The 51,402-nt window shown below is 56.2% G+C and overlaps 2 protein-coding genes across 2 annotated transcripts in view; both read right to left on the bottom strand.

Annotated features, from left to right (window-relative positions):
* Positions 1-5,938: 5,938 nt before the first annotated feature.
* Positions 5,939-30,305, bottom strand: LOC133357116 (basic proline-rich protein-like). The gene is made up of 6 exons (XM_061574907.1): positions 30,184-30,305; positions 18,472-18,624; positions 13,968-14,061; positions 11,386-11,753; positions 7,781-7,958; positions 5,939-7,646 (listed from the first exon to the last, which is right to left on the bottom strand). Exons 2-5 carry the CDS (start codon positions 18,620-18,622, stop codon positions 7,810-7,812), a joined length of 762 nt encoding a protein of 253 aa, XP_061430891.1. The 5' UTR covers positions 18,623-18,624; positions 30,184-30,305; the 3' UTR covers positions 5,939-7,646; positions 7,781-7,809.
* A 16,036-nt stretch (positions 30,306-46,341) lies between these two features.
* The window catches only part of LOC133357009 (inositol polyphosphate 5-phosphatase OCRL-like), a 5,584-nt gene continuing 523 nt past the window's right edge, over positions 46,342-51,402 (bottom strand). The window contains exons 2-4 of the mRNA XM_061574751.1: positions 50,161-50,287; positions 49,107-49,218; positions 46,342-47,718 (exon numbers count right to left, since the gene is read on the bottom strand). Coding sequence (XP_061430735.1) covers positions 47,600-47,718; positions 49,107-49,218; positions 50,161-50,287 — 358 coding nt within the window. The 3' untranslated portion in view covers positions 46,342-47,599. The remainder of the gene's footprint in view (positions 47,719-49,106; positions 49,219-50,160; positions 50,288-51,402) is intronic.

The following is a 51,402-nucleotide window of genomic DNA, read 5'->3' as shown; positions in this document are numbered from 1 at the left end:
CAGGCGGCTTAGGAGGGGGGGTGGGAGTCCTTTATCGGGCAGTGGATAGTTCATGGCTGGTGATGATGAACCTGGTTTGAACTTAAATGTTCTCGGCTTGTGACTCAGCACTGTGGACCAGGCGGCGAGGGTTGGTGGATCACACGCAGATGCCGTGAAACTTCCTTCCATGGGCGTCGAGGAGGAGCCTCACCCTCCTGGCTCGCCAGGAGAAGGTGGTAATAGCAAAACATGTTGACTCCATCTGTTCCATCTGTACGGGATGGAGCCAACGTAGCCAACCGATTAACAGGGTCGGGTGTGTACGGTGAGAAAGAAGTTGGAAGTTCAAGGGGTAAAGTGCTTAGCCAATCTTCTTGGTTCTTTCGGTAAAGTCACGTAGAAGGGAAGTAATAAAATAATAAAAATAAAACATAATAAAACAATTCTCACGACGTTTCGGCCACAACGCAAGCAGCCGTCCTCAGGTGAAAACCAGGTCCGTCGAGGCGACAGAGTCTGAATGAAACAGCACACGGGCTTGGAGCATATATATAAGCTGGGCGCATTGACAAAGGAATTTGCATATCAACAGGAATTTAGCATATTTATGGGAAATGCAGGAATGTGATTAGTACTGCATATGCATGTGCATTATGCAGGATTAACAGCATCAAAGGGAGCTGCAGTTACTGCTGCTGCAGTAGTTGCTGCTGCTGCTGCAGTTTCTGCTGCTGCTGTACTTGCTTCTGCTGCTGCACTTGCTGCTGCTGCTGCACTTGCTGCTGCTGCTGCAGTTGCTGCCTTATCCATTTTAATATAACACTGTGTATTATTCTACCCACCCTAATGTGTATCATACTGCTATATGTTTACTGTACAATTACGACACCATACATTACTCTGCACACTGCACCATGCCAGTGAGTGGAACGCGGTCTGAAAGTCACCGTTAACGTGAACACAATCAGTTAAGATCCGAAATGGTTTATTACGTCCTTCCAATGATTGCTAAGCCAGAATCCATCTTCTCGGTTGAAATTGTCTCTGTGTTTGTATATGTGGATCGCCTCATGAACGAATCTCTCATGATAGCTTAGCCAATCACACGCGCGGATTTTCCTCACACACACACACGCAATAATCACCCATTAGTGGGCTCAAAACACCTGGATATATAGAGGACCGCAGAGCTTGGCAATTGTTGGTAGCGCTGGCTTATCACCACGTGGCTGCTGCTGCTGCCTCCCTGCTCGTCTGTGGTTCCTCCTGGCACCGCTGAGTCGTTCTCTCTCTCTCTCTCTGTGAGAGCGAGGGGACACCGTTAAGCGGCTGGGCAGCGTTACGAGTCGGCGTTGAATATAAATGTAAAACGATACGCAATCAAATGAAATGCACCATGGGGAACTCAAGAGGTTGAATTTCGGTGATCTCATTCGCTGGGTGTCTCGCCAAGGCTCGTCACGCACGCCCCGCGATTGCCCTGCAATCAACCACTCCACGTATTCGACTGGTGTTGCAGCGAGCCTGCGGAATTCATTCTGCTGTAACCTCTCGCATCGGCCGCCACCACCTGTTCCACTCGAGACCCACACGCACGCGGACACCGTTTCTCGTTCTGCTGCAGGTTCTCAAGCGACACGCTGGCACACACAACACAAAACGTGCGTTTGGCTGCGCACAAACCATCACCGGTTCCTCTGAAGAGGGTCCGTGCATTGTGGTCGCTTTGTCGTCGTCTATCCAGCCCGCACTGCTATTGTTCTCGCACGATGCGGACGTCTCGTCGTTGCTATGTACGCCAAACCCTTGCCCCATCGCGGATTTGTCGATTGCGGGGATATTTTTCAAGAAACCTGACCCCCCCCCCCCCCCCGCGATGGTCAAGGTTTTGGTGTACTTTGAGCAGCCCCAGTGTCGATGATCGTCAAACCTGGTGGTCTATCCTGCCGTGAGGTGCCGTGCAGAGACACCGGCACAAACCAATTCCTGCTGCTGCCACCCGGAACGCAGATGACGCCAATTCCCGGACCGAAACCGGGTCAAACCCGGAACAGGTGGCAACCCGAAGTGAATCGCTTCCCAGGCATGGGGGGCTGGGGTGTTAAGCGGGGGGGGGGGGGGCATACACCTATCCTCGTATCCGTACATTCTACCCCTGTTATCCAGACGAACGTAAACGACAGCGAGAAAAATTTACCGCCGCTCCAGAGTAACTATCATGCACTCCCCGGGCAGCTTGCACCCCACAGCCCCACACTTCCTCCCCCCGTCTAAACCACCTGGATTAACCAAGGCAGCCGATGAGTTCAAACCGCGAACATCTACAACAAGTGGCGAATGCGCCGCATCCTGGAAAGTTGCCCGAGGCAGTTCGCATCCAACGTCGAGGTCTCCAATCGCTGCGGAATCTCGCTGTGAGAATCGCTCTCTGGCTCACCGGGTGAGTGTGGGTGTGAGTGGGTGAGCGAGTGTGAGAATCGCTCTCTCACTCACCGGGTTAGCGTGGGTGTGAGTGGGTGAGCGGGTGTGATAATTGCTCTCTGGCTCACCGGGTGAGTGGGTGTGAGTGGGTGAGCGAGTGTGACAATCGCTCTCTGGCTCACCGGGTGAGTGTGGGTGTGAGTGGGTGAGCGAGTGTGACAATCGCTCTCTGGCTCACCGGGTGAGTGTGGGTGTGAGTGGGTGAGCGGGTGTGAGAATCGCTCTCTCGCTCACCGGGTGAGTGTGGGTGTGAGTGGGTGAGCGGGTGTGAGAATCGCTCTCTCGCTCACCGGGTGAGCGTGGGTGTGAGTGGGTGAGCGAGTGTGACAATCGCTCTCTGGCTCACCGGGTGAGCGTGGGTGTGAGTGGGTGAGCGAGTGTGACAATCGCTCTCTGGCTCACCGGGTGAGTGTGGGTGCGAGTGGGTGAGCAAGTGTGACAATCACTCTCTCGCTCACCGGCTGAGTATTCGCCGCAACGTGTTAAGACGCTCGCACGCCACGCGACTTTAATTCGATCCGCTGAATCGGGTGGGGTGGTGGAGGGGACTCACAACACAAACTCCCCCAGGTCATTAACCCCGTCGTGGCCTGACCCACAAAACCATAGACTCCGGGCAGCCTTCATCTAACAACACAAACACACGACACGTTCTATACAGCCCCCCCCCAGCCCCCAGTATCCGTAGCTAAACGATAAACACCGGTAGGCCTCGGCAAGGTAAGGTAATTTACCCTTTTTACCGGGTAAAAGGGTAAAGGTGTTGACATGCCAAGGGGTAAGGTGAAGGGTACAGGGTAAAGGTAGCTCGGAAGAAACGGTGCCTTAGCGCGGCGAGAGAGTTTGTGTACGTCTGAGAAGCTGATCGCTATACCGTCGAGAGCCTAGTGCTCTCAGAAGGGTCACCCAAGGCGGGAAGACTTCAGTGGAGACGTCAGACAAAACCCGTTTCGAAAGGTCCCCACATGACCTTTTCAAATAAATGGTGATCCAAGAAAGCAACGGGAAACTACTTGGATTATTTCTCCCTTGAAAACTTCAATGATGACAAGCAAAATCAACAAAGGCCCTGAGTATCGGCGTCCTTTAAATAGGACAGGGGTGCTAAGAATCTCCGAGCTTGTGTCAAAGAACCCTTTCAAAGTAGCAACTTGGAACGTTAGAAGTTTACTTCAAGCAGGAAAACTAGCCAATGTCATACAAGAAATGGATCGACTTAAAATCAACATAATCGGTCTAAGCGAAACTAAATGGCCTGGAACAAAAAAGTTTATATCGAGCGAACACCACATCTTCTGCTCCGGAGGAGAAGAAAACACCAAACAAACATACGGTGTCGCCTTTATAGTACACAAGAAATTAGCGAATAAAGTCAACAACTTTACCCCAGTATCAGAACGAATAGCACTACTACAATTAGCAGGCAGCAAAGTCAACGTGAACATTCTACAGGTTTATGCCCCAACAGCAGATAAACAAGATCATGAAATCGAATCGTTCTATGAGCAACTAACCAACACGCTGAAGCCGCTGAAGAAGCAAGACATCACTATAATCCTCGGCGATTTCAATGCCAAGGTTGGCCACGGTCGAATGCAGAACATTGTCGGAGAACACGGACTAGGAACAAGGAATGAACGAGGCGACAGACTGGTTCAATTCTGCCAAGAAGAACGTTTCAGTATTGCTAACACGTGGTTCCAATTACCACCTCGACGACTGTACACGTGGACCTCGCCGCAAGACTCCGACAACAACATCGTCAGGAACCAAATCGATTATATCCTAATTAACATCAGGTTTAAGTCCAGTGTGATTACAGCAAAAACCTACCCTGGAGCCGATATATCGTCAGATCATAACCCAGTAACAGCTACAATAAGACTCAAATTGCGATCAATACAATGTACAAAGACGAGACGAGCAGACCTGGAGAAACTGAAGAACAGCGCCGATAAAAGACAAGTACAGCAACATCTCAACGATAGCATCCGCTCAATAACAACAGAAACAGCAGATGTTCAGGAGTACTGGCGCTCGTTCAAACAATGCATCACAGAAACAACAGAAGTCATGCTGGGACATCAGCCACCGAAAAAGAAACAACGATGGATGACATATTGTATTCTCGATCTAATGAGCCAACGAAGAATATACAAAAACAACAACTTGGAGAAGTACAAACAAATGCAACAGAAGATCAGAGAAGCAATCCGACAGGCAAAAGAAAAGTGGATGGAAGAACAATGCGCCGAGATGGAAGAACTAATTAAAAAACATGACAATTTTACTCTGCACAATAAGCTCAAAGAAGCTGGTAACATCTACAGACCAGCCCCAACAGCTACCTTGTATGCGGACAACAACCAACCAATCCTAAATAAACAAGAAAAAATGGACACCTGGACAAACTATATACACAAGCTCTATGGCGCCACGAGAACACCTGCAGAAAAAGACCAACATATGTCGAAAGACGCTCTACACATTTTAACATCAGAAGTAGAACATGCAATCAAAACAGCTAAGTCAGGCAAAGCGTGCGGGCCCGACACAATCCATGTAGAATTGCTCAAACTATTAGACAGTAACAACATACGACAACTGACTAATTGGTACAATCAAATATACATTGGCAATAAAATTCCATCCGACTGGCTACAATCCATCTTTGTGGCCATACCAAAGAAAGCAACAAGCCGGAAATGCGAGGACTACAGACTGATAAGCTTGATGAGCCACGTGCTGAAAGTCTTCCTGAAGGTGATCCAACAGCGCATACGCTCCACATGCGAAAATGCATTGAAGAACACACAGTTTGGCTTCTGCAAAGGACTAGGCACAAGAGAAGCAATCTTCTGTCTACAGATACTACTACAGCGATGCTACGAACATCAGAAAGAAGTGTACATCTGCTTCATAGATTACGAGAAAGCCTTTGACTCAGTCGACCACGACCGACTAGCAGCTCTATTAAAACAACTGGGACTAGATAAAAACGACATCAACTTCATCATTGCTCTTTATTGGAAGCAAACAGCCCAACTCCGATATGACAACGAATTGACAGACCCAACACCAATACAAAAAGGTGTACGACAAGGCTGCCCACTTTCACCCAGTCTTTTCAACATCTACTCGGAGCAGATTTTTGATCGAACACTAGCAGATAAAAACATTGGTATTAAAGTCAATGGACAATACATCAACAACATCAGGTATGCCGACGACACTGCACTGCTGGCCGATTCGGAACAAGACCTACAACAAATCTTGGACGAGGTTGCCACAGAGAGTCAAATATGGGGCTTACGAATTAATAAAAAGAAAACAAAGGTTATGAAGGTCAGCCGAACTACAAGCAAAATAACAATCAAGCTTGGCAGCGAAAAATTGGAACAAGTACACCGATTTAAATACCTTGGTGTAATCATTGACGATCAGTTGAACCATGAAGTCGAAATCAAGAGCAGAATTGAACAAGCAAGGCAAGCATTTATTAAATGGAAAACACTCCTTGCAGACCGCAACTTGAGTACATCACTGAAACTGCGCACACTGAAATGCTACATCTGGTCAATTTTGCTGTACGGAGTAGAGACGTGGACATTGACAACAACAGCAACAAAAAGGCTCGAAGCTTTCGAGATGTGGCTGTATCGAAGAATGCTGAAAATCCCATGGACAGCCAAAACCACCAATACACAAGTTCTGCAAGATATGGGCACTGACAGGCAACTGCTGAAGACCATCATTAGCAGGAAGTGTTACTACCTAGGCCACATTGCCCGAAACGACCACAAATACCAGCTATTAAAGCAAATCCTGGAAGGAAAAATCGAAGGGAAAAAACGACCAGGACGGCCAAAAACGACATGGCTCAGTAACATCAAAACATGGCTACAATTAACAACAGCACAAACTCTACACGCCGTGCTAGACCGGGACCAATATCATCGTGAAGTCGCACACGCCGTTAGGCAGCACTAAAGAAGAAGAAGGAAGAATTACCCGGTAGGGTAAAGGTAGCGCAAAGTATTACCCGGTAAATACGGTGCCTTGTTTACCGCTAGAAGCTCCGTGGCGCAGTCCGTGGCCTCCATTTAATAAGTAAAAACTGTTTTTTAAACACGCTTTTATGAAATGTACTAGTAATGGCAGAACTCCAAAACTCCAGGAAGTGGCCCCGAAGTTTGCCATCATGTAAGGGACCGTGGCCAAATACAGCCAACGTCAGTTGAGCGTGGACAATTAGACCCAAGCCGAAACATAACATATAAAAAAGAATGTTTAAAAATATATCTTTTTTTTATAGAATATAGTATTGTCATCAGTATGACGTAAGTATACCAAGTTTGCAGTCGATACCACATTAGGAAGTGGGTTAAAATTGAGTTATAAGATTTGAGGATACGACAACGACGACGACAACAACGACAACAATGACAACAACGACAAGAACAAGCGTGTAAAATTAGAATCGAGAGTATTCTATATGAAGAATGCGATCAACCTCACAGCATTTACCGTTATAAACCTTGTTCATGTGTAGTAGTACCCCAGTAATTACCCTGTAATCGGGTAATTTGCATGGGGTAAGGGTAAAAGGTAGGGTAAAGGTAGGCTCGTTACTTTTTACCTTTTACCTTACCTGCTAAAGGGTAAAAGGTAGGGTAGAGTGATTGTATTGTGGTAAGGTAAAAGGTAGGGTAAAGGTAGGCTCGTTTTTACCTCTTAACTTTGACCTTACCTTGCCGAGGCCTACACACCGGGTAACGCGATCCCGCTGTAGGCCGCTCGCCGCGGCGGTCTCGCGGTTGGTGCTCGGCAGGCCGCCCCTGGTAAACGCTGCCGTCTCGCGTGCACGCAGTGACCACGACACGGGTACCACGGCCATTTGGTGCGCCGGCGTCATGGTCAAACATTTATTAAAATTATTCGAAGGGCTAAGAACCACGCAGCGGCGGCGGCGGTGGTGGCGGTTGTGGTGGCGGCGGTGGTGGCGGCGGTGGCGGCGGTTGTGGTTGCGGTGGTGGCAGCGGTGGTGGCGGTTGTGGTGGCGGCGGTGGTGGCAGTGGTGGTGGTGGTGGTGGCAGCGGTGGTGGCAGCGGTGGTGGTGGTGGCGCCTCCCAGCGTGGCACGACGAGCGCCCTGCAGCGCCATGACAACCGTAGCAGTCAACTCTGAGAGAGAGAGAGAGGGGGAGTGAGTGAGGGAGAAGTGGGTGGGTGGGTTGGTGAGCGGGTGGGTAAGTGGGTTGGTGAGCGGGTGGGTGAGTGGTTTGCTGAGACCCTAGCACGGCACGGTCTCCACGCACGGCGTTGGGGTCGAGGTGGAGTCGTCACGCTAGGGGTCGGGGTCGAGCTGGAGTCGTCCCGGGAGGGGGACCGGCGGAGGGGACAGCGCCAGGGGGGAGACCGGTGGATGGGGTCGCCCCTCGCCGTGGGGGGCTCCGTCGGGAGAGGCGACGGGGAGCGACGGCGCGGGGAGCGGCGCTGCGAACGGCAGAAGCACAGAGAGTGGGGGGTCAGCATCTGCTTGGCGAGATTCACGCTTCACGTTGAGATTTTGTGTAGCGAGGCGAGGGCCCGAGAGAGCGCCAGAGGAGATTCTCATTGGCGAGAGGGAGGCCGGGGCCTGCCACAATGACCACAGCAATCGCTGACAACAACCAGACAGCAAAGACGCAGAGAGAAGTCAGAGCAGAGACAGACAGATAGAGACCAGAGCAGAGACAGACAAACAGAGATCAGAGCAGAGACAGTCAGAGATCACAGCAGAGACATTCAGAGATCAGAACAGAGACAGACAGACAGAGATCAGAGCAGAGACAGACAGAGACCAGAGTAGAGACAGACAGACAGAGATCAGAGTAGAGACAGACAGATAGAGATCAGAACAGAGAAAGACAGAGATCAGGGTAGAGACAGTCAGAGATCAGAGCAGAGATAGACAGACAGAGATCAGAGCAGAGACAGACAGATAGAGATCAGAGCAGAGACAGACAGAGATCAGAGCAGAGACAGACAGACAGAGATCAGAGCAGAGACAGACAGACAGAGATCAGAGCAGAGACAGACAGATAGAGATCAGAGCAGAGACAGACAGACAGAGATCAGAGTAGAGACAGACAGACAGAGATCAGAGTAGAGACAACCAGATAGAGATCAGAACAGAGACAGACAGAGATCAGAGCAGAGACAGACAGACAGAGATCATAGTAGAGACAGACAGACAGAGATCAGAGCAGAGACAGACAGACAGAGATCAGAGTAGAGACAACCAGATAGAGATCAGATCAGAGACAGACAGACAGAGACCAGAGCAGAGACAGACAGACAGAGATCAGAGCAGAGACAGACAGAGATTAGAGCAGAAATAGACAGACAGAGATCAAAGTAGAGACAGACAGAGATCAGAGCAGAGACAGAGAGACAGAGATCAGAGCAGAGACAGACAGATAGAGATCAGAGCAGAGACAGACAGAGACCAGATCAGCGACAGACAGACAGAGATCAGAGCAGAGACAGACAGACAGAGATCAGAGCAGAGACAGACAGACAGAGATCAGAGTAGAGACAGACAGACAGAGATCAGAGCAGAGCCAGACAGACAGAGATCAGAGCAGAGACAGACAGACAGAGATCAGAGCAGAGACAGACAGACAGAGATCAGAGCAGAGACAGACAGACAGAGATCAGAGCAGAGACAGACAGACAGAGACCAGAGCAGAGACAGACAGACAGAGATCAGAGTAGAGACAGACAGACAGAGATCAGAGCAGAGCCAGACAGACAGAGATCAGAGCAAAGACAGACAGAGATCAGAGCAGAGACAGACAGACAGAGATCAGAGCAGAGACAGACAGATAGAGACCAGAGCAGAGACAGACAAACAGAGATCAGAGCAGAGACAGTCAGAGATCAGAGTAGAGACAGACAGACAGAGATCAGAGTAGAGACAGACAGATAGAGATCAGAACAGAGACAGACAGAGATCAGAGCAGAGACAGACAAATAGAGATCAGAGCAGAGACAGTCAGAGATCAGAGCAGAGACAGACAGATAGAGATCAGAGCAGAGACAGACAGACAGAGATCAGAGCAGAGACAGACAGACAGAGATCAGAGCAAAGACAGACAGACAGAGATCAGAGCAGAGACAGACAGATAGAGATCAGAGCAGAGACAGACAGAGATCAGAGCAGAGACAGACAGATAGAGATCAGAGCAGAGACAGACAGACAGAGATCAGAGCAGAGACAGACAGACAGAGATCAGAGCAAAGACAGACAGACAGAGATCAGAGCAGAGACAGACAGATAGAGATCAGAGCAGAGACAGACAGACAGAGATCAGAGTAGAGACAGACAGACAGAGATCAGAGTAGAGACAGACAGAGATCAGAGCAGAGACAGAGAGACAGAGATCAGAGACAGACAGACAGAGATCAGAGCAGAGACAGACAGAGATCAGAGCAGAGACAGACAGACAGAGATCAGAGCAGAGACAACAGACAGAGACCAGAGCAGAGACAGACAGACAGAGATCAGAGCAGAGACAGACAGATAGAGATCAGAGCAGAGACAGACAGAGATCAGAGCAGAGACAGACAGACAGAGATCAGAGCAGAGACAGACAGACAGAGATCAGAGCAGAGACAGACAGATAGAGATCAGAGCAGAGACAGACAGACAGAGATCAGAGCAGAGACAGACAGATAGAGATCAGAACAGAGACAGACAGACAGAGATCAGAGTAGAGACAGACAGACAGAGATCAGAGCAGAGACAGACAGACAGAGATCAGAGCAGAGACAGACAGATAGAGATCAGAGCAGAGACAGACAGACAGAGATCAGAGCAGAGACAGACAGACAGAGATCAGAGTAGAGACAGACAGACAGAGATCAGAGTAGAGACAACCAGAGAGAGATCAGAACAGAGACAACCAGATAGAGATCAGAACAGAGACAGACAGAGATCAGAGCAGAGACAGACAGACAGAGATCAGAGTAGAGACAACCAGATAGAGATCAGAACAGAGACAGACAGATAGAGATCAGAACAGAGACAGACAGAGATCAGAGCAGAGACAACCAGATAGAGATCAGATCAGAGACAGACAGACAGAGATCAGAGTAGAGACAGACAGAGATCAGAGCAGAGACAGAGAGACAGAGATCAGAGCAGAGACAGACAGATAGAGATCAGAGCAGAGACAGACAGACAGAGATCAGAGTAGAGACAGACAGAGATCAGAGCAGAGACAGAGAGACAGAGACCAGAGCAGAGACAGACAGACAGAGATCAGAGCAGAGACAGACAGACAGACAGAGACCAGAGCAGAGACAGACAGACAGAGATCAGAGCAGAGACAGACAGACAGACAGAGATCAGAGCAGAGACAGGCAGACAGAGACCAGAGCAGAGACAGACAGAGATCAGAGCAGAGACAGACAGACAGAGATCAGAGCAGAGACAGACAGACAGAGATCAGAGCAGAGACAGACAGACAGAAACCAGAGCAGAGACAGACAGACAGAGATCAGAGTAGAGACAGACAGAGATCAGAGCAGAGACAGACAGATAGAGATCAGAGCAGAGACAGACAGAGATCAGAGCAGAGACAGACAGACAGAGATCAGAGCAGAGACAGACAGACAGAGATCAGAGCAGAGACAGACAGACAAATATCAGAGCAGAGACAGACAGACAGAGATCAGAGCAGAGACAGACAGACAGAGATCAGAGCAGAGACAGACAGAGATCAGAGCAGAGACAGCCACGATACTGAAGAAATCTAAATTACTTCACTCACGGACAAAATGTCACTTTAAATACATTTCCGGAAAAAAATGATCTCTGTTACGGCCAAAGTGACCCCCTCTCACCCCCTGTGCCCCCCGCCGCACCCCCCGTTACCTGGCAGGCCCCCCACGAGGGGGATCCTGCACTCTGAGTACACCTCGGGGTCCCGGCTCGAGGCCCAGGCCATCCCGGCCCACCCGGGGTCCGCGATGGGGGGGGGGCCGGAACCCCCGGGACGACGCGGGGGAGCGCGAGGGGGGGCGGCGGGGGGCGACCGCGGCTCAGGAAGGTCCCCTTGGCCGGGGTCCCCTTGGCCGGGGTCCCCTTCGCCGGGGCCCTGGAGCCCGGCCTCGCAGTCCGGGCCGCCCTGGTCCAGCACCAGTCGGGCGGCACCCCCGGGGGAGGCGCCGCCGCCGCTGCTGCTGCCGCGGTGCCAGCGCCGCCGCTCGTGGCTCAGCTCGCACCCCGCACCTCGCAGCGCGCTGGGGGGGGGGGGGGGGGGTGAGACAGGGGCAGGGGGAGAGACAGGGGCAGGGGGAGAGACAGGGGCAGGGTGAGAGACAGGGGCAGGATGAGAGACAGGGGCAGGGTGAGAGACAGGGGCAGGGTGAGAGACAGGGGCAGGGTGAGAGACAGGGGCAGGGGGAGAGACGGGGGCAGAGGGAGAGACAGGGGCAGGGTGAGAGACAGGGGCAGGGGGAGAGACAGGGGCAGGGGAAGGAGAGACAGGGGCAGGGGGAGAGACAGGGGCAGGGTGAGAGACAGGGGCAGGGGGAGAGACAGGGGCAGGGGAAGGAGAGACAGGGGCAGGGGGAGAGACAGGGGCAGGGGGAGAGACATGGGCAGGGGGAGAGACAGGGGCAGGGGGAGAGACAGGGGCAGGGGGAGAGACAGGGGCAGGGGAAGGAGAGACAGGGGCAGGAGGAGAGACAGGGGCAGGGGGAGAGACAGGGGCAGGGTGAGAGACAGTGGCAGGGTTAGAGACAGGGGCAGAGGGAGAGACAGGGGCAGGGGGGAGAGACAGGGGCAGGGGGAGAGACAGGGGCAGGGGGAGAGACAGTGGCAGGGTTAGAGACAGGGGCAGGGGGAGAGACAGGGGCAGGGTTAGAGACAGGGGCAGGGGGAGAGACAGGGGCAGGGTGAGAGACAGGGGCAGGGTTAGAGACAGGGGCAGGGGGAGAGACAGGGGCAGGGTTAGAGACAGGGGCAGGGGGAGAGACAGGGGCAGGGGGAGAGACAGTGGCAGGGGGAGAGACAGGGGCAGGGGGAGAGACAGGGGCAGGGGGAGAGACAGGGGCAGGGTGAGAGACAGGGGCAGTGTGAGAGACGGGGGCAGGGTTAGAGACAGGGGCAGGGGGAGAGACAGGGGCAGGGGGAGAGACAGTGGCAGGGGGAGAGACAGGGGCAGGGAGAGAGACAGGGGCAGGGGGAGAGACAGGGGCAGGTGGGAGAGACAGGGGCAGGGTGAGAGACAGGGGCAGGGTGAGAGACAGGGGCAGGGTGAGAGACAGGGGCAGGGGGAGAGACAGGGGCAGGGGGAGAGACAGGGGCAGGGTGAGAGACAGGGGCAGGGTGAGAGACAGGGGCAGGGTGAGAGACAGGGGCAGGGTGAGAGACAGGGGCAGGGGGAGAGACAGGGGCACGGTGAGAGACAGGGGCAGGGTGAGAGACGGGGGCAGGGGGAAAGACAGGGGCAGGGTGAGAGACAGGGGCAGGGTGAGAGACAGGGGCAGGATGAGAGACAGGGGCAGGGGGAAAGACAGGGGCAGGGGGAGAGACAGGAGCAGGGGGAGAGACAGGGGCAGGGTGAGAGTGGAGAGACGCGGCCAGGAATAGAGACGTCAGCCATTATTCGTGTCTAATGCCGTGCCGTTTTTCTTTGCTTGGCTTGTTTCTCAAAACAGTCACCAAGGTTTCATGTTTCCGCAGCAGCCGTCACTTTCACGTTTAACGACTGCGCGCGTGATCCTACAGTCTGTTAAGGATACTATTGCCTTTACACACGGAGCTGGCGCTATATTTTATTGGGTGGGTCTTCTTTTTCTTATAACCAGAACTGCAGCATTTTTTATTTTCCCAGGTAAGGCCTACTGAGCTATACAGCTCACATTCAGAAGCGACCTGGCCATCAAACGTTATAGCTCAACCAAAGTGGATTATCACCATCATAAGGGAATGTATTAGCAGTAGGCGAATAATCTCTAAACGCGTGAAGTTGATTCTAAACGTGGAGGGGAAAAAACGGAGGACTCGGAGAAAAATCCACGCGACCACGGGGAGAGAGACACTCAAACTCCAAATATACAGCAGCAGGCGTCAGGGTCGGGATCGAACCCACGACCTCCTGTAGACCACGCGAGGTAGTTAACATCTCCTAGCCACCGTGATGATGATGAGAGAGATACACGCAGACTCCAAATATACAGCAGCAGCAGGCGTCAGGGTCGGGATCGAACCCACGACCTGTATACCAGGCGAGGAAGTTAACATCTCCTAGCCACTGTGATGATGATGAAAGAGAGACACGCAAACTCCAAATATACAGCAGCAGGCGTCAGGGTTCGAACGGGGTCGAACTGGTACTCTAGGAGGGGAAACAGGAAGTCACGGGAGGTCACGGGGTCATCGGAAATCGTCAGTAATCTTGGGAACTCGTGAGGGGTCACGCGGGGTCACGGGGGGGGGGGGGGAGTCACCTCCTGTTGGTCATGTTGACCATGAGCGCCAGCGCGGTGAAGAGGAAGACGATGAACGCGGCCAGGCCGATCCAGAAGCCAATCACGATGGAGTCTTGGGCAGGGGGGGGGGGGGGGGCACGAGAGGTCATGGGGTCACACTCCCCCACCTGTGTACTCCATTTCAATCGCCTCTTACTCCCTTCTCATCCCTCTCAGACTTTTACGCCGCTCTCCACCCTCTCTCGACTCCCCCCTCTCTCCATCCTCTCTACACGCTCTAGTCTCTCCAAGCGCCCCCACTCTCCACCCTCCCCCCGCTCTACACTCTCCCCCCCTCTCTCTCTCCCCTCTTGTGCCGCCGATTCACACCTCCGCACTCACAGACATTTTAATTTACGGGGGGGGGGGGGGGTGTGTGGAAGGGGCGGGGGGTGACAGGTTGGGGGGGGGGCTGGGACCCTCTGGGGATCGTGCGAGGGTCGTGGGTCGAGCCCCCCCCTCCCCGCACACTGATTGGGGTCCCGTCCCCGTCTCTACTGTGCTAGTGACCTCCGACCCCGAGTTCTGAGCCGTCAATTCACTCGGGCGGTTGTCACTGTTAGTGTGACCGCCTCCTGACCCCGTACACTCACTTACGCCCGCTCGGGTCCCCTACACACAAGTCGCACCGCCGCAGTGGAGGAATGGCGGGCGCGTCACACAGACGATGGTCAGCGGGCAGATCAGCTCCGCCGTCGAGGACATGGGCCGGCATTCGGTGAATCGGTCACTCTGCCGATGTTCTCGCTTGGACCCGGCGTACTGGTCATCATGGGCGGCCGGCGGGTCACACAGAAGTCTGGCAGCCTGGGACCACTACTGTTGGGTTACAATGGGGCCGGCGCGCTCCAATCACTGCGGCTCTCTGTCTCTGTCTCTCTCTCTGTCTCTCTCTCTCTCTGTCTCTCTCTCTCTCTCTCTGTGTCTCTCGTTGGGTGCGGCCGCACACACCTGTTGCTCCCGCTCCAACGTGGGTGTGAATGGAGGCCTGGGCTCAGGTGAAAGCCTGAGCCCGGCCTAAAGAGAGTTTTCCTAGGGAGAAACGCTAGGTTATTTCTGCGTTTCTCCCTGTGAGTCAGCCTGCTGTAGTTAGTTTTTTATTACTACTGTCGTTTGTGGGTTTGTCTGTGTGTTTGTTTTGTTGGTTTGTCTGCTTGGTTGGTCGGTTCGTGTGTTTGCCTGGTGTTTTTTTACCTGGCCGACCATCGCGTGTGTTTGGCCTGGTTGTTCGTTTGGTGAGTGTCTGGTTGTGTGGTTGTGTGTTTGTGTGTCTGCTTGTGCGTGTGTTTGTTCGTTTGTCTGTCGTTTTGTTTGTGTGTTTGTTCTGTTTGTTCGTTTTTTTCGCTGTCTGCTTGTGGGTTTGGTGGTGCGTGTGTTTGTGTGGTGGTTTGTGCACGTGTGTGTGTGTGGGTCTGTCTGTCTGGCGGTTCGGGTTGGTTGTGTGTCGTGTGTTTGTGTGGTGTTTTATTACTTTGTTATTTTGTTATTTTTATTTTGTTATTTTATTTTTTTTGGCGAATATTTTTGTTGCTGCTGGTGCTGCCATGCGGGCGACGTGGTTCAGCCCAGCAGCATGGAGGCCCTCACCGACGATCACGGCTTCCGCTGTTGCCATCGCCGGGGACAACAGCTGAGGAAGTCGCCACAGCAGTGGCAATGCACACCGGGCTGCCTGCTGTCCGGGTGGTGCAGCGGGAAAATCGTGGCTATGTCGTGTACGTAGCCACGGTGGAGGCGGCGGCACGGGTGGTGGAGAAAGGACTCGCAGTCGGAGGTGAGGGGGGGCAGCTGGTGCAGTGCACCCCGCTCACAGCACCGACGGCGCGGATTACCATCACGGGCGCTCCACCATATATGACTGACGCAGAGCTGATCGGAGAGCTGCAACGCTTCGGCACGGTGGCCTCAAACATCAGCCTGCTGCCTATAAGGACGCGGAACCCTACCATGCGACACATTTTGTCCGGGCAACGGCAGGTGCTCCTCATCCTGAAAGGTGGACGCACCGTGTTGGACGTGGCCATCAAGCGCACCACTGGTGGCCGCGTCCACACGGTGTACCTGGCTACGACCGCACCGCGCTGCTACGGATGTGGCGGCGTGGGGCACGTGAGAAAGAACTGCTCCACCAAGGTGGGGTCGGGTGGAGCCATGACAGAGACGACGCCGACGCTGCAGCCGCAACGGCGGCAGCAGCGGGAGCGTCGTGAGCGGCAGCAGCAGCAGCAGCTGCAGAACCAGCAGCAGCAACAGCCGCAGCAGCAGCGGCAGCGGGTGAGGGAGCACCCCCCGCCACCGCCGCCGCCGCCGCAGGATGTGCAGCAGCAGCCGCCGCATCAACACCGGCAGCAGCAACAGCCGCGGCTGGATGGTGCCGTTTCCGTGCCGGAGCGCGGAGAGCCGGCACCGGAGGAGGAACCCGCTGCCGATGACAGTGGAGCGTCCACCGGCGTCGGAGGGGCGCGGAAGAGGAGGAAGATGGGCCGGCGCGGGAGCGCCCAGCCCATGGGAACAGCCAAACAGCTGGCGACGGTACCCAGCCAGCTGACCGCCCTGCGGAGGGGGGGGGGGGGGCGTGGGTGGCGCGCCCCTGGTGGAGACGACCGAGCCGGGGGCGCGACCTCCGGGCCCAACCTCACCCCCCTCCAATGCAGGGAGAGGAACGACTGACGACCGCCACCGGCGCCGTGGCTGCGCCGGGTGGCGTCGAAGCTCCGGGAAGCACCCCTTCGCCTGTCTCGGGGGAGGGGGAGGAGATGGGAATGGACCCGGGGGGGAGTGGGCTGCCTGCGAGCGGGACTGTGCCCAGCGCGGGCCCGGCCCCAGATGCGGCGGCGGGGATGGAAGAGGAGGCCTGCGCCGACGTGGGAGGTGGCGTTACCCTCACCGACATCGGGGGGTGGCCCGACACCGATGATAACGGCGTGCCGGGGGGTTTCGTGCCGGTGAAGGGCGACCCTCCGCCCACCCCAAGGTGGCACGACGAAGGAGCGAAAGAGGGAATGAGGAGGAAAAAAAGGCCAAAATTGGGCTCGAGCCTGGGGAGGCCCCCATCCCGGGAACGTCGGTGGGCACCGGAGGGTGGGCTCGTGCCGTCCGGAAAGCTGTAGCTGTAGCTAATAGTGATGACTCGGAAGACGATCTGGACAAGGAGGAGTACCCCCAGAAGCTTGGAGGTTGGAGGAATGAGGCTAGGCCGGGGGAGTGCACGCCCAGAGCCCTCCTCTTGTGGTTGAAGGAGATGGAAAGGAAGAAAAAGGGGAATGCGGTGAAGGAGCTGATGAAGGCTTTCCCCGATAAGCGCTCCCTTGCGGATGTGGTAATGGACGTGCACTGGGATCCACACATTTACGGTTTCAGTGCTTGGGAGGCCAACCGGGTGTTGGATTTATTGGCCGAAACGGGGCCGATCCTGCCGGAGGACGAGCAGCCAGACCCAGCCTCGCCCAGCCCGTCGTCGCAAGGGAGCAGGGTGGGCGGCGTCAGCGGCGGCACCCAAAGGGACAGGCGGAAAGGCCGATGAGCTGGCCTCCGATGGCCGAGATGGAATGCTCCCCCGAGTATCTCCTCGGCTTCCTAAAATGGTCGTATGGGAAACGAAACATCCGCGTGCAGGACAGTTTCCCCAACAGGAAGAACTTTATGAGCACAGCTCGGCGTGTGGTCCAGGACCCGAGCACGTTCGGATATAGTCGCCAGGAAATCTTCCGGGTAAAGGCCTTGATGAACAAGGTCCGAAAACAGCCGCCATCCCCCCCCATCACCCCCTTCCCCCCCGAGGCGTTGAAGAGGACACCACTACCGCCGCCGGCTGGGGAGGAGGGTGAGGAGGTGGGAGCGGAAGAGCTACTCTGCTAGGCAAAGGGGTGTGAGAGGCCCGGATGACGAGCACACCGGACACTGGCTGTGAGCGGTGGCGACGTGGTGTGTGATGACGATCAGTGTTTATTGCCAGTAAAGGCAGGTACACTGAATGCTTTGAAAAGCAAAAGCACACCAGACACTGGCTGTGGGGCGGTGGCGATGTGGTGCGGGATGATGTTGCAAAATTATTGTTGCCATAAAGGCAGGTATAACTGAATGAACCGGAATATTCCAGCGCAATTTGCGCTGGTGAAATAAAATTATAAAAAGTCAAAAGTCTCTCTCTCTGTCTCTCTCTCTGTCTCTCTCTCTGTCTCTCTCTCTGTCTCTCTCTGTCTCTCTCTCTCTCTGTCTCTCTCTCTCTCGGCCGCAGTGCTCTTGTCGTGGCCAGCAGCAGACCCCGACATCGGCGTCGAGCTCCTGGAACTCATGGCTGCTGCTGCTGCTGCTGCCGGCATCATCACGGCAGCAAGAGTAGAACAACTGTGGCCCAAGAGGTCGCGTCGAGACCAACGGTGAGCGTCGGGACCCCCCCCCCCCAGCTGAGCCACGTTAATTTGGGGGGGGGGGTGGGGGAGTACCACGTGCTCCTCTCCATGGAGGTGGAGGGGGTACTCACATTTGTTAGCGGAGAGTCCCTCGAAGGAGACATTGTACTCGTACTCGTACTCCTCGTACAGCTCGGCGTGGGGGGAGTTCGGGGACCCCTCCTGGGGCCCTGGGGTCTGCGGCCCCCCCACCGCACTGTCATTGCCGCGCCCCTCCGACATCCCTACCACCACCACAGCAACAACAACAACAGCAGCAACAACAGCTACAGCAGCAACAACATAAACATCAGCAGCAACAACGCAGCCTTGCCTGCCGGAGGAGCTCACTGATGGGACTGTGTCCAGATCTTTCAAGGATTTGTGAGGTCCTCACACTGCGATTCAGTCTGCAGGTTAAACCCAGGATGGATCGTAGGCAGGCCAGCATGAATGTTTTTAACCGGCGCAGAAGTTCCGTTAGTGGGGGGGTCAACATTTCGCATCCAAAGAGAATAAAGGGCATGACTGCAGCCAAGAAGACTGGACAATTCGTGTGGACAGACACACCAGGTAACTTCCACACAGCAGCGTTTTTCAGCCGATGAAAAAATGAAATTCTCACTTGCAACCTTCATCAGCTAGCTGAGACCAGGCCACTGTAGGTTTGGATGGGGTCCTAGATGGACACTCACCACAGGAGTGGAAGAATGGCAGGCGCATCTTACAGATGGCAAGCTGATGGTCAGTGGGCACATCAGCTCCACAGTAGGTGCTGGTGTCAAGGATATGGGCTGTTCCATCACTATATCATCCAGCAGATGTTTTTGCTTGTACCCGGCATGCATTCATGATGTTGTGTGGATGCACCGATGCCGGAACAGCGTATTGGTAATTTCAAGCCCATGGGATGCACAGAAGTCTAGCAGTCTCCTACCGTTGTTGTTGAGCTGATCTGGCCCATGCCTTCCAATCACTCCAGTCCCACTCGGGCATTCAAGTCACCCAAAAGGATGACTCTATCCTGAGGGGCCACTTTAGCTAGCACCTCTGACAGGAGGTCATAGGAGGCATCTGACTCATCGGCCTTGCCTCCATCCATCCACCGATGTTCATCTTCAGTAAACAACCACCACCAATTCTTGCCTCCCGTTGGTGGAGAGGTGAACCCACAGTAGCCTGGGGATAACAGCTTCCCACACCTCCCATGCCCCCTTTTGTCTCAGAGGAAGAGCCACTCTCTGCTGTGTGGAGGACTGTCTATCTCTCATGGTGACTGGACCAAGAGCCAGTCCACCGGACCTCCTGAATGCCAGAGATCCAGGCGGTTCTGGTCCAGCTTCCGACAGAGAAGTGACAGCCTCTCCTCGTCAGTGAGCATTTGAACATTTCACGTGGTCACTCGCAGTGGCTTTTTACCATTTCTGGAGGAACCCCGAGGGTGGCGGTTCAGCTTCGCGGATCCGCCAGATGGGGTTTGGCCAGGAGACCGTTGATAGACGCCTATTTAACATGCAGTTTTGTGATCATTTTAAATGAAAATAATGGGGCAATCAGCCCCTCACACTCGCCCAGAGCCCCAGTTAGCCGCAATGGGGGCTAAAATGCCATGAAGGGAAAGAGTCGATTGGGTTCAGCCATGACAACATTTCATAGAGGTGGGGGTTGTTTTTGGTGGACCACACAATGACAAAGATTCCGCGTATAGCCTTGAACAGACTGTTGGGGCAAGTTATGTTATCGAGCAAACACCTATGAAGGCTGGCACGGCACAGAAGGGGGTTTGTGGCGAACACGACGCCCGGCCACCTTTGTCTCCATAGTGGTGATGTTTGCACACCGCACCGGGTACCCATTAGAGGCTCAGTCGACCTAGAGGAGGCCCAGGACCGGGTCAGATAATCGTAACCGGTGTTGGCCACGAGCGGGAATGGAACTCGGGTCGCCGGGTTCGTAGCGCGGCGCGTTAAACGCTACACCCACACAGACAGACACACCAATATACGCACAAACACCCACCCAGACACACAAACACCCACCCAGACACACACCAACATACGCACAAACACCCACACATACAGACACACCAACATACGCACAAACACCCACACATACAGACACACCAACATATGCACAAACACCCACACATAGAGACACGCCAACATACGCACAAACACCCACCCAGACAGACACACCAACATACGCACAAACACCCACACATACAGACACACCAACATACGCACAAACACCCACACATACAGACACACCAACATACGCACAAACACCCACACATACAGACACACCAACATACGCACAAACACCCACACATACAGACACACCAACATACGCACAAACACCCACACAGACAGACACACCAACATACGCACAAACACCCACACAGACAGACACACCAACATATACAAAAACACCCACACATACAGACACACCAACATCCGCACAAACACTCACACATACAGACACACCAACATATGCACAAACACCCACACATACAGACACACCAACATACGCACAAACACCCACACAGACAGACACACCAACATACGCACAAACACCCACACAGACAGACACACCAACATACGCACAAACACCCACACATACAGACACGCCAACATACGCACAAACACTCACACACACAAGTGCACCCCTTAATAACCGCACCAACTCCCTACCCCCGCCTCGCTGCTCCCACGCAGCCCCCTCGCCCCCCTGCCAGACCCCTGCCCCGTGTCCCGCGACGTCCCGGCCTTCATCGGCGTTCACTAACAGCACTTACTCCCAACAGCCTGTACAGGGCTACACGCGGGGGGGGGGGGGCATTTGCCCGTATCATGCACACAAGAGGTTGTGGGGCGAGGGAGAGACGTGGGACAAGGATTGAGAGAGATGCAGGAGGGAGATCTGGCAGGGAGATACAGGAGGGAGCAGGAGGAGGGGGAGGAAGAGGAGGGGGAGTAGGAGTGGGGGAGGAGGCGATGTCTCCGTGGCTGGACGCGCGCGATACGAACCGTGAGCGATCACGGTGCCGGGCGCGTGCACAACAACAACAAGAATCATTTACATTTATTTGTGAAGCGCCTTCCACGAACGTCTCAAGGCGCCTCATACAAATAAGCAAATGCCAAGAGAGAAGCAAGAGCTACATAGACTAAACGGACTGAAGATGTGTTTTTTAAAGAAGATACTTAAATGTGTCCACATTATCGGATAAACGAATTTCCAACGGGAGGGAATTCCACAACCGAGGCGCAGACGCAGCGAGTGGTCGCTCACCCCCCGGGATTGAGAAACGCAGAGAAGGGCGGAGCCTGCAGATCTTCACGGCCTTGAGGGGATGAATGGATGAATTAACTCATATTGTGGTGGTGCCAGCCCATGCAAGGCTTTAAAAAACTAGTCGAAGGCTCTTAAACTCTACTCGTGTCAAGACCGGTAGCCAGTTTAATGAGAAAAGCAAAGAACAATTGCCACGTAATGGGGTTCGGGTTAGCACCCTAGCGGCCGCATTCTAAACAATTTGTCGTCTACCAAGGAGCTTGTTTGAAGCAGCAACCAGCGAGGCATTGCAGTCATCGATTAGCGAGGGAACGAGTGAATGGACCGGCCTCTCAGAATCAGCCAGCGTAATGGTGTTGTGCAGTCAAGCAATGTTTGGGAGGTGGAAAAAACGAGATTTTCACGACCTTATTAACTTGAGCTTCGAAGGAAAGGGAACGCATCAAATATCACCCCAAGATTAATAACCTCACGCTCCCAGTTTTTCCAACTGTTGGGGAGAGGCGACTGAGAGGACTTCGGTCCTATTTCCATTTAGCCGGAGAAAATTGTTCTGTATCCATGATTTTACAGCCGTTGAAGACGATGAAAGCAAAGACATTGCCGACGTAGCATCTGGTGCTAGCTGGAGGTGGATGTCCGTGTCGTCTGCAGTGGTAGCGCAGCCCGAGAAATTGCAGCAATCCTCCAAATTGGGCCATGTTAAATGCTAAACAGAATGGGACCAAGCACCGATACTTGAGGAACCCCAGACGACACAGAGCATGACCGAAGACTTAACGCCGCCCATACAGACACACTGCTTGCGGTTTTGCAGGTAAGACGGAACGACTCCAGAGCAAAACCTGTTACCAGCCCATAATATTTTCAAGTCGTTCAATTAAAATGTCACGGCCGATTGTATCGAAAGCTGCGGTCTAGAAGAACCAGAGCACTCGTCGTCCCGTGCTCTGCAGCGATTAACAGATCATTTACCATCCTGATCAGAGCCACCTCCGTGCCGTGTTGTGCTCTAAACCCCGATTGAAATCGGTCGAGCAATTCATTTAAAGACAGATGCTGCCAGAGACGATTTGCCACAGCACGCGCAAGGGCCTTGGAAATGAAAGGAAGATTGGAAATATGCCGGTAATTAATGAAGCACCGCGGATCTAGGCCAGGCGTAATAAGCAGATGAGTGACAGCGACCACCTTGACGGCGGAAGGAACAATCACCTCGTTAAGAGACCTATTGAATAGATCCCATGCAAATGGTTCCAATGGGGCAAAGCTTTCTTCCACGTACGAAAGGGGTCCAGTGGACAACGGCACGGAGGGGCGGGGGGGGGGGAATTCGCGATCAGGGCAGAAAGCTCAGTGGAAGGAATGACACGGAGCAGAGCGAGAGCTGTACCATGGAAACGAGGCTGGAAATGCGGAGCAAAAGTTAGCTGGAGATGAACGCATCTAGGAGCGAACGGCAGTTACTTTATCAGTGAAATGATTTGCCAAACATTGACACCCGTCAGTGTGTCTTGAGTAGTTAATTGGTGGTGGCATGAAGAGTCCCGGTTTTATTTTTATTTTGGCTGCAAAAAACCGCCAGCGAGACATTCTGATGTCTAAGGGCCCAAAAGCGCCGCGTGGCTGATATTACCGGGACATAAGAGGAGCCATGGCACCGAGAACATCAGAGAGTCGATTATGTTCACACAGCAGCACAGCCTCATCCACAGGGAGTAGACTGATACAACGGAGAGAGATAAAGGATCAGTAAGTGAATTGGGACGATGGGATTTCAAATTAAAAAAAAGGAGATCCGACTACACGAGCGAGCAGCGCGAAATAAGGACGTGTCGAAGACACTGTCCACGACAAGCGGACACTGTCCACGTCAAGCGGACACTGTCCACGTCAAGCGGACAGTGTCCACGTCAAGCGGACAGTGTCCACGTCAAGCGGACAGTGTCCACGTCAAGCGGACAGTGTCCACGTCAAGCGGACAGTGTTCACGTCAAGCGGACACTGTCCACGTCAAGCGGACAGTGTCCACGTCAAGCGGACAGTGTCCACGTCAAGCGGACAGTGTCCACGTCAAGCGGACACTGTCCACGTCAAGCGGACAGTGTCCACGTCAAGCGGACAGTGTCCACGTCAAGCGGACAGTGTCCACGTCAAGCGGACAGTGTCCACGTCAAGCGGACACTGTCCACGTCAAGCGGACACTGTCCACGTCAAGCGGACACTGTCCACGTCAAGCGGACAGTGTCCACGTCAAGCGGACACTGTCCACGTCAAGCGGACAGTGTCCACGTCAAGCGGACAGTGTCCACGTCAAGCGGACACTGTCCACGTCAAGCGGACACTGTCCACGTCAAGCAGACACTGTCCACGTCAAGCGGACAGTGTCCACGTCAAGCGGACACTGTCCACGTCAAGCGGACACTGTCCACGTCAAGCGGACAGTGTCCACGTCAAGCGGACAGTGTCCACGTCAAGCGGACACTGTCCACGTCAAGCGGACACTGTCCACGTCAAGCGGACACTGTCCACGTCAAGCAGACACTGTCCACGTCAAGCGGACAGTGTCCACGTCAAGCGGACACTGTCCACGTCAAGCGGACAGTGTCCACGTCAAGCGGACACTGTCCACGTCAAGCGGACAGTGTCCACGTCAAGCGGACACTGTCCACGTCAAGCGGACAGTGTCCACGTCAAGCGGACAGTGTCCACGTCAAGCGGACACTGTCCACGTCAAGCGGACAGTGTCCACGTCAAGCGGACACTGTCCACGTCAAGCGGACAGTGTCCACGTCAAGCGGACAGTGTCCACGTCAAGCGGACAGTGTCCACGTCAAGCGGACACTGTCCACGTCAAGCGGACACTGTCCACGTCAAGCGGACACTGTCCACGTCAAGCGGACAGTGTCCACGTCAAGCGGACAGTGTCCACGTCAAGCGGACAGTGTCCACGTCAAGCGGACACTGTCCACGTCAAGCGGACACTGTCCACGTCAAGCGGACAGTGTCCACGTCAAGCGGACACTGTCCACGTCAAGCGGACAGTGTCCACGTCAAGCGGACACTGTCCACGTCAAGCGGACAGTGTCCACGTCTAGCGGACAGTGTCCACGTCAAGCGGACAGTGTCCACGTCAAGCGGACAGTGTCCACGTCAAGCAGACACTGTCCACGTCAAGCGGACAGTGTCCACGTCAAGCGGACAGTGTCCACGTCAAGCGGACAGTGTCCACGTCAAGCGGACACTGTCCACGTCAAGCGGACACTGTCCACGTCAAGCGGACAGTGTCCACGTCAAGCGGACAGTGTCCACGTCAAGCGGACAGTGTCCACGTCAAGCGGACAGTGTCCACGTCAAGCGGACAGTGTCCACGTCAAGCGGACAGTGTCCACGTCAAGCGGACAGTGTCCACGGCAAGCGGACACTGTCTACGACAAGCGGACATGAAGACAAAGATCTCCCATGTAGCCCATACCTCAGATTCGCACAGTTGGCTACGTACGATGCGAAAGAAGCTCCATATATATCGACTGTTGCGGGGGGGGGGGGGGGGTGTTAGCGAGCCTCTATGAAGGCCGGCACGGTACACGAGGGTTTGGGTGGCCAGCGCCGATCCCGACCACCTTTGCCTCCCCAATGCTGATGTTTAATACACCCCGCAGCATGTACCCCTTTGAGGCTGAGCCAATCTGGAGGAGGCCTAGGACGGGTTCGGATAACCGCCACTGATGTTGGTCGTGATCGGGAATGAAACTTGGATGGCCGGGTTCACTCACTCACCCAGACACACACAAAACGAAGACAAAGATCCCCCATATAGCATGCACAGACTGTTGGGGCAAGTGCTGAATGCCAGCACGGCACACGAGGGGTGGGTGGCCAGTACCACGCCCGTCCACCTTTGTCTCCCTAGTGGCGACCTTTACACACCGCACCAGGTACTCATTTGAGGCTGAGTCGACCTAGGGGGGACCCAGGACCGGTTCAGATAATCGTCACTGGTGTTGGCCACAAGCGGGAATTGAACTCGGGCCGCCGGATTTGTAGCGCAGCGTAGCGCTAACCGCTCCCCTCAGACTCACACTCACACCCATACACTCACACACACTCACACCCATACACTCACACCCATACACTCACACCCATACACTCAGACACACTCACACACACACTCACACCCATACACTCACACACACACTCACACCCATACACTCACACACACTCACACCCATACACTCACACCCATACACTCACACACACACACTCACACCGATACACTCACACACACACTCACACACACTCACACCCATACACTCACACCCATACACTCACACCCATACACTCACACACACTCACACACACACTCACACCCATACACTCACACACACACTCACACCCATACACTCTCACACACACTCACACCCATACACTCACACCCATACACTCACACACCCATACACTCAGACACACTCACACCCATACACTCACACACACACTCACACCCATACACTCAGTCACACACTCACACCCATACACTCAGTCACACACACACTCACATCCATACACTCAGACACACCCTCACACCCACACTCAGACACACACTCACACACTAAGACACACACTCACACCCATACACTCAGACACACACTCACACACACTCACACCTATACACTCACACACACACACACACTCAGACACACTCACACGCACACACTCAGACACACACACTCAGATACACACTCACACGCACACACTCATACACAGACTCACACCCATACACTCAGACACACACCCACGCACTCAGACACACACTCACCCCCACACACTCAGACACACACTCACTCACACACCCATACACTCAGACACCCACTCACACCCACACACTCAGACACACACTCACACACACACTCACACCCATACACTCAGACACACACTCACACATACACTTACACCCACACTTACACCCACACAGTCAGACACACACTCACACCCACACACTCAGACACACACTCACACCCACACACTCAGACACACACACACACACTCAGACATACACTCACACGCACACACTCAGACACACACACTCAGACACTCACACACTCATACACAGACTCACACCCATACACTCAGACACACACCCACGCACTCAGACACACACTCACCCCCACACACTCAGACACACACTCACACCCACACACTCAGACACACACTCACACCCACACACTCAGACACACACTCACACCCACACACTCAGACACACACTCACACCCACACACTCAGTCATACACCCACCACACTCAGACACACACTCACACCCACCACACTCAGACACACACTCACACCCATACACTCAGACACACACTCACACCCATACACTCAGACACACACTCACACACACACTTACACCCACACAGTCAGACACACACTCACACCCACACACTCTGACACACACTCACACCCACACTCACACACACACACACTCAGACACACACTCAGACACACACACTCAGACACTCACACTCACACCCATTCACTCAGACACACACCCACGCACTCAGACACACACTCACCCCCACACACTCAGACACACACTCACACCCACACACTCAGTCATACACCCATACACTCAGACACACACTCACACCCACCACACTCAGACACACACTCACACCCATACACTCAGACACACACTCACACCCATACACTCAGACACACACTCACACACACACTTACACCCACACAGTCAGACACACACTCAGACACACACTCACACCCACACTCAGACACACACACTCAGACACACACACTCAGACACTCATACACAGACTCACACCCATACACTCAGACACACACCCACGCACTCAGACACACACTAACCCCCACACACTCAGACACACACTAACCCCCACACACTCAGACACACACTCACCCCCACACACTCAGACACACACTCACCCCCACACACTCAGACACACACTCACACACACACACTCAGACACACACTCAGACACACACACTCAGACACTCACACACTCATACACAGACTCACACCCATACACTCAGACTCACACCCATACACTCAGACTCACACCCATACATTCAGACACACCCCCACGCACTCAGACACACACTCACACCCACACACTCAGACACACACTCACCCCCACACACTCAGACACACACTCACACACACACACTCAGACACACACTCAGACACACACACTCAGACACTCACACACTCATACACAGACTCACACCCATACACTCAGACACACACTCACCCCCACACACTCAGACACACACTCACACCCACACACTCAGTCATACACCCATACACTGAGACACACACTCACACCCACCACACTCAGACACACACTCACACCCATACACTCAGACACACACTCACACCCATACACTCAGACACACACTCACACCCATACACTCAGACACACACTCACACACACACTTACACCCACACAGTCAGACACACACTCAGACACACACTCACACCCACACTCAGACACACACTCACACACACACTTACACCCACACTTACACCCACACAGTCAGACACACACTCACACCCACACACTCAGACACACACTCACACACACACACTCAGACACACACACTCAGACACTCATACACAGACTCACACCCATACACTCAGACACACACCCACGCACTCAGACACACACTAACCCCCACACACTCAGACACACACTCACCCCCACACACTCAGACACACACTCACCCCCACACACTCAGACACACACTCACACACACACACTCAGACACACACTCAGACACACACACTCAGACACTCACACACTCATACACAGACTCACACCCATACACTCAGACTCACACCCATACATTCAGACACACCCCCACGCACTCAGACACACACTCACACCCACACACTCAGACACACACTCACCCCCACACACTCAGACACACACTCACACACACACACTCAGACACACACTCAGACACACACACTCAGACACTCACACACTCATACACAGACTCACACCCATACACTCAGACACACACTCACCCCCACACACTCAGACACACACTCACACCCACACACTCAGTCATACACCCATACACTGAGACACACACTCACACCCACCACACTCAGACACACACTCACACCCATACACTCAGACACACACTCACACCCACACACTCAGACACACACTCACACGCAATACCAATACTCGGCATTCGCCACTAAGTGACGGTGACGTCACCACGGTGCCTGTGCCAGGCCAGGTCCACTTTGAGGCCACATGCGTCGAAGGCTCGCTGACAGCAGGTGTCGGGACAGACCCAGCAGGTGCCAGTGGTTGGCTGACTAAGATTACCGGGAGATGCACACCAGCCGTACCCCCTCATGTACCAACTTGCTCCATTGTATCTGCCCGGTGCTCAGCTCGTTGTTGTGAGCGTTGCTCCTCTGCCCTCCATTGTTTCTGGAGGGCGACTGCCTGCAACCGCCCAGTAGTAGCGTCCTTCACGAGCCTCCTCCACTGAGGCCGATCTTGACACCGCTGATACAGGTCTTCGGCAAGTCCATTCAGCTCCATATCCGCTCCTACCGCATCAGTTAATCTCTTCTCCAGCCCGTGTCGTGCCCTTTTAGCCCCCTCTGTGCGACCAACAGAAGCTGCTTGGGAATGCGGTGGCTGGGCATGCGGGCTACATGGCATTGCCAACGTAGCCTTGCCTTGAAGAAGGAGCTCACCGATGGGAATGTGTCCAGATCTTTCAAGGATTTGTGCTCCTCACAATCCAGCCTGGTTAAAGCCAGGATGGATCACAGACATGCCAGTCTGAATGTTTCTAAGCGGCGCAGATGTTCCATTACAGAGGTCCACGTTTCACAAGCATAGAGAAGACCGGACACTTCGTGCGGAGCGACAGACCAGGTAGCTTCCACACAGCGTTGCGCAACCGATGAAAAGATAATGAGACCCTCTGCTGTCAAACCGGAGCTGATCATCAGCACACCCGTACACACACACACCCTCACACCCACGCACACACACTCAGGCCCATACACACACACCCAATCACACCCACACACACTAACACCCATACAAACTCATACACACAATCACACCCACAGACACTCACACCCACACGCACTCACACCACACCGTCAACTCATGTAAGCCGACCACGGCTGAAAGTGATGTAAACTCTCACGATGTACTAGACGCGCGAGAGAGCTGAATGTGGCACACAGGCAGCGTCATTACAATGATCATTATGTATCCGGTATATCAATCAATATTATTTTATCAATTACTGACTTCCTCAAGAAACTCTTTGAGCACGGGCGCTCCAAGCCTCGCGCGAATCCCATCATCACCACCATCACCACCTGCGAACCGAGTACTTCGCCCCCTTCGGCAGACCCCAGAACCCTGGGGATTCGGGATAAGGGGGTACCCCCCCCCTCTCTCCCAGCCTCCCACCCCCCCAGCGGTGCCTCTCACCTCCGAGTGCTCGCCCCGGGGCGCCGCGTTCACTCGCCCCCCCTGCAGCCCCTCCCCCTTCCCCCAGCCGGGACCCCTGCAGCAGGAGATGGACCCCCCCCCGCCACCACCAGGGGCTGGGTCCCCTCGATGGAGCCCCCCCCCCTCCCGCCCACTGCCCTGTAGAGGACCCCGGTGCTGAGAGGCGCCGATGTCGCTGCTGCCACCCCGTGAATCCGGCACCCACGCGCCACGAGGCGATTTTATGAACGGGGCACGAGGGGGGCGGGGCGAGGAGCAGGGGGGGGCGCAGGGGGGCGGGGCGGGGGGGTGCAGGGGGGGGGCGAGGGGAGGAGCAGGGGGGGGCGAGGCCCCCCCCGCCCGCGTGGCTGTTATCTCGGGGCGGCGTCGCTGATTGTCGTGTTGTATTTATCTCTCCCGTGGCATTTCAAGAGCGCCGGGGAAAGACATTTTTAGGGGGGGGGGGGGGGGGTGCGGCATCGTTTGGTGTGGGGGGAGGGCCGGGGGCGTCGTGAGGTGACGGACAGCAGAGTCCACGTGGGACACACACACAGACACAGACACACACACAGACACACACACACACAGGCACATACACACACACACAGACACACACAGGCACACACACAGGCACACACACACACACACAGGCACATACACACACAGGCACACACACTCACACTCGCACGTCGTCCATAATAAAGTGGTGGTGGTGTGTTAACCACGCATTTATATAAACGCGATCCAACCCAACGACCTTCGTTGTGAATATTGGGCGCGATATCCTACCACGTGTTCAACTCGTAATAGCATCGCCCCACAGTCTCCACGGCGTCGTGGATCAGCCAGCAGCGGGCATTCGGTTCAACACGAGCAAAAACTCCGGGCCGGTTTCGACATTCACCGTCTCATCAACAGCAGCAGCAGAGCCAGGCTCGCCTGAGCAAATGGCGGCGACGTGCCACGTGTCGACAGGCAAGGGCCCTCCTCCTCCTCAATCTCGCCGTCTCTCGAAGACGCGGGTCCCAGTTCGACACAAAACCTCCACCACACGGGGCGGAACGATCACTCCCGTGGGCGTGGGGGACACCACAGAAATAGTCGAGCGGTCGAATCGTCCCCCCCCTCCTCCTCCTCCCCCCTCCTCCTCCCTCCTCCTCCTGAACACAGGTGGGCGGGGGGGGTCAGCGTGCTCCTCGTCATGAGGCCGAGTGCCACTCCACTGCTGGATGGAGCCCCATTGTCCACAGGCCACTGGCGTGGCGCTCACGGCGCCAGGCTGTCGGACCGCACTCCGCCACCGCCGGCTGTCTTGTTGTTGTTTGTGTCGTTGTTGTGTTGTTGTTGCTGTGTTGTTGTTGTGGTGGTGGTGGTTTTGGCGGTGGTGTTTACGATCCACGTCTCCCCCTCTGTATCTCTCTAGCGTGGAGGCGACTCGCGATAATGGAATGGAGCTGCTGATAATTCATCTCGGGCGGAAGCAATTAAGGGAGCGGATTCCCCCTCCCCCTCTGGGGATTCCCCCAGGAGATGAGGGGGGCGGGGCGGGTGGGGTGGGGTGAGCTAATTAGGATCCATATCTCAGGAGGTCGCCTCTCACCACTCCCCAGCGCCCCGCACTTTCACGCCTCCCAGTTGCCGCCCCGAGCCAGCCTGCTGCCGCTGCTGCTCGTGGAGAGTGGGGTGGGGGTGGGGGGAGCGTGGGGTGGGGGGTGGGTTGGGGTGGGGGGGTCCTGGCCATTAGGGAGGCGTTAATTGGAGAGCGAAGCGAGCGAGCCGCAGGTCTCGTGACCCCCCCCGCCCGCCGCCTCCACCCCGGGCCGACGGGCCGACGGGAAATGAATTTGCGGGCCACGCGCCACGCGGCCTCGGCCATTTAATAATGGAGCGATTAACGTTCCCTAACGAGACAATCACCCACGCCGACCCCCCCCCTCCCCCCCGTGGCTCGAGCCGTCTTGGCGCCGTGATGGATGGGGAGGCTTTCCGCGCCGCACGTGTCGATCGCTCGGCTTGGGGCTGCGAGGTAGCAAGCACAGCAATGGACCACCGTAGCATCCGTCTGTGCGGATCTCGGAGCGTCACCCCCCTCCCCACTCCTCACCGCTGCCGTGAGGAGCCTTTGAGCCTCGCGCGCGCGACTCTGAATTCGAACCCTGCCCCGAACCCGGGACGAAGTCCCCCGTGGGGGCTGGTGAGAGACCGTGTGACGTGGCGGCTCACTGAATACCATCACGGGCAGCGAGTGACGCGATCTCCATATGAATTATGCACAATGAGAATATTCATATCGGCCGTGCGCGATTACATGAATAAGGCATCATGTTTGTGGTGTGTGTATAATGTTAGAGTGCGGTTACTACATCCCGTACATATGCAGGGCTCCGCGAGACCACGAAATCACGTAACAAACGCCGTTCGCCACTTCGTGGTAGTGTCACCACGGTGCTTGTACCAGGCTATGTACCCCAAGAGGCTATCAATTGAGCACACTGCCCAGGTATGTTCCATTGGGGAAGAGGGGGGAGGGAGTCCCCGTTTCGCAAGCATAGAGAAGGGACGGCGTGGCCGCGGCAGATTCATATGGAGCGACATACCAGGAAGCTTCCACACAGAAGCGTTACGCAGCCGATGAAACGATAATGTCGCTCGACTGATTCGGAGCGAGACCTCTGCTATCAAACCGGAGCTGGTCATAAACACACTGCCCAGGTATGGAAACGTTTCCACTCTCTCCACAGCTACCCCCACCAATGGAAGGAGAGGAGTGGAGGGAGAGCGTCATTTGAGGACATTAAATACCCAGGCAGGTGCATTGTTTTCTGGGGCTGATGGTAAGGCCCCACCTCAGCACGTTCCAGGTTCAGCAGCAGTCTACAAATCCTTCTCAGTGGGCAGCAATTAACAGATCATCTGCATACATATCATGGTTGGCTAAGCGGGAACCATCCCTTGACTGCACCCGGGCATCGTTCAGCCTCTCATTGTAACCGTACCAGATGGAAATTCCACTGGTACATCCGTGGAAAGCTTATTGAGCTTCGTGGTCAAAGATTATGTTCAATAGTGTGCGGGGGGGGGGGGGCAAAGAATATCCCTGTCGCACTCCAGGGTAAACAGAAAATGGATCCGACTCCCGGCCACGCAGCTTTGCCCAGGCCTGCCCACCATCGTGAGGGTCCTTAATGATTATGAGCAGAGGGTCAGGGACTAGAAAAGCACAAAGACGAACCCACAGCCCTGGCCTAGTTATGGTATTGTAGGACTCGATCAGGCCAATAAATCCAAAATGAAGTAGATCCAGTAAATGGTTTGTACGTGAAGGATAAACAAAAATAATCGGGACCACCAGGGCATGCTTACAATCCTGCGGAACCCATCCTGTGGTCCGAATGGTTGTTATGGTCACCTAGGCAGTCTGCACAAAAAATTCCACTCTCCCTCAGCTGTTCGCTTGAGGTCATGTCACGTCGATGGTTGTTTTACCTGATCTCGGGGCCTCTGGATCACCCTTTACACTTCCAAAAATGGTTGGCACATTCGCGAACCGCTCACAGAGTGGCTACTTTCTCCAATATTTGAGGCATGGCGGCACCGGCGAGGTCAACCCCCACAATGCCTCGCGATATTTGAACTGAGGGGGTTTCCCCTCCTCCAAGATCTCACAGAGATGCTCAACAAAACCAGCGAGCCAGTTCTTGGGGGTTGGATGGTGATGGGTGTGGCACTGCAAGTTACCTCCCAGCGCAGGCTGCGGTATAGGCCTCCTCAATCTTGGACGTGAGATGTTGTAGACGGTGGGAGGGGGCCTGCTGCATTCTTTCATCGAGCTGGAACGCCTCCTCCATCAGCGAGGGTCTTTGTTGAAGGCTGCACCATGTAACCAATGCAGCCAACCCCAGCTGCAAGTGATGATGAACCATCTCACTTGTAACCTTCGTCAGCGATACCAGGCTACTGTGTTCAAGCGGGTCTCTAGATGAACGCTTACCACCAGTGAAATAGTGGTAGGCACAACTTACACATGACACACCGATGGTCAGTGGGCAGATCAGCTCCATGGTAGGCCCTGGTGCAAAGTACATGGGCCTACATTTGCTCTGCCATCACGTGGTCCAGCAGATGTTCTTGCTTGGACTTGGCATGCATCCATGATGTTGTGTGTGTAGAGATGTAAATAGCTTCTATGGCATCTAGGTTCACGACTGCTTAGGTCACGTGCTTCTCTCTGGCACCGGCGAAAATATGGCAGGGAAGCGGGCCCTAGAGGGCATGGTCCTGTTGAACGGAGAGAGGGCACGTGAACGACACGGGGTAGCAAGGGGGTCCGAAAAGGGGGCTTGAGGGACATGTGACGCTGGCCCCGGTTCCTTCGGGAGAGATCGAGTAGGGGGCGTGGCTGGAGACGAAGCGAGGCGACGCTCGAGAGGAGAAGAGGGATGGGAGCGGAGCGACCGTGGTTGTTTGGAAGCGTGGACTCACCGTGTTACGTCTCTCCGCTCTTTGGTCGCCGGTTTAGATTGTAGTTCAGGTTACGTGGGTCAGGAAGAGTTACCGTCCTGACCCAGTTACGTAGTGACCCGGTTGGGGTCTAGTTAAACTGCTGTAACGTTAAAGTAGTAGCCCCGCTGGGCTGTATAATAAATGTGGTGCCTCCAGATTACAGTATGCGTCTCCGTGGGACCCACTACATATGGATGCGCCAATGCCAGAACAGCATGTTGGTAATTACAAACCCATGGGCTGCACACAAGTCTAGCAGCCTCCTACTGTTGTTATTGAGCTGATCTGGCCTTTGCCTTCCAATCCCTCTGGCCCAGGTTCCTGCATCATGACTCACTCGGGTTTTAAAAGTCACCGACAAGATAACTATCCCATAGGGCCACTTTAGCAAACATCTGGGACAGGTCATAGAAGACATCCGGACTCATCAGCCTTGTCTGCATCCCTCCACCGATGTTCAGCTCCTGTTGGTGCGTAAGCCACCACCACCATTCCTGGCATCCCGTTGATGAGGAAGCAAGCCTACAACAGCCTGGGCCTTATAGCTTCCCACATCTTGCCTCAATCTTGTTATGTTTGTTCAGAAGACGTGCCACTGTTGTTTAGCAATTTCCTATCCCGAGTGGAGAATTGCCCACCCCTCATCATAGTAATTGGAACCAAACCAGTCCACCGGGCCTCTTGTATGCCACAGAGGGGTGCAAGTGGTACCGGTCCAGCTCCCAACAGAGGAATGGCAGCCTCTCCTCTGCAGCGAGCATTTGGACATCCCACGTGGCCAACCTCAGTAATTTCCTGCTTCAATTCTAGATTAATCCACCTCTACGGAGAGGTTGTCCTTACAATTGTCCAAAACATATTTCCCTGTGTTGCCTTCTCTATGTATCTCTGCTTGTTGTCATTTTGCTTCGTTTTCGTTTACCGTGATTGGTGTCTCAGTTTTCGTTTTGCCAGTTTCCCACGATTTGTTGCCTGTGTAGGGGTGTCAGGGGAAGGATCCCCACCAATAGGTGGGTTAGTGGGAGGGGTGATCGAGGAGATATAAGGAGAGAACGGGCGGGAAGAGGGGGCCTTTGGCGGGAACGATATTGGGACGGCTGGGGACAGGTGTGGATGGAAGAAAAGGAATAAAGGACAAGACCCCTGCAATCTGGTGTCGGCCCCCCCTTTACATCTGGTGGCAGCGGTGGGATTACAATGGCTACAAAAAAGAATCCCCGCGGAAAAGAGCCAAGGGAAGAGGAAGCAGGGGCCGGGGATCCTTCCCATCCCGGGCAACAAGGGGGCCTGCTATCAGAAGCAGCAGCAGGGGGCCCGGATCGCCTGGAGGACCCCATGGAGGACCGCATGGCCCGCGTGGAGAGGGCACTCCAGGAGCTACTGCAGAGGCTCCCTATAGGGGGCTCGCCAGCACCGGGACCCCCACACGTACTACGGGAGGAGAGGCCACGGGACCCGGAGGCCGACCAGCCGGCCGGGCAGGAGCCGCAACCAACCTCGTCACGCCAGCCGCCGCCGCTCCCACCAAAACCCCCAGGGCTAAACACCCAACACGGAGAGCAGGTGGCCGGACGGCCGCATCGGCTGGGGCCCGTCGACAAGTTCGTGGCTGAGGAAGAAGATTGGGAGGAGTTTGTCCGCCGATTCGAGGCTGCCTTCCACGCTCTCGAGTGGACAGACGAAGAGGCACTACGAGCGCTGCCATCCGTTCTGGGCAAGGAAGCACTCTCCTCTTACACCTCCCTTCCCTCGCACAGCAAGTCCATGCTACAGGCGGCCTACGAGGCTTTGGGGGAGCATTTAAACGGTTCCAGGATCGCCAGCGAGGGGCTAAAGAATCCCCTTTAGCCTACAGGGGTGCGCTGCTCGTGTTGGCGAGGAGAGCTTTCCCTTGCCTGGCGGAAGAAGCGCTCGAGGACCTCGTGGTCGAGCACCTCATCGCCTATGCTTGCCGCGCCGGCGTTGTAATGCCCGTGGTGACGCCGGGGGAACACACCTCGCTGTGGGCTGCCCGGACCATCCAAGCCCACGAGCAGGTCATGGACCGGGCGCCACCCGTGGGCCCGGTGGCTGGCGCGGCGGGGGGGAACAGCCGAGCCGTTGTCGCGGCGCTACTGGGTCCAGCGACACCAACCGCCGAACCTGCACCGTCACCACAGGCTGCCTGTGGGGCAGCTGGGAACGGACCCCCGACGTCTGAGATGGAGCCATCGCTGCGGGAGGTGTACGCGGCGATCCGGGGACTGGCGGAGCAGAGGGACCATGGGCGCGACCAGCCGCCGCGTCGCTGGCAGCCGCCTCTACAACATCGCGCTGAGCCCCCCGACGGAACGCCCCGTGGGTCTGCCACCGTTGTGGTCGAGAGGGGGAGCCGGAGGCCGCCAACGTCACCTGGAACCCGCCGGGGCCGAACGCCGACAGGATCCAGGCGAGTGATGCCGTCCCGCCCGGCCTCTCGGTCGGGTCGAGCAATTACAATTCCGACGCCGCGAACTTACCGGGAGTCTCCTCGGAGTGGGCGCCGTCGGTGTCGTTCCCCGGTCCCCATTGTCCGGGTTGGGGGAAGGGGATCGCGCCGGGGATAGCACCGGGGCCTGTGATTGCGTCGCGACCCGGAGTGGCGTCGCGAACGGACGTGACGTTGCATCCGGAAGTGACGTCACGGCCGAAAGTGGTGTCGCGGATCACGCCGGGAATTGCGCCGGGGCCGGGGACCGCGTCGGGGATTGCGCCGAGGCCGGGGACCGTGCCGGGAGTCGCGCCGAGGCCGGGAGTCGCGCCGAGGCCGGGAGGGACGTCGCGGGGGGAGGTGACGTCGCGGGCGGACGTGACGTCGCGGGCGGACGTGACGTCGCGGCCGGGGGTGGCGTCGATACCGGGCGTGGTTTCGCGGGCGGGCGTGACGTCGCGGGCGGGCGTGACGTCACCAGTTTACCGCGACGCCGGCGAGTTGCCAGGGGCAACGGCCCGTGTGCTGAGACGGCACACAAAATTGACATTGCGCCCTGGAGCAGTTCCACGGCCCGCCTCACCACCGCTTTGCGGCGGAGCGAGACGGAACCAGGGGGACCACGCCCCCGTGACAAAGGAAAGGGAGGGTAGAAGGGAGGGGCTCACGGGAAGGCCCACCCCCCAGTCCCCACCGCCCCCTACAATGGGCCCCCCCCCCACACCACAAGGGGGGCCCACCCTACGTCACCAAGGGGGGGCAATTTGCACCACATAGAGAGCCTAGCCCGCAACCCAGGGGGAAGCCCACACTATGTAACAAGGGCGCGCTCACCCTGCTGCGACGCACTCCAAAGGGAGGAACCCCATCTTCGGTCCATTCACATCCATCCCCCATCATCTCACCATGCACCACAGGATAACGAGACGCCGCCTGGTCAGTGGCCGGACTCAGCCACACAATGGAGGAAGCTGGCAAGGCCGGTGGTAGCGGCCACGTCAGGAACCTCGGTCCTGGTTGGTGAAATCGCGGGAGTGTCGGCACGTATCTTGGTGGATACGGGGGCATCAGCCACGATCATCTCGAGCACCATGCATGAGATGCTGCCGGATAAAATCCGACCTTTAGTCCCCATCAAGACAACGTTCATTGCAGCAAATGGAGGCAGCATGGGCTTCCTGGGCCAGGTTGAAGCCCCGATATAGATTGGGCAGCTTTCGGTAGCAGGACCCATCCTTGTCTCCGCAACGTTGCCCGTACCCTGCCTGTTAGGGACGGACTTTCTGAGGCGGATGCCAATGAAAATCGATCTGGCCAATGGGCGGGTCGAAGTCCAGGGAACGCATCTCCATTTCCTAAAGGCTGAGGGGGCCAGCCGGGGTGTACCCTATGTGCAGGCTCTGGTTAGTAAGTCTGTCTCCATTCCCCCGGCAGCCCAGATGCTGATTCCGCTGCAATATCGGTCCCCCCTCGTGACAGCCCGACCAGACTCACCCATCCTGGTGTCTCCGGCGTCAGCTGCCATGGATCGCCATGCGCTGGTGGGAGCCGAAACTATTGTACAGAGGAACCAGCATCTGTTCATTCAGGTGCTGAACACCTCCGATAGAACAGCGATGGTGCAGGAGGGAACAGTTCTGGCCCACGTTAGTCCCTTGTCACTAGGTGCCCCAGGGACAAAGCCCGAGCTCGTAGGCAGCATTAGCCAGTCCGAGGACAGAGGGGCCGAATCGTGGATGGACCAGCTGGCGGGGCCTGAGCCGGGATTGCCGCCCGACCAGAAACAGCAGCCGCACTCGTTATTGCATGAGTTCTCGGACGTGTTTAGCCGGGGACTGTTCGACCTAGGGCGCACAAATGTGTCGCAGCACCACATTAACACGGGAGATGCCGCACCCCTGCGCCAAAACACATATAGAATGAGCCCAATGGAAAAAGAGCACATTCAACAAGCAGTGCAGGAGATGCTGCGGGCCGACATAATTTCTCCATCCTCGAGTCCCTGGGGGGCACCGGTGGTCCTAGTCAAGAAGTCAGACGGGTCACTGAGATTCTGTGTGGACTTCCGACGCCTCAATGACTCATTGGATGCACTGGCGGGAGCAAAATTTTTCAGTACGCTGGATTTATTGTCCGGGTTCTGGCAGGTCCCACTAGACGCAGACTCCCGGCCTAAAACAGCGTTCCGGACACCACAGGGCCTGTTCGAGTTCAACTGCCTGCCTATGGGCCTCCAGACTGCGCCGGCGACGTTCCAACGCATAATGGAGTTGGCCTTAGCAGGCCTCCAATGGGAAACGTGCCTCATCTACCTGGATGACGTCATTGTTTTCAGCCGATCATTCGAGGAACACATTGACCGATTACGTCAGGTATTCCTGCGGTTCCGGAACGTGAACTTGAAGCTCAAGCCGTCGAAGTGCCACCTTATGCAGTCGTCGGTACGCTACTTGGGCCACGTCGTGAGTCTGGAGTGGCTACAGACCCGGAAAAGACGGCCTGCGTGAGGGCTTGGGCTGTTCCCACAACGGTTCCAGAGGTACGCCGGTTTGTGGGTTTCGTTTCTTACTACCGCCGCTTTGTGCCCAACTTCGCAACCATTGCCAAGCCCTTGCACGTGTTGACGGCGAAGAACCAGAGGTTTTATTGGGGCCCTCTGGAGGAAGAGGCATTCCAGCAGCTGCGCTCACGTCTGACAGATGCACGACCATTGGCCTTTCCGGATTTTGGCCTCCCCTTTATCCTGTACACGGACGCCAGCGATGTGGGCATCGGCAGTGTTTTGTCACAAGTCCAGCAGGGTCGGGAGGTGGTTATCGTCTATCGTAGTCGCGTGCTTTCATCAGCGGAGCAGTGCTACTGCGTCACACGTAGGGAACTCCTGGCAGTCGTTCACTTCGTGCCGCAATTCCGACCCTACCTGTATGGTCGCAAATTTATGGTCCGCACTGACCACGCGGCCTTGCAGTATTCGCTCCGCATCGACCAGCCTTCGGGCCAGCTGGCCAGATGGATAGAGCGCCTGCAGGAGTACAGGTACCAAGTAGTGCATCGCAAAGGGACCAGACATGCCAACGCAGACGCATTGTCCCAACTGGCGCCCCAGGGCCCTTGTGCATGCACCACAGGCGGGGCACGCTGCAAGGAGGCGAGGCCGGAGGGGACGGTCATCGCTCCCGTATGCACGGCGGAGGGCGCACAGGGTGAGGTCCAGCTGACCGACCACGACCTGGGGCTGACCTTGGACGATTGGAGATGGCTACAGCTGGAGGAAGCCCCACTGCGAACGCTACGCGCCTCAGCAGAGGCAGGGGGGGAGGAGTACATCGCATGGGAGGACCTCCTCATGCGATGGGACCCGACAGGGCGCCGGCGATGCCTGGTAGTTCCGGAGTCGCTGCGTCAACAATTGGTTATGGACGTACACGGCCGCCAGCTGATGCACCTGGCGGGGCGAAAAACACTGTACACATTACAGGGTCGGTACTTTTGGCCAGGTATGACCGCTGACGTGCATCGATGGGTCGCTACCTGCGTCGAATGTGCGCGGCGAAAGCCGCCACCCCGGGTAAGCCGGGCGCCCCTACAGCCCATCACGGTGACCAGGGTCAACGAATTGGTTGCGTTGGACATCCTGGGACCACTGCCGGTCACGCCACGGGGAAATAAATACCTGTTGGTCGGAGTCGAGTACTGCACGAGGTGGCCGATGGCGTGGGCCCTCCCGGACCAAACGGCACAGACCATCGCCGATGCCTTCGTGGGAGGCTATGTCCTTGATAAGGGGGCACCAGAGCAGTTGCTCACGGATCAGGGCAGGAATTTCTCCTCACAGCTATTGAAGGACGTCTGCTCTATCCTGGGCACTAAAAAGGTCTGAACATCTCCGTATCATCCCCAGACCGATGAGATGGTAGAGCGGCTTAACCGCACCATAGCGGCCATGCTGTCCCAAGTGGTGGACGAAAACCATTCCGACTGGGACCTCCACATTCCATCGGTCTTAGCGGCGTACAGGGTGGCCCCACACGCGGCGACGGGGTTCTCGCCGTTTTTCCTGATGTACGGACGGGATCCCGTTCCGCCTATTGAGGTGCAGCTGACGGACATTCCCGCAAGAGCCGACGCATGGCCGAAGGCACTAAAGACCTCCCTCATTTATTTGAGAGGCCCGCCAAGCAGCCGAGGCCGCATCGGCCACGAGCCAAGAGAGTAATGTACGTATACGGGAGAGGACAGTGACAGCCAAGCCCTTTAAAGTCGGGGACCAGGCATGGCTACACTGTCCTCAGGTGCCGGTTGGCCTCTCACCAAAGCTGCACCGACCCTGGAAAGGGCCGGTCGAGGTCATTAAAGCACTCCGACCGCAGTGCGTCCAGGTCCAACTGGGTAAGCGACAATTGTTTGTACACCCCACCCGCCTTAAGCCATACATCTCTCCACCATCATCTTCACCAACATCACCACCAACATCACTGCCAACATCATCATCATCCCTACTCAGGCCAAGGTCGCCGACCACCACGCGCCGACCGGCAGGGGGTTCGGTGCCCTGTGTTCCCTTGTCACCTACAGCACCCCATGTGAGGCCTGACGGAGCGGCGGCACGAGCGGGGGCCGGAGAGACAGCGGCGCCAGGCAAGGCGACACCGGCACCACCGAACCAGGGACCGCGACGAGAGGGCCTTCGAAGGAGGGGGCCGCCACGGTCATCTGCTGCCTGTGGATGTCCGGGCTGTTACGGGATGCTGGCTGGAGACCTGGGCAGGCCGTGCAATTGATTTCGTTGTGTTATATTGCATTGCATGGTTGTGGGGGGGGGGGGGTAAGGGTTGTTGTCACTGTCAGTGGTGGGAGGCATGGGGAGACTTAAATGGTCCATGGGGGAGGCAGAACCGAGGACGGTTATTTTTTCTCCGGGGGGGGGGGGGGGGGGGGGGTGATGTAGGGGTGTCTGGGGAAGGATTCCCACCAATAGGTGGGTTAGTGGGAGGGGTGATCGAGGAGATATAAGGAGAGAACGGGCGGGAAGAGGGGGCCTTTGGCGGGAACAATATTGGGACGGCTGGGGACAGGTGTGGATGGAAGAAAAGGAATAAAGGACGAGACCCCTGCAATCTGGTGTCGGCTCCCCCTTTACACCTGTGTAGGGGTTATTACGGGAGAAACGGCGGACAACAAACACAGGGCTGTCGGCACTCACATACACGGGGGGTCACACCGACGTCCGCATCAGTTATTGCCCACGCCCCCAGCCCTCGGAGGCGATCCCTATAAAAGGTGGAACCCAAAGAGCTCGAGGCAGTTCGACACGAAGCTGACCAGTGAAGATCCAAGACTCGGAGATTAGGCCCTGGGACTCCCCGGTCTCGCCGTCCTTATAAGGGCCGAGCCGGGTAAGCCAGTGGCGCGGCCCAAGAGCTTCCAGACCGCTGCCCTTATCAGGGCAAGGCTGGTTAGCTGGTGCCGAGATCTGTGCTTGCCAGGGCCAGATCAGTCAGCCTCCCGTAGCCCAGTAGAGGAGGACTGGGGGACAGGACAGAGGGCTTAGTACTAGGGTGGGTTGCCCATAGTACGGGTGAAGGGGCCGATACCCCTTCAACTATTGTATCTGTCCCGGAGTTAATAAACAGTGTGTCTCAACTTCCTCATCGTCTCCTCATCAACTTACTACACCTGCATTGGTCCTTCTCTCCGCCCCTTCCCCCGCCTCTACAGCCGAAATAAGTCCCTGTACGTTATCCTTCCGGACGTCTTTCTATGTGCCTCTCCATGCGTATCCGTCTCTTGTTGTGGTGTTCTGGTTGTTCCTCTGTGCTGCCCAAAACATCTTTCGCCGTGTCTTCTCTGTGTATCTCTGCTACCTTGTACCTCGTGTCTGTTCACGAGTCCTTGTCCATCCGTTTACGTTGGTGTGTTCAGCCCAGAAGATGAACACAAAATTTAGCAGTCTTTTGATATACGTGGTTAACCAAGTTAGTGTCTAACTGTGCTGTTGGCCAACTGGTTTGCATCGCATTGTTTCTAAGGTTTGTTGAGTTCGTGTCTCTCCATCTTATTGCTGTATTTGCCTCCGTGCAGTTTGCCGTTCTGTGTGCTGTGTGTGTGATGTCCCTCTGTGTGCTCCATCGCTGTGTTTTGCCCCATTTTCACCTGATGATGAGCGCTTGTGTTTCTTTCGAAACGTCGTGATTTATTTCATATTTAAATTATATTTTATTTCTACATCCGTGACTTTACCGAAAGAACCAATGAGTAGAGTGGTACAGTCTGGATCTGCAAATTGTGGTAGGCCAGCAAACGGTCATGAACACAACTGTACCCCCGGTGAGCCTCTAGCGCAAGCTGAGTTAGTTGGTTATTTCCACCATGGAACTTGGTTTAGAAAAAGAGGTGTGCGAAGGTTGAGGGGTTACCAGCCCCCCACTAATCTAACTACACACACAAGCAGGCTTGCACACCGCCTACTCACTCACGTCAGCCTCAACAACAACCACCATTCCCCACTAAGTGGCGGTGACGTCACCACGGTGCTTGTGCCAGGCTATGTGCACGTTGAGGCCATGTGAAGTGTCGGACGCCCGCTGGCAGGTCACGGGACAGACCGAGGTGCCATGGGTTGACCGGCTGAGATGACTGAGATGACTGGCTAATGTACCACCTGTGCCCCCTACTGTGCTCACTTGCTGCGTTTAGCCACCCGGCGCTCCGCTCGTTGTTGTGAGCGTCGCTCCTCTGCCCTCCGTTGTTGTTGGAAGGCGACTGCCTCCAACTGCCCAGAAGCGTCCTTCACGAGCCTCCTCCACAAAGGCCGATCTTGACACAGCTGGTACCAGTCATTGGCAAGTTCACTCAGCTCAACAACCTCTTGTACCATTTCACTCAGCCTCAACATACACCCCTACTCACACACACATTAAACCTCACATCCACCCTCGCACCACACCTTACACACTATCCTCACGACGTTACACCATGAAGCACAATAGTTCGCACAACACAATCACACATTAAACGCGGAGACACACACACACATACGTGCGGCATCGGCAGGTTGGATGGATAGACACGTATGAGACCTTTATCATAGAGTGACACACACACACACGTACACACATATAATATAATATAGACTGACTTCATTTCGGGCTAGGCCATAATCATTAAAACAACACCGCTGTCATTGTTATTATTGCAGTGTGCACGGGGAAGGGGGGGGTTACAGCCCAGTCCACACAAACCCGTCGCATGCAACTGCATCCCTTCCACGTGGTCGTCTTCGCAAACAGGTTGCTCACAGCAGAGACGTGGACTCGAATGAGCCTCTATCCTCGGTCTCTCGAGTTCTCGCCTGGTTACACAAACACAACTCCGACACGTGGTTCGCTCAGCCACACGGCTGTGACCGCTCGCCTGTGGTGGGACCCCCAACCTGTCCACGTGAACGTCTCCACAACCAGTTACAACCCAGTTGAACAGTCGGTTGCAGGCAACCGACTGTTCAGGACAGACTCGACTTTCACGCGGCGGTCGATCTGCCCGGCGGTTTCGAGCGGGTCGCACGCTACACGCGGCACACGATTGACGAGCTGCGATCGGCCGTTACGATCCCGAACGTGCCGTGCAAGAATGTCCTCGCGCACGCAACTGGTCGTTCGGATGCGGACAAAGCGGTCGCGAGCCGGCAATGACGATGAAAGCCACGGCGCGATTAGCGCCACTGCGGGGCGGCTCGCGACGCACGGCCGGAGCTCCACCACCACCACCTCTCCTCTCTCGCTTTCTTTGGTGACGACGACCAAAGGCTCTCGCCGCGGAGCTGTAGCCGGCAAAATAGGACGAAGGGCGATAGACACGAGTTACAGCCGACGGGAGAGGAGGCTTCGTTTCTCCATGCGGAGGAGCTGTGGGTAACGGGGTCGGACGGGAGGACGTCTAGTTTATCCGCGTGAAGCTCTAGCCGAGAGGAAGGGACGTGAGCTGTAGCCGAGGCGGTAGGGACCTTAGTTGAAGTGCGTGGAAGAGCTGTGGCCGAGGGGAGGGGGTTATAATCCTCGCCCCAGCTCACAGGGGGTCACAACGTGCTTTTCAATCACCCCCTCGGATATATCGTCCATCCAACGAGCCGCGTCGTCTCAAACGCACCCCCGTGTCTTGCTCCGAGAGCCTCCCGCAGGACTACACTGCTGAACGATCGGCGCCGGTGACGCCGGGTCCATGATTACGAATCATTCTCCTCGAGGATCGCCCTGGAAAATACCCAAACGCGCGAGACCGCGGCGGCGACGGTGGCGGCGTGGGAATCACCGTGACCCCAACCATAACCCTAGCCACCCCCCAACCCCAAACCCCATTAGTTTATGCAGCTGGATAAAAACCACGTCCATGTTAAAAACACGCGGAGGCACGGGGAGAAGTGGAGAGATGCGCGGAGACACGGGCGGATAAACAGAGAAACGCAGCGAGACGCGCGGGGGGAGACGGGGAGGAGTGAGGACACACGTGGGAGATGTGGTGTGGTGCAGGGAGATGTGGCGATGTGCACCGAGACACGGGGAGACGCAGGAAAACACGGAGAGACGCTGGAAGATACGTGGAGACGTGGATAGAGAAGGAGAGACATGGGGAGACATTTGGAGACATGGGAAGACGCCGGAAGACGCGCGGAGACACGTGGTGATAAGTGGACATGGTGGGGGGGGGGAGACACAGGAGACACGCGGAGATGCAACCGCCCACTGAACTGTCACTCCTGCAGCCCTCCTCGCACGACCCATGGAGACCCCATCAACTCCGCAGTGAGGCGAAATGTGAGCAACGAACAGAGTAACGAGCGCAGGTGATTGACGGCCACCACGTCCCACCGAGAGCACGTCACTCAGACGCCCCCCAGTCCATTCGTGCGATCAACTAGAAGCTCACCCGACTCGCCGTTCTCGAGACACTCCATGGACCTGCACCTTCCACACCCCCCCTCCTCCCTCCTCCACACTCTCTCTCTCTCCCCTTTCATCTCGCTCCCCTCCTCCTCCACACTCTCTCTCTCTCCAACCTCTCTCCCCTTTCATCTCGCTCCCCTCCTCCTCCACACTCTCTCTCTCTCCAACCTCTCTCCCCTTTCATCTCGCTCCCCTCCTCCTCCACACTCTCTCTCTCTCCAACCTCTCTCCCCTTTCATCTCGCTCCCCTCCTCCTCCACACTCTCTCTCTCTCCAACCTCTCTCCCCTTTCATCTCGCTCCCCTCCTCCTCCACACTCTCTCTATCTCCAACCTCTCTCCCCTTTCATCTCGCTCCCCTTCCCGGCCCTAACCCACACATCGGCCCTTTCCCTTTATCCTATAACAGTGGCTGGTACGAGTGTGTGTCCTCAAAACACCGGGTTCACTCGAGGGTGGCGCTGCCCTGCTTTGTTCGTTATTTACCAAAACCCCGCTACCCCCATGAAGGTTAAATTAATGTTACTGACACTGATTTTAACATCACCGCTGTGGATGCTCCATCCACTGCTACACTAGCTACCGTGATAATCCACTGCTACACTGGTCACTGTACTTATCTGGCTTAGCGGTAGAGCAAGTGGCTCGCAAGAGGAACGTTGCAAGTTCAAACCCAGGTTGTCGACTTGATCGCGCCTATCTCTCTGGGGGTCAATAGAAATGAGAACCGATTTTTTCGTGAAAGATCAACAGCGGCTGTCCCGTGGATAGACTCGCCCCCGCTGCCACAGCAATGGCTCTGCAGGGCTGCAAACGGGTGATGAGCACCGATGACTCGATGCAGCGAAATGACTCGGACCGGGGCTACAACTGGGAGCGCGTGGCGTGGGAGAGCGTCCCAACGCAGCTCCGCCGAAAAACCCAGCGTCGCTCTGCGCGATGTGCAGTTGTAAAACGTGGCCAAGTGAGAGACCTGCAATTTGCTAAATTCAAAAAAATCACCTCTTAGATTGAGCACACAGCAGCAATCATGCCCCCCCACCTCTACCGGCAGACTAACGCCTAATTTAGCACGCCGCGTGCCGATGTCACATTTGTCTCCCACGGGGAACAGCTGATGCTTTGAAAGTGACAAAGGAGCTGCGATGCAAGGTGCTTGGAGTTGCCGAAGCACCGACGTACTTGCCATGTAAATGCAGAGATCATTGTCACGCGATACCCACACACGTCATTTCGAGGACACAAATTTACCACGACTTCGAGCACTGATGCTAACCACTGCTCCCCCACTCCCTTACCAGCCCCCACCTCCCCCCCCCCCCGTCCACCGCCAGCATTCACAAACCCAATCTCGTTATAATTTAACCTCTTCCTGAACCCTGACCTCGCACCTCGCACCACCAACCATCAACCATCAACCACCAACCACCAACCACCAACCCCGCCCCGCAAGGTCGGACACCGGTGCGAAGTGGGGGGGGGCAGCAACATGGCCGCCGGAGTCACGGACCCGCGGCGGCGGCCAATCAGCTGCTGTCGTCGTGCAAGAGGAAGTGCTGCATGAAGGCGATGTGCTTCCTGCGGTCGTCCGGGAGGCGGCGCCGGTTGGGCGGCGGGCGGAGCAGCACCGAACCAAACACCGAGGCTGGGCGGGGGGGGGGGGTAATGGGGAATCACCGTGGGGGGCACAGGGGGGACCGCGAGGGTGAGAGGGGCGGAAAGCAATCGGTCCTCCGCGAGGCGCGGCATAACGTCGCCGGCACTCCGGGAGTCTGAGCGAGTGGTGAGTGGTGAGCGTGTGGTGAGCAGTGTGTGTGGAGCGTGTGGTGAACGGTGAGCATGTGGTGAGTGGTGTGCGTGTGGTGTGTGTGGAGCGTGTGGTGAGTGGCGAGTAGTGTGTGTGGAGCGTGTGGTGAGCGTGTGGTGAGTGGTGAGCGTGTGGTGAGTGGTGAGCGTGTGGTGAGTGGTGAGCGTGTGGTGAGTGGTGAGCGTGTGGTGAGCGTGTGGTGAGTGGTGAGCGTGTGGTGAGCGTGTGGTGAGTGGTGAGCGTGTGGTGAGTGGTGAGTGGTGTGAGTGGAGCGTGTGGTGAGTGGAGCGTGTGGTGAGTGGAGCGTGTGGAGCGTGTGGTGAGTGGTGAGCGTGTGGTGAGTGGTGAGCGTGTGGTGAGCGTGTGGCGAGTGGTGAGCGTGTGGTGAGCGTGTGGTGAGTGGTGAGCGTGTGGTGTGGTGAGCGTGTGGTGAGTGGTGAGCGTGTGGTGAGTGGTGAGCGTGTGGAGCGTGTGGCGAGTGGTGAGCGTGTGGTGAGCGTGTGGTGAGTGGTGAGTGGTGTGAGTGGAGCGTGTGGTGAGTGGAGCGTGTGGAGCGTGTGGTGAGTGGTGAGCGTGTGGAGCGTGTGGCGAGTGGTGAGTGGTGAGCGTGTGGTGAGTAGTGTGTGGTAGGCGTGTGGTGAGTGGTGTGTGTGGAGCGTGTGGTGAGCGTGTGGTGAGTGGTGAGCGTGTGGTGAGTAGTGTGTGGTGAGCGTGTGGTGAGTGGTGTGTGTGGAGCGTGTGGTGAGTGGTGTGTGTGGAGCGTGTGGTGAGCGTATGGTGAGTAGTGTGTGGTGAGCGTGTGGTGAGTAGTGTGTGTGGAGCATGTGGTGAGTGGTGTGTGTGGAGCGTGTGGTGAGCGTGTGGTGAGTGGTGAGCGTGTGGTGAGCGTGTGGCGAGTGGTGAGCGTGTGGTGAGTGGTGTGTGTGGAGCGTGTGGTGAGTGGTTTGTGTGGAGCGTGTGGTGAGTGGTGTGTGTGGTGAGTGGTAAGCGTGTGGTGAGCGTGTGGTAAGTGGTGAGCGTGTGGTGAGCGGTGTGTGTGGAGCGTGTGGTGAGCGTGTGGCGAGTAGTGTGTGGTGAGCGTGTGGTGAGTGGTGTGTGTGGGGCGTGTGGTGAGTGGTGTGTGTGGAGCGTGTGGTGAGCGTGTGGCGAGTAGTGTGTGGTGAGCGTGTGGTGAGCGTGTGGTGAGTGGTGAGCGTGTGGTGAGCGTGTGGTGAGCGACCCCTCACCCAGCATGCGAGCGTCCGTGTGGTTGGCGTCCGAGTGCTTGAGCAGCTCGCGAAGGAACGCGGCCAGGTAGTGGAACGCACCGCCATGGCACCCGGGCAGGCGCGAGAGCTCCTGCCAGAGAGGGGCACGGGTGGGTCAAGGTGGGTCAAGGTGAGTCAAGGTGAGTCAGAGTGAGTCAAGGTGGGTCAAGGTGAGTCAAGGTGAGTCAAGGTGAGTCAGAGTGAGTGAGCCAGGGGCGAGTTAGGTTGAGGAGCCAGGAGGTTCAGGTGAGCCACGCGAGTGAGCCAGAGCCAAATCCGTCGGGCAAACTTGGCCGTCCCCGAGCGGGGAGCGGCACGGCGGCCACCATGGACGCTGGTGGGGAAGCCTGCGGTAGGCCTGAGTGAAGCGTCTCGCAGCGTCTGGAGAGGCACACTCACGTCCACGCTTCATATCCATGGACATTGGAGAGGCCCCCCCTCCCTCCTCCCCTTACGGTGCCTTGAGGTCAGAGACTCTGCAATGAGCCCGGGGGTTCCCATCCGAAGTTCATCGGCCGCCCAGCCACGGCGATCGCACCGGGTTCCAGACCCACAGTCTCCGAGACCCAACGGCTTCCATGAGACCCAACGGCTTCCATGAAACGCCCACCGGGACGGCATTTGAAACAATGGTCGGCCATCGCGTGCAAACTTCACGAATCAAAATTTTCCACATTTGAAAAATGACACTGCAAATGACTCGGTCTGGAATCATAGACACACGGACACAGCAGCAACAATCAATGCCCGCTCGCAGGCCAGGCGCCGAGTCCCCTTGGAGGTGCCCCTAGAGGCCTAGCCCACCATGACCACGCCGCGGCAATCGTCGCCTCCCCACTGTCAAACGATCACAACGGGGGCCTCCCGAGTGGCGATTGCCCCGCAAGTGCCACGAGAACCACAGCGGCCACAGCGCTCCGTGATGAACGTTCGCGATGGTAACTCATGGGGGGTGCGGGGGGGGGGTGGGGGGGTGACCCCCCCCCCCACCCTGCTCCACCCCCAACCCGGCCCCCCCTCGCGCCCAGCGAACCTGCTTGCTCTGCGCGTAGCTGGCGGAGGCGTCGAGGCAGCGCGAGTAGAGCTCGTAGCAGACCACCGGCTCGGGCAGCGCCTCCAGGAAGATGAGCAGCCCTCGGCCACCGAGTGGTTGCTGCCGGCTGGGAGCGACGGGGACGTCAAGGTTGGGGTGGTCAAGGTTGGGGTGGTCAAGGTTGGGGTGGTCAAGGTTGGGGCGGTCAAGGTTGGGGTGGTCAGGTTGGGGTGGTCAAGGTTGGGGCGGTCAAGGTTGGGGTGGTCAAGGTTGGGGTGGTCAAGGTTGGGGCGGTCAAGGTTGGGGCGTCAAGGTTGGCGTGGTCAAGGTTGCGTGGTCAAGGTTGGGTGGTCAAGGTTGGGGCGCTCAAGGTTGGGGCGCTCAAGGTTGGGGCGCTCAAGGTTGGGGCGGTCAAGGTTGGGGCGGTCAAGGTTGGGGCGGTCAGGTTGGGGCGGTCAAGGATGGGGCTCAAGGTTGGGGCGGTCAAGTTGGGCGGTCAAGGTTGGGGCGGTCAAGGTTGGGGCGGTCAAGGTTGGGGCGGTCAAGGTTGGGCGGTCAAGGTTGGGGCGTCAAGGTTGGGGCGGTCAAAGTTGGGGCGGTCAAGGTTGGGGCGGTCAGGGTTTGGGCGCCGGCGGGGCGTGTGGGGGAGTTCCGGGGCCGCGGCGTTCTACTGTGGATCGCGGTGCCTGCTAGCCGCGTGTAAGAGTGCGATTGTGTCAGTGTGTGTGCGTGTCAGTGTGTGCGTGTCAGTGTGTGCGTGTCGGTGTGTGCGTGTCAGTGTGTGTAGGGGAGCGGTAGTTTAGCGGTTAGCGCGCTGCGCTATGAACCTGGCGAACCGGTTTCGATTCCCGCTCACGGCCAACACCAGTGACGATTATCTGAAACCGGTCTTGAGCCTCCCCTAGGTCGACTCAGCCTCAAATGGGTACCCAGTGTGGTGTGTAAACATCGCCACTGGGGAGACAAAGGCGGTCGGGCGTGATGCTGGCACCCACCCCTCGTGTACCGTTCCGGCCTTCATAGATGCTTGCTAACATCACTTGCCCTACAGTCTGTTACAGGCTATACAGGGGAACTTTGTCTTTGTAGCGGGGTGGGTGTAGCTGTGTGGGTGTAGCTGTGTGGGTGTAGCTGTGTGGTGTAGCTGTGTGGGTGTAGCTGTGTGGGTGTAGCTGTGCGGGTGTAGCTGTGCGGGTGCAGCTGTGCGGGTGCAGCTGTGCGGGTGTAGCTGTGCGGGTGTAG

The sequence above is a fragment of the Lethenteron reissneri genome, chromosome 56 (genome assembly GCF_015708825.2).
Source record: "Lethenteron reissneri isolate LAM-NWPU_2019-01 chromosome 56, ASM1570882v1, whole genome shotgun sequence".
NCBI classification, from domain to species: domain Eukaryota; kingdom Metazoa; phylum Chordata; class Hyperoartia; order Petromyzontiformes; family Petromyzontidae; genus Lethenteron; species Lethenteron reissneri.
This window is presented reverse-complemented; position numbering and strand designations above follow the sequence as displayed.

Coding starts and splice junctions, on each gene's coding strand:
- LOC133357116 (XM_061574907.1), bottom strand. CDS start 18,622: ATGTCGGAGGGGCGCGGCAATGACAGTGCGGTGGGGGGGCCGCAGACC. Junction 11,754..13,967: donor GTCAACATGACCAACAGGAG/GTGACTCCCCCC, acceptor CCCCCCCCCCAG/CGCGCTGCGAGGTGCGGGGT. Junction 7,959..11,385: donor CCTCGTGGGGGGCCTGCCAG/GTAACGGGGGGT, acceptor TGCCGTTCGCAG/CGCCGCTCCCCGCGCCGTCG.